This window comes from Musca autumnalis, unplaced genomic scaffold (genome assembly GCF_047663935.1).
Source record: "Musca autumnalis isolate F117 unplaced genomic scaffold, ASM4766393v1 scaffold_4, whole genome shotgun sequence".
Classification (NCBI taxonomy): Eukaryota; Metazoa; Arthropoda; class Insecta; order Diptera; family Muscidae; genus Musca; species Musca autumnalis.
In genome coordinates, this window is record NW_027411977.1 from 32,144,960 (window position 1) to 32,208,320 (window position 63,361).

General features: G+C 36.1%; 6 protein-coding genes across 10 annotated transcripts; 3 read left to right on the forward strand and 3 right to left on the reverse strand.

Moving 5' to 3' along the window:
* The first annotated feature begins 7,984 nt into the window (after window positions 1-7,984).
* On the forward strand, window positions 7,985-12,233 carry GstO1 (Glutathione S transferase O1). The gene is made up of 4 exons (XM_073984729.1): window positions 7,985-8,164; window positions 8,400-8,983; window positions 11,610-11,734; window positions 12,025-12,233. The coding sequence occupies exons 1-4, from the start codon at window positions 8,137-8,139 to the stop codon at window positions 12,053-12,055; spliced, it is 768 nt and encodes a 255-aa protein (XP_073840830.1). The 5' UTR covers window positions 7,985-8,136; the 3' UTR covers window positions 12,056-12,233.
* Window positions 12,234-13,118: 885 nt separating this feature from the next.
* Window positions 13,119-21,167, reverse strand: LOC141401780 (uncharacterized). Of its 5 annotated transcripts, XM_073982269.1 has the most exons (8): window positions 20,946-21,167; window positions 16,814-16,913; window positions 15,978-16,752; window positions 15,153-15,893; window positions 14,365-14,417; window positions 14,208-14,306; window positions 13,910-14,145; window positions 13,119-13,386 (listed from the first exon to the last, which is right to left on the reverse strand). In XM_073982269.1, exons 2-8 carry the CDS (start codon window positions 16,888-16,890, stop codon window positions 13,355-13,357), a joined length of 2,013 nt encoding a protein of 670 aa, XP_073838370.1. In that variant the 5' UTR covers window positions 16,891-16,913; window positions 20,946-21,167; the 3' UTR covers window positions 13,119-13,354. The 5 variants fall into 5 exon arrangements, with proteins under 5 accessions (XP_073838370.1, XP_073838366.1, XP_073838367.1 ...); XM_073982265.1 differs by having other exon boundaries at window positions 15,153-16,752; XM_073982266.1 differs by having other exon boundaries at window positions 15,153-16,752; window positions 20,474-20,997.
* LOC141401781 (uncharacterized) lies at window positions 18,557-19,702 on the forward strand. The gene is made up of 3 exons (XM_073982270.1): window positions 18,557-18,851; window positions 18,919-19,051; window positions 19,116-19,702. Exons 1-3 carry the CDS (start codon window positions 18,689-18,691, stop codon window positions 19,516-19,518), a joined length of 699 nt encoding a protein of 232 aa, XP_073838371.1. The 5' UTR covers window positions 18,557-18,688; the 3' UTR covers window positions 19,519-19,702.
* A 7,020-nt stretch (window positions 21,168-28,187) lies between the features above and the next one.
* Pus7 (pseudouridine synthase 7) lies at window positions 28,188-32,407 on the reverse strand. The gene is made up of 5 exons (XM_073982512.1): window positions 32,107-32,407; window positions 31,856-32,043; window positions 31,394-31,793; window positions 29,332-29,887; window positions 28,188-29,273 (listed from the first exon to the last, which is right to left on the reverse strand). Exons 1-5 carry the CDS (start codon window positions 32,289-32,291, stop codon window positions 28,338-28,340), a joined length of 2,265 nt encoding a protein of 754 aa, XP_073838613.1. The 5' UTR covers window positions 32,292-32,407; the 3' UTR covers window positions 28,188-28,337.
* A 1,895-nt stretch (window positions 32,408-34,302) lies between these two features.
* LOC141401299 (uncharacterized) lies at window positions 34,303-37,618 on the forward strand. Its single transcript, XM_073981435.1, has 5 exons — window positions 34,303-34,557; window positions 34,624-34,768; window positions 35,577-36,282; window positions 36,339-37,146; window positions 37,208-37,618. Exons 1-5 carry the CDS (start codon window positions 34,401-34,403, stop codon window positions 37,597-37,599), a joined length of 2,208 nt encoding a protein of 735 aa, XP_073837536.1. The 5' UTR covers window positions 34,303-34,400; the 3' UTR covers window positions 37,600-37,618.
* Window positions 37,619-38,417: 799 nt separating this feature from the next.
* On the reverse strand, window positions 38,418-40,378 carry BHD (folliculin). The gene is made up of 5 exons (XM_073981436.1): window positions 39,861-40,378; window positions 39,265-39,789; window positions 38,947-39,208; window positions 38,786-38,888; window positions 38,418-38,709 (listed from the first exon to the last, which is right to left on the reverse strand). The coding sequence occupies exons 1-5, from the start codon at window positions 40,248-40,250 to the stop codon at window positions 38,589-38,591; spliced, it is 1,401 nt and encodes a 466-aa protein (XP_073837537.1). The 5' UTR covers window positions 40,251-40,378; the 3' UTR covers window positions 38,418-38,588.
* Window positions 40,379-63,361: the final 22,983 nt, after the last annotated feature.

Below are 63,361 nucleotides of genomic sequence, written 5' to 3' on the forward strand. Positions count from 1 at the left end.
CCCAGACTTTCACCTCCATTTTGTTGCACAGTGTTATAAACCTCCAAGAGGAAGAAGAAATAGAAGAAGAGTTTTTCGTAGAAGGATATGATTAGGTCTAATATATATATTCTAAGCTTAAAAATTATCACAAAAGATAGTGGAGTAGACCTATAGGGGAAACCACGTTAAAAAACGCGCCGAGTGCACTACCTCACAGGTGGTGTGGAAATGTGTGCATATCATGATTTGATTGACTCGTATCTCAAAAATAATAGATTCTGTAAAGATCATAATTGAAGAGAATTTTCTTTTCTACAACTTTTTCTTGAGTCACTTTTTATTCGAACCAAGCGTTTTCGAAACAAATGAAAAACAACTGCGTCATGTCAATTTCCTCTTAGGTGCCGTGGTAATGTGTGCATATTGTGTATTGATTGGCTTGTATTTTAGGAACGGTGACTCATATGCGGACATCGTAAGGAGCGAACTTATAGGAAATATTGTAATATAAAACTTTTTCTTTAAACACTTTTTGATATGTGCTACGGTTTTCGAAATAAGTTTAAAATAATCGCGACAGGTCAACTAACGCACAGGTGCCGTAAAATTACTTAAAGTTTCTATATTGCGTGACTGCTGAATATAGTGCTTATTTAAATTTGCGTTTTAATCAATTAACCTATTTTGAGCAGAGGGATCCGATCGTTATCAGGTAACCACCTTCGTCTGCTTTTTTCTGACTTCTCTGTGTAACGTGATCTCCCGAATTATACATGCATTGCAAGTTCGGAATTATATGCAATGGCTCTGGTAACACGGACAATTGCGGTAATTGAATTTTGACTGAGACTGTACTATTCAGTACTTGGTACATTAATACTTGTTAACAGAGCTATTCTATTAGTTGTCGTTCTTTGTGTGTTTCGGATGCTTGAAGTCTTGTCACACTAACACGTAACTGTTGTCGATTACTTGGTTACCCTATATTTAATTTCGACGTAAATAACATAGTCAAATTGATATCACAAACTTATTAACGTTTAATAAGTATTTACCTACTTATGTCGCCCGATAAAGAATATTTGTCAGATAATTCGACCAAAAAAATCTCCCGTACCTCCGATTTCTTGTTTTTTTTTTTTTTTTTCTTTACAATTTTGAATATCATCCTTTTTCGATGTACATACATGCAGTGTATCAACAGTACCAGTGTACATATTTATGTATTTGGTCATTTGTAATTGCCTTCCAGCTCTGCGGGAACTAAACTGATTGAATTCATACACCTTTTTAATGCGGATATCATTTTTTGGTATCATGACAGGATCTGAACAGTATCAATATATATCTGGTACATCGTAAATTTTATACCGCATAAATCGGAAGTTGATCTTTCGAAGATGTTGTTACTGTTTAAAAGTATACATATATGCCACAACCTCACTTCCAATGAAATTATCTCGGAGCTCTTGATTTTTCAAAAAACCCACCAATTTTGTGGATTTGTACTTTTTTTTCTCAAAACTGTGGAAACCAATTTCGGCGTTATTATCTTCATCTTTTCAATCAGAATCTGACCAAAACCACCACCAATCTTTACAAACTCTAAACTAAGCCCAATCCTTTTTCGCTGTTAATTTCCTAAAAAATTCTATACAACTTTCAAAAATTGACAAAACAGAGGCGTACAATGGAACCTCACAGTTGGTGCATATACAATTTTCGCCAACAACTGTCCAAATGAGTGTCAAGGTATACTCCAAACGCGAAGCTCGATAGAAATTTGTGGAAAAATTTACTTTCTTGAAAAAATATTTTTGCAAATTTTTCGCAAATTTTCGCGATTTTTTAGGTTTTATCCTTTTCTGCCATGAGACCATTCCGAATTGGTGCGAATTGTCAAAATCTGTTCAGCCCTTCTTGAGTTATAAGCGTAGTAACTAACATCATCCATTTTTTATACATATATAAGCTTCGTTCCAGAACTTTTTTGATGGCAAAAATAGTAAAAGATAAAACTGACAAATTTTCTCTCAGAACGCATATTTGTTCAAAAAGTACAGGAACGAAAATATAGTAAAGTTAATTAATATGTCAAGAAAAAATGTCAGACGTCACAGAAAAATAAAAAAATATTGTATGTACATACATACAGTCAACCAAAAAAGTCTACATACACCCTATAAATCTCGGGTTTTAAGGGTAAGGAAGCATTTTTATGAAAATCCAAGTACATAGTTCTATCTCATATCCCTAATAAACAATATTACATACAACAGAAATATATTCCATAATACGAATAACGGTAAATTCTATAAAAATTAAAAAAATAATAGGGAAAAAGTGTACATACACCCAATGAAATATTAAGATTACCGTAAAATGTATGGAATAAGCAATACAAATTTTACATTTTATTGCTTTATCGCATGTTTCTGGTTGTCTATGAGATATTTTAGACAAAATAGGAACATATTTGTGGATTAATTGCCGTTATTCATTGTCAAACTTCGCGTATAGCTCGTTAAGGCGGGCCTTTGCAGATTTCTTTGAGTTTTTCAGGCTAGTAGTTTATGAAACCCCAGTAAATACAGTGGGACTAACAATTTTGGTATCCAAGAGCGCTATGAAGTTTTTCTTGTGGGTAATATATGCTCCTGAGCTTCGAAAATATACTAATTCCTGAGGTTTCTCATAAATTTTATAGTTTTCACAACATTCCAAGGGGCAAATTACATGCAGAAGCCTTCGAATTACCTTGTAATAAGGTCTGGTACAATCCTCGAGCATCCATTGAATAAGCAATGTAAAAGTATCCGACATTTATAGCGCTTCAAGTGACCTAACGATCATAATACGAGAGCATACTAGTTAACAGTGTAAATTTCATACAAATTGCATGCATTCTTTGGTGGTGCTTTTATTTTGATACTTTGGGAACTTTAGGAGCGGGTTTGTATAATAATTTTGTACATTTCTGATTGAGTTAATGTCCAAAAATGTATTACAAAGTAATTCCAAGGTTCTTGCTTGTAATTTAACCCTTGGAATGCTGTGAAAACTATAAAATTTATGAAAAACTCAGGAATTCGCATATTTAGCGAAGCTCAGGAGCATATATTATCCATAAGAACAACTTCAAAGCGTTCTAGGATCCCAAAATAATTAGTCCCACTGTATTTCCTGGGGTTTCATAAACTACCAGACTGAAAAACTCAAAGATATCTGCAAGGGTCCGCCTTAACGAGCTATACGCGAAGTCTGACCTTAAATAACGTCAATTAAAGCACAAATATGTACCTATTTTTTCTAAAATATATCATAGACAATCAGAGACATTCGTTAAAGCAATAAAATGTAAAATTTCTATTGCTTATTCCATAAATTTTACGGTAATCTTAATATTTCATTGGGTGTATGTACACTTTTTCCCTATTAATTTTTTAATTTTTATAGAATTTACCGTTATTCGTATGATGGAATATATTTTTGTTGTATGTAATATTGTTTATTAGGGATATGAAATAGAACTATGTACCTGGATTTTCATAAAAATGCTTCCTTACCCTTAAAACTCGAGATTTATAGGGTGTATGTAGACTTTTTTGGTTGACTGTATGTTTGTTAATTGTGATTTTGAATTTATTTCCTTTTTATACCCTCAGCCTTTAGGCTATGAAGGGTATATACACTTTCATACGGGCAAAATGTGCCTCATCGAAATAATGGTTTTAGACCCCAAGTATGTTTGGACGAAATGTGTTTCAGACAATTTGGAGTCGATTGAGCAATGTCCGTCCGTCTGTCTGTCTGTCTGTCTGGCTGGCTGGAGCGCACGATAACTCTCGAAGGGATGAACCGATTCGGTTCAAATTTTGGCTTTCGTAATATTTTGTCCAAACTTAGTTTAAGTTCGAAGATGAGCTATATCGGTCCACTCCTTCCGGTACCTCCCCCACAAAAGTTCGAAAATGTTCGGAAAATTTGTACGCACGATAACTCTTGAAGGGTGTAACCGATTTGGTCCATACTTTGCCCACCGTGGAGCGTGTACTAGACTTAGATCAGGTTTTAATATGGACTCAATCGGTCCACTCCGTCGGGTACCTCCCACACAAAATTTTGGAAAAGTTCAGTTTAGGAACATCTCTCGAATCGCTTTAATTTTTGCTTTAGCAACTTGTATTCACTGCCCTCCATACGACGGTAAAAGTCTCATCAGGGGCAAGTCCATACTTCCTGAGAAAATAGCCTGAAAGTTGCAAAAAACCCCTATGACACCGTGTGAGGAGGTTGGAGGGCAAAATAACTCTCGAACAGGTCTGCCGATTCGGTCCAAAGTTTGGCGTTAGTAATATTTTGTCCAAACATAGTTTAAGTTCGAAGATAAACCATATCGGTCCACTCCTTCAGGTACCTCTCCCACAAAAGTTCAAAAATGTTCGGAAAAATTGTGCGTACGATAACTTTTGAAGAGAGTGGCCGACTTGGTCCATACTTTACACATCCTAATATATCTACCAGATATAGACCAGGTTCAAATATGGACTATATTTGTCCACTCCATCCGGTACCTCCCACTCAAAATTTCGGATACATGTTCACTTTAAGACCTGCTTTCGAATCACTTTGATTTTTGTTGAAGCAACTTGCATTGCTTCCTCAATTGCGATGGTAAAAGTTGTTTCAGGGGCAAGTTCATACTTCTTGAGCAAACATCCCTGAAGTTCTAAAAAACCCCTATGGTACCATATGTAGTGGCTGGAGATCCATTCTTTTTAGTATCTCCTCCGCAAAACTTTTGATATTAAATCCTAATCAACATTTTTGTCAGTTCAAACGCCCAAAATTTTTAGAACTCCCTAAATACATGCGTTTTTTGGAAAAAAAAAATTGTTTCAATATACACAGGCTGAGGGTATATCTCTGTCGGCAAAGCCGACTGATACTTTTTTACTTGTTATATCGAATGTTATGTTCCTTAAAGATCTTCTGATGCAAGTCTTTTCTGTTCAATTAGAAGTTAACGAAAGAGTGGAAGTCTAAAATGTTCGCAAAAGGCAGGTGATGTCCCAAGGCTTAGTTATATCAAATCCAACCATCAATTCTACAAATACATATTACGAACGTCCTTGGAACAACAACAGGCATAAGAAATCATATTCTAATAAAAGCATCAATTCTCTCCACCCAATTTGGCGTAGACCCCTATAAATTATATTGACTTTTGCCATAAAAACAACAACAAAAATTATGTTAATAATTCCTCCAAAGATTTATTGAAATAGCATGAACTTTAGGAAAAAGATTGAAGTTTAGACACTCATTCGATCATTTCTCCTTTGGCATTTTTTACTAGTCGTATAAAGAACCATCTTCTGCCATCGTTGCATTCAATTCAGCATTCAAACCAACAGGATCCACTACATTATCTAGCTACATGTCCGCCCTTGGCATAAACATCGATGAAACATCTGATATGTCCTTGGATTGGATGGAATTTAACATCTGTGTGTAATACACCTACATATGTATGTGGGTATTTCGCCTGTAAAAACCTCATTCATGTTGCTTCGAACTCTGTTCAGTACTCTTGAGAAATATCAACTGACCGTTAAAATAGAATTCTAATCCTATCCTTTCCAAACTGTGATGTTAGCGGAAAAGGTAACAATTAGCCTTTGGAAGGCATTAGGCTTCTGTATACGAAGCAATTGTTCCACCGAAGATATTGAAGGACTTGAACAGTACAAATCAAGTTCTTGTGCCGGACGAGCGCAGAAGATAATCGCCGTACTTGAGGGTATATTTGATTATGGTTTCTTACAGGAAAATGTGAAAAGCCTTCTTCACAATTGCCGTAGTTGAACTGTAAGAATGAAATTATTTAATTAATATGAGCTTCGCGAAATTTTAGCTCTGTTCCAGAACTAAAAAGTTTTTACAATTTTTACCACTTTTACACATTTTGCGTTCCCGTACACAAAATTTATATGAAAATCGTTTACGACTTTTACAACTTTTACGACTTTTACCACTTTATAAAGTACGGGAACAGGCCATTTGTTTTTTATTACCACGTATTTTTATCAAACGACTCAACTACTATTGCCGAAATATCTTAATTTTATGTTGGTTGACTGTTTTCAATTCAATTTGTCATGGTAGAATAAGAAAAGGTAGCAGCAATACACAGCTGACTGAACTGGGTTGTAACGTTAGTGTCAAATTTCATATGACATTTTATACATTTATTTCTATTTCGATGTACATTAGGGACATATATTTTTTGAGAAAAAAATATATCATTCGGAAAAAAAACATTTCCCAGAAAGACTTCTTCATATCAATAATATGTAACCTCCTCCAAGTTCGAACGATAAGCCGCGCAGTAAATCCCCGCTTGTAGAGGCGATACAACGTTTGTTAATATGCGAGGTATTTTGTTAAAATTTAAAAAAATAAAGCCCTAATAAGCATGTGCTTCTTTGATTTCTAAAACAAAACATTGAAACAGCTTCTCCTTTTTCTATGAATTTCCAGCGACCCCAAACTTTTCTGCAAGAATTCTACTTTCTGCGAGAATTTATGCATTTAGTGGAATGATGTGGAAACATAAAAATTGAAAATGTAACGAATTTTCATTCATGTTTTCCAAAATATTGAACCAAATGTGAAAAATTTGGTCTGTTCCTTTACTTTAAAAAATGGTAACAGTGGCAAAAAATGGTAAAAGTGGTGAACTGGTCTCATATAAATTATATGCTTGTTAAAGTAAAGGAACGCTTTGCAGGTTAAAAATGGTAAGAAATGGTAACCTCAGGCAGGTAAAGGAACAGAGCTATTATTAGTTTTTTAAATTCCAATAATTTATAGACATTTCCTTGTTTTGTTTACAAATACAACTGGCAGTAACGTTACAAACAAAAACAAATTCCTTTGTGGTTGTTGTTCGAGTTGTATTTGTTGTAGTATTAACTTTACCTTGTATTTGTTCTACCATGTCAATTTGTTTTAAATTTATTTTTATTGATGTTTTTCAGACTTTTTATTTTTCGTTCTTTCAAAAAATGTCAAATATTGTCTTTGACCAATTTACTATTTTTTACACAGCCAAATTTGTGTAGTAGAAAATAGTAGAAGAGAAAGCCATTCGGAGCCATATTTGTTCAAAGAGAATAGAACATTTTGCCAGTTTTTGTAGTTCGGGAACGCATTTTATCAAAAAATTGTAAAAATAGTACTAAATAGTACTATTTTGCAGGTTCTGGAACACAGCTATAGATTGACTTTGTTTTTGCTTCGAAACAAATACAAAATTTGAAAATCATACATGAGTTAAGTAGTTTTTCTTTTATTTTAATTTTCGTTCGACATAGTGAAACAGGCTGTAAATATGTATGTTGAAAACTCCAGGTTTTAGTTCTCTATGAATCCTCCAAAAACCTTTTAAAAATACAATTTGTGATACCTTCTGAACCCTTTTATAGTTCTCTTTGATTGCACCAAAATATCGTTAAAAAAATAAACGCCAATTTGTATTCCATCTATCGTTTGATACGTCGTTTACTAATTACTAATGGGGTTTCTACACGGTATGTTTTTTACATATTCATGCATAGCCACTGTCACTTTTTTTCGCCCATATGTAATTCCTTCTGCACTGCAAAATTTTATTTTTCATTCGTTTTCTGTTGTTTTCTTTATTTATATCGCGTACAAACAAAACAGCTGTTTACCTTTGGTTGTACAGACGAGAATAGAGCGCGTTCTATTCGAAAAATATACATATGTATGCACATAACACTTTGATGCATTGAAATTTCTGTATGGTTCACACCATGTGTACAAAATTCAGATTTGTAAAAAGTGACAGTTGGTATGCTCAACTATGTAAAAAACATACCGTGTAGAACACCTTTAACACAACACTGAGTAATTATGTCTGGCAACCCTTTTGGCAAACAGGTGATTACGTCTTGTAAAAATGTATCGATGTGGCAACTTGATGCATTTTTTTCAAATACGTTTATCACTTCTTTACTCGGACCGGCTTCACTTAACTTATCCCATTGAGAGGAATTTCATTCATTTTTTTAGAGTTCAAGCGAAAAGGTTACAGAAATAAAAGTATATTACCCAATAGACTACAATATGAGCGGAGGAAAGCATTTGGCCAAAGGTAGGTTTAATAATGATGGAGTTGAGTGCCCTTGAAATATTCCAGCAGCACAAAGTGCTCAAATACAGTATCAAAAGCTTCTTCAAGATGTATGTGTGCTTGTTATTGTGACATAAATATAACAAAACATAAAAATAACTAGATTTTAGTTTAATGCTTGTTTTGTTTTAGTAATTATGCAAATGATTCTCCCATGTTTAGTCAATGTGTTTTTAATTTTCTCTCCCTTTCCAAGGTTCTGAAAAACCTGTATTACCCGATGATGACAAACTACGTTTGTATTCGATGCGTTTCTGCCCCTACGCCCATCGAGTGCATTTGGTTTTGGATGCGAAGAAAATACCATATCACACTGTTTTCATTAATCTTAATGAAAAACCAGAATGGTTAACTGAATACAGTCCTTTGGGTAAAGTTCCTGCTTTAGTATTGCCCAAAGAAGAAGGCTGCCCAGCACTAATTGAGTCTTTAGTTATTGCTGAATATTTAGACGAAAAATATCCTGAACCAAAATTGTATCCCACGGATCCTTTGAAGAAGGCTCAAGATAAAATTTTGATTGAACGTTTCAATGCCGTCGTTGGACCAATGTATAAAATATTTGTTAATACTGAAGTTTCGCCAGGCACAATTAAGGATGTCAGTACCGGTTTGGATATCTTTGAGAAGGAATTGCGTTCACGTGGTACTGCATTCTTTGGCGGTGATAAACCTGGCATGTTGGACTATATGATTTGGCCATGGTGTGAACGTTCGGCCATGTTGAAATTTCTTTTGAGTGATAAATACGAAATGGATAAGGAACGTTTTGAGAAGTTGGTAAGTAAAAAAAATATACTTAATATATTTACTCTCTTTTTTTCTAATTGTTATCATTGGTTAGGCTGCGACCACAAATATGCTGGAGTTAGTTGATTGGGTTTGGTAGGACAGTCTTATACATATTGCTAGTTAGATGTTTTCCACTTTGTCATCGATCATTGTTGCCCAATTAGAAATGGGGCGACTGTGCCATCCAGAAAAAAAGTTGTCTAGGACATTGGTGATCACTTCCTTACGGTAGCGTAAAAACAAACCACACGTATTCTCTCTTTATTTCTCATTTGCCATTGCTTAGTAATGGGGAGAGTGTCTTACCACTACTAATACACGAACTATTCTGAGCACCCCCGGTATAGGAAACTGCTCCCAGCAAACCAATGTCTGATGTCCGACACGTCTGAACAATTTCGGAAGCAAAGTCGTTCAGATTTCGTTCCGATTTCTAAACGATTTTTCGGATAGGAAATAGTTAAGATTTTGTACCGATTTCGTTCCGATTTCGGAACGAATGTCGGAAAGAAATTTCCTATCCGAATTTCCCAAGGATTTTCTTCAGATTTCGTTACGAAATCGATCCGATGTCGCTAAGACATTTCGTTCCGAAATTATGTCAACCACTTCATACAACTTTCGTTAAGATATCGTTACGATTTCGGATCAGTAGTGGGATTCTCTAACTCATATTTTGAGTTACCGACAAAAATCGGTAACTTTAAAACGCAAAATTATGAATGAAACGTTAAAATAAAAGTTGACAACACTGTTGCTATCGGTAGAACTTTACGACTATTTTTTATTGGTCGTTAACATACCGAATAATATCGTTAATTACCGAAAGTAAAAGGATTTTAATTTTACCGATTTTTGTCGGTAACTCCAAAAATGTGTTAGAGAATCGCACTACAGATATCGGACGTATCGTCCGAATTTCGTTCCGAGTTCGTTACGATTTCGGTACGATTGGCTTGCTGGGCTGTTATTCTTCGACCTAACTAAATGCATCAGTGTGAGTGGTATCCAAGCCTGCCAGATAGGCTTGTCGATCTTGACTCTAGATACAGGTCAAGAGACACCATGTCTGTTCGGTCGCACGGCCTGTTCTGGTTCCGTCCGCATAATGTGCAACGCCGTTGTAAACATTTTCCGGAATTCATGCTGATGTTGGAAAACTGCTTCTCCCCATGGTGCCCCCAGTACAATTCACCTCTTCTGACATATTTGCCTGGCTTCAATAGCGGGATCATCTCGTCAACATTCCAGGCTTCTGGTACAATATGGATGGCTAATAGTTTAACTTGTCACATACTCAACTCCGGGTCCACTCCGTTGCTAAAGCATTACCTTTGAGATTCCGCGTGGGCCCAACGCTTGGGATGAGGCTATTAATAAGACGCGCACTTCTTCCTATCTGCCACTGCCACCTTCTTTACTGGTTGGAGATTGATTTAACTGTTGTCCACAATTTACTTAATTGGTCTATCGACTTTTTCCGCATACAAGCCTGTTGACTTCAAGAGTAAATTCTCCAACCTTTGGGGCTTCAGGGTTCGTACGACGATGTTCATCACTCTTATTTGCTAGTCCCGTCGCCTCTGCTGGGGAATTTGATCTGATTTCAAGTATTCGACTAGCAGGTGTATAGCGTGAGGCTCCAGCTGTGATTATGTTCTGCAAATTTCTCTCAGCTCCCGAGGGTCTGAAGGCTATGTCAGCTCTCTGAAGCAGTGGCAATCCGCTTTTAAGAAGATGGTCTGAGCTAGGGAAAACACAATGCTCATGGCCGGCGAGATGTCGCAATCTACTCTTATTCTCGTAGGAGCATCTTCATTCACCGTGCAATATGTGGGACTATCTGCGTTGTACAACGGAGTGAAAAGGTACTGAAGAGCATTGACGTCTCCTAGCACCAGACGGTTATTGTCCTACAAAAGCAAACTAATACCAACAACTATTCATCGCCGATATGTGCACATTAAGCAACTATATGGGCATCAATAATCAAGCTCAAGCGAGATAGGTCTGCACTGGACAGACTAGTGTTCCTCCTTCACCGTTTATTGACGTTCTTTTCGCAAAACGTTGCAACCATAGCAACGTTGGAATTGGAAGCTTTAGGTGATGATGAGCTTTATTTCCTGGATCGCGGTGACCATGATGTTCCTCCGACTCATGTCTACAATTTCGCTGACTCTGTCGCGGAGACTGTTGTAATAAAATTGCAGGAACGAGGTATTTCCGGGGCGCACAACAACAACATGTGATGTTAAATAATGTAAATTTTTGACGACACCGATGAATCCGATTACGAAGTTAGAGAAACTCTGGGAAACGTTCGGACGCAGCAAGCAACAACAGAGGATCCTCGGACGTGCACCCAAAATAATAACCTCTCAAAAGAAATTAATATAAATAACTTAAAATCCTTCTTGTATGTAAAGTTCAGTATATTGTTAGCCTTCTTCTTTTCTATAAAGAATACAGTTTTGCGAGGTTGTCACTGTGATGTAATGATTAACATGTAGGCCTTTACACTAAATGTCTGGGTTCGACTCTTAGACTTAGTCGTTTCTTGCTGATATATTGATATTCAGTGTTCCCTAATTCTTCTTTATTTCCTTTTCAGCTTAAATGGCGTGATCTTATGGGTGAGGATGAAGCCGTTAAATGTTTCTATTTGGATGGTGAGACACATGCCAAATTTATGAAGACTCGTCGTGATGGTGAACCCGATTATGATATGCTTGTTGTGTAAGATCACTTCCATTTTTTTTTTAATACAATATACTTCAACATACATTCATATATACTCCTTAAGAGAAAAAAACTCACGCAAAATGTACTTCAAATAAGGCTCTTGCATAATAGGAGCCAAAAAAAAATTAAAATCCATATTGATATAATCAAATAATATAAAATAAAACTTAATTCAATTTGATATCTAACTAATCTAATTTGATATCTAATAATCGAATTCTGAATCATTTCCTCACAAAGCTTTTTTTCTCATCATTGTTTTACCAATTTTTCTTCTGTTGCAGAAATCCCTGTAAACGTCAACGCACTTGCTAAGCAGCAGCTTCCCTCTGACTCCACTAGTCCCATGTTTACTTTTGTACGTTTTATTTTTTACAACGTACATAGGTACTATTCTTTGTCCACACCTAATTGGCAAGCTTAAATTCCATTTCCTTATATACATATGTACACTATTTTATATTTTTGTAGATAAGACGTTTTTTACATATCACTCGTTTTGTTTTCGACAAAAAGTAAATTGGAATAAAAAGAAAAAAATCACTCATCCTCTTTATTGAATTTCGTTATCCTGAATTTGGCTTATTTTCGAAACGTCAGTTGCTTTGTTGTCATGAAACAAATCTCATGAAATTAGGTTTTCTTAGATTGATACTAGATTAATTTTCTGAAATTGCAGTAGTGGGGAACTTGATCTAAGAACGCCTTACTATTTCATGAGATTTGTTTCACGACAACAAAGCACCTGTCCTTTGGGAAGTCAGGCATCCACCATCACATATTTTTTGGTTTTATTTTGAAGAATTTGTATATGAAATTATGGCTGAGTTCATAAATTCAGTATGATGCGTCAAATGACATCGTCGCGACTTCATAAATGCTGCATGTTCATAAATGCAGCAAAATGACATGTCTCTTTTTTGACAACGTCAGTGTTGCCATACATATTTACTTCGTCTTTTTATAATGTTGTCATTTTTTGCAATGTAAATACTGCATTTATGAAGTCAATCTCTATTTTTGCAGGCAGAGTTTCTCTTGGCGGGTTTAGCCACATTATCAAATAGAATACATTCGTGCAAAAATAATAACTTAGGAACCGGCCCAGGTTTAGCCACCAATTTCAACCGATTTGTCTGTTGTTTTGTGTGCTATTCCTGTTCCATTATTAGCTCTGTTCCTTTACGTGCAAGAATCTTCAAGTTTTACCACTTTTTACTCGAAAAGCGTTCCTTTACTTCAGACACCATACAATTCAAATGTGAGCAGTTTACCACTTTTACTACTTTTGCCGGCTTTACCCTTTTCCAAGGTAAAGGAACAGACCAATTATTACTTACATATCTACACCCCGCCAAAATTGAAACATTTCATTAAGTTTTTATATTTAAATATTAGAGAAAAAAGATGAAATTTATTTTGTTTAAAATCGTGTATATATCTCTGCAATATTTTTTGTCGACAATTACCAGCAATAGAGTATAGATGTATCTTTTGTTAAAAGTTTTCGTTTCGTTAAAATTCGTTAAACGATTTTTTGGTTTGATTAAAATTTGTGTGTGTTTTATATATAATTATAATAATAATTTAAAAAGGTAGCTTCCATTCACAATTCTAAGCCGGAGATAAAGTAGATCTTAAATAACCTGAAATTAAATTTTCATATTAAGTATGGTTACAAACAACGGCTGACTTCCGAAATGTCAATTACTTTGCATATGTCTACAAATGTCTTTAACATCCTATTGCATATCGCAGCAGAATACACCCAAAATAGGCATCATATAAGAAAACTGATGATGCACCGTGTAGATTTTGCGACGGTGTGCATTTTAAAATCCAGTGGAAATCGTTTATAACGTCGGTCAAGGGACAGACCAAATTCGGACGCTATAAGCAGTATTTATTTATTTTTATTATTATTATTTATTTCAATTTTCATATGCCCAGTCTTTCGACCTTAAGGCCTTATTTGTGTGGAATATACATAAAGGGCAGAAATTCGGGACTTTTGGATTTCGTCGTTATAAGCGATATGACGTTATAAACGCCGACGTTATAAGCGATTTCGACTGTACTTTTACAAAACACGAGCTATAACTGAAACAATGCATTTTTGTGATGTTTCGGAAGTCAACCAATCGCTACCCTACGACTTTTGAAACCAACCTGTTGCATTTGGATCATTGATGCCACCACCTCCAACACTACCACCACCACTCGATGTAGGCAATGAAGAAGTACATACTACGGAAGTACTATTCGTTATATTGGAATTTGTGCTGCCACTACTTATTAAGCCTTGGACTCTTTGTTGTGGATTATTATGTTGTTGTTGCTGCTGCTGTTGTTGTACATTACCAGATTGTTTTTTGTTGTGATTTGAAGTAGTTGGTTGTTGATTACTGCAAAAGATAAAAATTTTGTTGGATTTTTTTGCTTAATTTACTTTTGCATAATTTCTTACTTCTTTTCCGCTTCCTTTTTATTGTTAAATATAGCCAATTCTACTTCGGTATGTTGGGTACTCATATGACGTACCCATTCTTGGGGTGTCTCAAAACGTCTGGAAAAATATTGGGAGTTATTAGATGCATTTTTTAACATAGAATGGGAGTACTCACGTATTACATATATCACACTGCAGACAAACATGTTCCGAGGCATTTTCTTGTTGCTAAAAAATGAAAAAAAGAATAATACAGGGATTTGATTTGATTTGACAATACCTATGCAGTTCTAAAGGACTCTTCTTATAGATGCGTTGCTACGATAACAACCAGTGTAGATCCGAGGCCCGACAAATCAAATTTGGTTTGGCTGAACTGCGATCTGCCCAGCGAAAAATAACCAACGAATACTCGAACAACATTGCGACTTATGCAGAATGTGCAGAGTAAAATCAAAACGTTACTCAACCCCCTTTTTGTGTAAAGATAGGAGTCCTGGGTTGGGAATTTGCGTCTAAGGTTATTGAAAGGCGTCGGAAGTAAATGTTTTCGTTACGTCCTTATTTTAAGTGGTTAACACATGCACGACATAGACTTTATCAATTCTATGAAACGAAACTTTGCCCGAAACCACTTCGTTCACTTCGAACCACTTGTTTTTGCTCAGTATGGTCGGTATGGCTGACTTCCGGGTCGTCAGATGCTTTGTAGTTTTTATACTTCGTCAAAATATTTCAGTAACACACTCAAGCATTGTTCCTCCAAAATGCAACTAAATGCATTAGAAATAAAAATAATACATGTTTGCATTTTTACCTGCGTGACTTTTTGAAATACATAGTTTCGCATTTGTTAAGTATTACGGCGTTATGTAGCACAATACTTCAGACATTTGCAAAGCATCTGATGATACGGAAGTCAGCCTTTTACCAATCGCTTACCAACCTCATCCTTAAACTTACCGATATTCTACGTCTCTTCTTTGGCACATAGGATGATTTTGATGGAGCCGCAGTAGCAGTTTCACAAATAGCTGGCGGCGGTGGCGGTGCATTAAAACTGCTTGAAGTTCCTGGCGTTGCAGGTGCATGCGTTTCCAAATGACGCAATAGGGAAGTTTTATCTTCGCAAACTTTTTTACAAATGTCACAGTTGAAATATGAGGGCTCAAAATCATTAGACGATGTCAATTGATTGCTGCTGCTACTTGGAGTGGAAATTAATTGGCAAGTATCGCTATCCTTTTTCAGGGAAGAAAATGTCGTTGGCGGCGGCTGATGTGGCTGTGGTGGAGGTTCAGTTTTAATTTTTTGCATTTTATAATCATTACTTTGTGCTGCAGTCTTTTTGTTTAGCAACGAGGATGACGAATGCAAAGACGAATTGCCTATAGAATGTATAGAAGAGCTTGTGGTGGTTGATGCCGTCCACTCGGAAGGCTCCTCCTTAATGGATACATATGTTGGTGGAGCAGCTGTCGTTGCTTCGTGAACCACAACCTTTGTAGAGGTAGATGTTGGTAGTGGTGGCGCAGCTACTGTTGCTACAATCGCTGAAGTTGTAGATATTAAATGCTGTTGGGAATATTTAAAATTCTCATTCATGCCGCCACCGCCATTGTTGTAATCAGCGTTATGATCGCCAGACAAATGTACTTCTTGCTCATATACCATTTCTTCTTCACACTCATTTATTCCGGTTTGCTGTTGCATATATTCCGGACAATTTGTATTGCAGGGGTTGGCATTATTATCACTATTACTATGTCCATCCCTGGGTATAATTACCTGTGCTTGATTTTCAGTCATGCGTGTGCAATCATTACATCCGATTTCGTTGCAAATGGAAGATGGTTCGTCTCTGAGTGCGGATGAGGTTTCGGGTGGATAACAACATTTTTCTCCCGGATCAATGGCTACATGTTTGTTAATACTTATAGGATTGGATGTTTGTGTGGCCAATTTGCCAATGTTAACGTTGACAGTAGTTGGAACTGTAATGGTATTTAATGGTTTCGTTGATTTAACAATTACTGGACTGGTCTTGGGCAAAGCTGAGACATTGAGACCACGAGAAACCGTTGTTGCTTGTTGCTCCACTAAATAACGTACCGAAGTTGGACCCGTTGTCAATGGCACACGTATCAAATTATATGTGGCACCATTGTTGGTTGTGGGAGTAGGCTGCGTCAGTGGTTCTGTACTACGATTCACTGCCATATTTGTTGTAGCTGGACTTGAGGTACGACATAGACCACGTATCTTTAATATCTCCCCACCCTTTAGTACTTCACTCAATATATCATTGGATACAGTGGCCTCACCCATATACATATACTGCACCAATATTTGTATAGCTCGATGACTTAAATCTGGTGGTAACACAATGTGGAAGTTTCCATTGTTTGCAATGGGCGAGGTTTCAAAGATGTTCGAGAAGAATTGACTGCATGAGCTCAATATAAATTTATGGGCTGATATACCAACGGCGGTGGGCATCAAATTGTTCGTTGATACGGTACTATTGCAGCTGTATAAAACAACATCTGCGAATTTTTCATTTCTGTAAAAAGCGGAGAAAGGTATTAGGAATGGGAATAGAGAACCTGTGACGCTTGACTTACTTGTATAAAGTTGCGACGGAAGAATTCAAATAACTATGGTGCGAGTCCCATTTAAGGTGGTAATTTTCTGCAGTCATTTTTTAAGAAATTATCATTGGACCTGGAAAAAGAAAGGAGAACGAACATTAATATGGGAAGGAGTAAGGCCCCATGGGTCTTTTCTACTGGCGACAAATGTGAAATCAGTGTGCATGGAAATTTGGCTTTCGTCGAACCAACCCTAATTTCCTAGACTCTGGGAAATAAAAACGAATGCGTAGCTCGACTAACATGTACAGTTACTCCCAGCTTACTGGATGCATCTAATTAAGAAAAGTTGCAATATTTCGGCTTGTTTTCAACTGAGAGTGAAATAAAATGATTTTTTATGATAGGAAACCTCGGTTCAATATATGTATAAATACGTAAATGTCCCATAGATTCATATTTTTAATAATCACCTGATAATCATTTGTTCAACCATTTTTCATTAATTTACGGCAATTTAAATTTTTTTAATATTTAAAGTTTTTTAAATAATTGAAGAAAATCGCTTAATTGGCATTACCCACTCGGATTTCAAATGTCTCGTGATTTAGGGGTCGATTATAGATAGCCACCCAACTCCAGTTGCGTTGCCGACACCAAATTTAATAATAGAAATTTCCATTTCCGCATCGAAATTCAAAACACAATATTGAAATGTATTTGACAAAAATTGCTTTTTGACAATCAATACATGAACTCAACTGTCAAATTATGGACAGCTGGGAGATGTTGCTTTGTGTTGTTTTGAACTTCGTCAAAATATTTCTGTTGCACACTCATAAAGACCTGGGTACATAAGGCCATGTTTATATTATAGGCTTTTGCAGGGTTATCCTTCTTAATGAGGATATATTTGACGTATACACAAAGGAATTGACATTTGAAACCCAGTGGGTTTGTTAAATCCGGTTACATATAAACGTACTATAAGCTGCCTTGCCTGCTTGCTCACCCCTTAAGAAGCATGGCATTCTTGCTGAAGTCATATCTGATAAAAGACTCAAGACCAAGTTCGAATGGATTTCAGATGATATTTTATTTGACGTATACGCAAACGGATTGACTGTTGAAATCTAGTGGATTTCGTAATTGTAAACTTAGTATTATACGTCAAATAAAATCCAATGGATTTCAGATGAGTTTTGATTTGACGTATACGCAAAGGAATTGACAATTAAAATCGACTTGATTTAGTAAATGTGAACGTACTATTATATTTGTCGGCTGCCTCCTAGCTGTCCATCATTTGGAACAAATTTCCTTTACCAACCCTTCGCAGAAAACAATTCAAAAATTTCCTTTAAATCGCAAGTTTTCTTAAGTAGCCGTCCTTCGGCCGGGGATTTAAGACTTTCTCCTGTGGACAGGAGCGAATTTCGGCTACGCGAACAAACATTCTTTTAAATCGTAAATTTTTCCCCAAGTAAACGAGGGAATTTTCGGAACTTCGGAGGCCTATATCTCGGTAAGTATATATTTCCCCAACAAAAGAAATAAATCGTTGGAATCGGCATGAAAAGCACTATCTGTGGTAATTTCTTTATAATTTTCTGCGGTGGGTCGGTAAAGGAAAGATATGCCCAATCAATACATGAACTCAACTATCCGGTCATGTGTAAACGTATCGTTAAAAAACATCGAATTGGCATCACCCCTCTGAGCGGTTATACGATATGGTAACTTCTTCATTTGGTTGTCATTTTTTTCCGACGAGTATGGCAACACCATTCTCTTGTTTATTAATTGTTGTGTATTGGATTTGTTTGTATCCTAAAGAAAAGAAAATACACAAAACTTCGTTTAAAATATACACAAACCTCCAAAAACTATCAGAAACGAGTTACAGAAATGTCTTCATATCAAGCTGCTTTAGAATTTGACCGAAAATTAATTGAGCTAATTAAAGCCAATCCAATGTTATACGAGAAGGATCTGCGTTCTTCACCATACACGGACATGAAAAAAAAGTTCGAACTATGGAGTCATATTGCCACTTCACTGGACTGTGACAGTGAGTATCAAGCGAAAGGATATTTACTTACATAAATGATATAATAAATTTATATGTATAATTACAGCCAAATATTGCCTATTGAAATGGAAAAGTTTGCGTGGAAAATATCGAAGGGAAGTAGCGAAGTTGGGCAAAGAACCTACCTGGGAATTGTTTGATCAAATGAAGTTCATTGATAAACACATTAAATATCAAGGGTAAGCACTGCATTCCTAATTCACTAAAGGATATAACTTATACACTTATGTTTGTCGCTCTTAGAACTCAACGTAATCTAAAAAGTCCTGAACATCAAAGTGTACCATTTAATTGCAATATGGAGGCTGAACAATTAATTGAAGAAATCCATGATGAAGATTATGACGACGACCCACTCCAGGAAGCAATGGATGAACAAATCAGTACATTTGTACCTTATAACAATAGTCGGGAACGAATGTTTCCCTGTCAACAACAACAGATGCAAACTGTTATACCAAATAGTACCACGACAACTATTATTTCACCAATGCAAAATAGTGGCGCCATGAAACGTATTGAAGCTCTCTTAGAGGGTTTGGGTGAACATAATCGCAATAAAGCTGAAAAACGCATTGTCGCCTATTTGTGTAAATGCCAGTTGAAAACGTTAAGCAATCAAGATGTTGATGATGTTGATATTTAAGATGGAGTTACATATGTTTTTTTTTAACAATGTTTGGTTTACTAATATTTAGTATATAAGTTAATAAGAAAAAAATAGAAATTAAAAAATATGACAATTAAATGATTAATTCTACGTTTTGTGCCTCACTTGAATGTGGTACATGGATTTTATTTTAAATAAACTCTGTAATGTTCCGAAATCATATTGAAGACTTTTAATGTAGACCAACCTTGCAATAGATATCTACATTAGGCAATTTTCTTTACGGCAATTGCCAGTTTGTCGGTGAGAGAGGGTGTTGAGACGAGGTGAGGTGATTCCTATATTAAAAATTTTATGCTTATTGTAAAACACATTCACATTTTTTGATCGTCATCTCATGAATTTCCTGAAATTACCCTTTCAGAATTTCTTCATAATTACATTTCCTGTCATTAAAAATTCCTGTCAATTGCTTAGAATATTATTTTCGTCATTTCAACTCATTCCGAAAAATGGTGAAATCATCACTTCACGTCCATTACAAACTATTCAGTAATACAAGTGTAGGATACAAAATCGATCAGAATTCTAACTAGGTATAAATTAATAATACTCATTGGTTTTAAATTGAGTGATTGACAAAAACAAATGACTTTAATTGATGCTAAATGATTTTCAATTATTTCAATAAAATGGCCCACAAAGCACATTTATTTACTTCATACTCCACCAAGAATTCAGCCTTTTTGATCACCCACACTATGTACTGGTATGTCTCATACCCCCACACACTCATACATATCTACAAACATCCACATCCTTGCTGTTAACGTAAAAGAGAAGCCAACAAAAATCGAGTTATTTGCCTTTGTCACAGCCAAAAAACAAAACGGAACTCTAAACCCCGCCACAATTTCCCCAATAACAACAAAATCAACCGAAATGGGCGGCAGGTCACCCTTTTTACGAAAACAACAACATGCTTACTCACTCAGTAGTTGCAGCTCAAGTGCGAGGCATTAACACAAAATTATTGATTGATTTTCACAAAACATACACACAGCCACAGACGGATGTATAAGGCGGCCATAGCCAACCAGACATGGCAAAATAAAAAATCAATAATTTGCTTCACTTCAAATTTCAAGACAGTGAGTTTTATGATTTTTTTCTAAAAACACAACATAAATCACAACAACTTTAATGTATGCATTAAAAAGTTTTTAGAATTATTAAACATTTATCGGGGACTTTTTAAATTTTAAGCGGCTTTTCAGTGGAAACGGCAGATGGAACTACTCTACTGGAGTTTTTTATATTGACAGATGTCACAGTTACACTTTAATTAAATTTCCTTTTTTATTAGGTGGAGTCTGTTTATTTTCCTCTTTACAATATAATAAACCATTTTTTTTTAAACTTTTTCATCATGTTTTAAAACAATACTTGTTGTGGGTACCTACTTTTTCGTGCGTTCGTGCGTGGTGTTGTATGCTCAAAAGTCAAAGTAAAAATGTTGTTTGAGAGTCCTTATAATAGTCCTTGTTGAGTGTGTGTGCTGTTTTGTTGGCGCTTTATTTATGCTGCTTCTTGTTTTCTTTGTGTAATGATGAACCTCGTAGTCATCAGCAGACTTGGGGCTCATCACAAATGAAATTTTGCGCGCCTTCTATTTTTACTTTATTTTTATGCTCTCGCACTCTCCACTGCCATCAACAAATGTCAGAATTTCTCTCAGTATCTCAGTTAACATACCACCCACAAGGGGCATCGCATCGTCCCCCCACTCAAGTTACTCTCACCTTAATACTTACCGTTATTAAACAAAACTGCCCAGCAAACACAATGTCGGACGTCCGACGCGTCTGCTCAAAGTCGGAAGTTTTTTTCAGACGCGTCTGACCGACTTCGGTCCGAACTCTGTCCGGTTAGTCTGACGAACTTTTTTCCTCTCTCTCTCTGAAGTAATTTTTTTCTATTTTCTCTTGTCCTGCTTTGGCAATATTCATTATAGGTAAATAAGCAGAGAGAAAAGAATTGTACACTAGACTGGTTTTAACTAAAAGGGAAAAAAATCTATGTCGGATTTGTTTACGTGGCACACTCCTAAAATGTTTAGTTTTGTTAAAAATTAAGATTGCCAAAGTATGAGCTCAATCGGAATATGTTAACACGTGCCACAGGGGCCTCAAAGTTTGCGTGGGCCCTTTATATAGCTAATATTAAAATCTGACCCGATTTTCAAAATTTTTTGTAGGATTACTTGTTTAGCCACTACAAAGAACTGGTAAACTGTTTTCATCGATTGGACAATAAATGTGGTCTGTAGAGTGATTTTATGAAAATTCGCCTTTGGTCCCATACAAACTCGGCTTAAGCTCCATACAAATTGTAAAACAGTGTACCAGTTCTTTGTAGTGGCTGAACAAGCAATTCTACAAAAAATTTCGAAGATCGGGTCAGATTTTAATATTAGCTATATAAAGGGCCCATGAAAACTTTTAGGCCCCAGTGGAACGTATTAACATATTCCAATTGAGCTCAACCTTTGGCAATCTTAAATTTTAACAAATCTAAACATTTTAGGAGGCTGTCGCATATGCTGGTAAATAAATCAGAAATTCATACGATAGTTCATCAGAATTCGGAATTAATTCGGTCCGAAAGTCTACAAAAACTTCCGACTTTCATCCGATTTTCGGTCAGAGAACACGTCAACCACGCCATATAACTTTCGGTCAGAGTTTAGACCGAATTCGCATCCGAACTCGGATGTTTCTTCCGACTTTCGGATGTTTTATCCGATTTTGGTTTGCTGGGTGTTGTCTCCCAAATGTTGTGTTTATGTGGGAGAGTTGTTTGGTGGGCAGTTTGTACTACTGTTGCTTGTGTCTTGATTTTGTTGCTATTGATTTTTTGTTTGTTGTTGTATTCAACAGAAACGGACACCGTGCAATGGCGTCCAAAAATAAGTGAGAGAAGAGAATTTGTTTGAGTGTCATTCGCCTTTTTTAAACAATGACATGTAAGCCGTGTATGTCGTCATAGAATTGATTTTATCGATTGGCGCCAAATAAAAATAATAAAAAGAAACAAACTAGTATTGATTAGGGACGCCTCTCGGACCTGTAGTAGTGGGATTCTCTAACTCATTTGAGTTACCGACAAAAATCGGTAAAATTAAAATGCTTATAATTTTGGTAATTAACGATAATATTCGGTAAAGGGTTGTTTACACCATCTATCAATGTCGTATGAGATGTCAAATTTTCTACCTGCGAATGTTGTACACATAGTGTGACCACTATGAAAATTTTCATCTATCAAAATGATTTGGCAACTCATATGTAAATTTTTCATTTAGGGGGCGCTCTATTTGATGCGGCATTCTTGTATGTAAACATAAATTTATCAGCTGTTTTCTGGCATTCTCAAAAAAAAAGAAAAACAAAATCTTTTAAAAAAGAAAATAGAAAGTTATGTATATTTAAATATTTAGAAAAGTAAACAAAGGGTGTTTATAATGTAATTTTCAGATCGATTGGTCGAAAGAAACAGTCTTGGAAATGATTGCTTTGTGGCAAAAACATGAATGCCTCTATAACCCCAAAAACCTATTCTACCACAACAAACATGGTAGATATTCATTTTCCTTCAACCAAAATTAAAATTTGCGCAAATTTGCAACTCAACAATAAATGTGAACAATGACAAAAACAGCTGTTTTTATATTTATAGGTTATGTCATACGAAAATAACACTTGTAGGTATGAACGCACAAATTGAAAGTTGTATGGATGACGTCAATTTTGACAAACATAGAGAATGTCGAATGGGTGAAAGAAATGACAGCTCATATGACATTGATAGATGGTGTAAACAGCCCTTAAGTTGGCGACCAATAAAAAGTAGTCGTAAAGTTTTACCGACAGTAACAGTGTTGTCAATATTTATTTAAACTTTTCAGTCATAATTTTGCGTTTTAATGTTACCGATTTTTGTCGGTAACACAAAAAATGGATTAGAGAATCGCACTACTGGTTGAAATATTTACCATAAGTAACTTGGTATCCTAATCACAGCGGTATATCGTTTTCCGAGGGGAAGTCCATACTTTCCGTGATATGGTTCCTGTCTTTTTACTATTCTAACCTCTAATATGGGTGTGATTTTAACCTACATAAAGACACTGGTTGTTTAAAAACCAGCAAAAAAATGTGGACAAAAAAGCTGTTACATGGTATAAGTAAAGAGGTAGATTTAAATGAAAAAAAATCTATATAACCCTTGTTTTTCCTGAATTCATAAAACTTCAAAATCAGTAAACAAAAAGGCAACAAGTGGGTTTGTTTACAAAATACCAATTTTGAGCATTTTATAAAAAACGCGAAAAATGAATGAAGGGTCAAGGTTTCTCCACATAATCGAGTTGTGGATATGACAAAATGTTTGTTTCAATGATAAGCTGAAGGATTTCTTCCATACAAATATTCTAAAAACAATTTTGAAAATCATTGAATTCGATTGTTTTTAAAATTGTTGGCATATTACTCAAACATCACACACATACAAAGATTGTGTATATTGTTTTGACGTTTTAGGAACAGTCGAAAGAAAAAAAATTAAATTTACAGGAAGCTTTAGCTAACCTTTATTATTAAACCATGAGCTGTTAGACAAGTGTTTTATTGCGTTTTTTTTTTTTGTATTTTCTAATTGTTTACTCATATATCTGTCCTTTCTCGTTAATAAAGTGACATTTGACCTGTGTAGGTTAACGAGATCGGTAATGTGATTCTGTAACTCTCTACCGACAGAATTAACGACAAATGTCGATAGTTAGCGATATTTGTCGGTAAGTGTTATTCTGTATACAAATTTTACCGATTTTTTGTCGGTATTTTATGTCGGTAGTTATCGAAAATCATCGGTCAGTTACCGACGAAAAAAGGAGTCGTTAATGCCATGTTCATATCACCATTTGAATAACGTCGTTCGTTCTCATAATTACGTACACTAAATAACCCGTTCATACGACATGGTACACAATTTATAGCAACATGATTCATATTTTCATATTTTTTGTTTACGGATTTTATAGAAAGTTTTAGCCAAAAGACGTGTAAAAGTACGTTTATATATAACCGGATTTAAAAAAACCACTGGGTTTTAAGTGTCAATTCCATTACATATACGTCAAACAAATCCTCATAAAGAAGGTTAACCCCGCAAAAAGTTCTAATATAAACAGCATATAAAATTAATTGATGTGAACTGGAAAAATATTTGTCCTTCTTTCAGATATCTATTTAAAATTAATGGTCTGTTCCAGTACTGCAAGAATCTACTAATTTTTACTATTTTTTCCGATAACATAAAGGAAAAAATGTTATCGTAGTAAAAAATAGTAACTTCTTGCAGGTTCTGGAACAGAGCATATATTATATTAAGTGTGTCTGCGTACTCGATAATTTGTAATAATTATTACAATTATTACTGAATGTTGTTTTTTTACACAAATGTTCAGTAAAAGAGAATGAATTGAGAAACTTGTTTGGAAATTTTTATTACTGAGAACTTAAAATTTTTACTGAAGGAATTTTGTTCAGTAACATTTTGTAGCTTTAGGCAGTTGTCAAAAGTTTAAAATATTCAAATATCATAAACGTAAATGTTAATCAAATTGAAAACTTTTTCTGAATGTTGTCTTTTTACTTTTTTAATTTTTTCCTTTGAAAGAGTATAAAATGCTTTACTCTCTAAAAAGAATTTTGTATGGGAAATGAAGTAATTATATCGTAATTTGGATTCGAACAACGAATAGAGAGCGAATTAGCCTTAGTATGAACAAGACATAAGTCTACAGACATAAAAGAATTTTCATAATTTAAACAAAAAAATTAATGAAAGTCACATACACATAAAAAAGAAAATTCTCCGAGGATTCGAACTAAGTGATAGGAAGCTTATGACACTTTACAAATTGGAGATGGATACATTTTATGAAATAATGGATACAATTGGGGGTCATTTGGACACCTCGAGAACTGCGGGAAAAATCTCTGCGAAAATTATAACTATTTTCAGTACGAACGAAATATTTTTAATGCTAAGTTTACATTTACGAAATCCACTCGATTTCATCTGTCAATTCCATAGCTCAAACGTCAGATGAAATATCATCTGAAATCAATTGGATTTCATTTGACGTTTAACCTATGGATTTGACAGATGAAATCGAGTGGATTTCGTAAATGTAAACATAGCATAAGAATATATTTCGTAACAGTTGGTCCCAATTTACATTAGGCGAGTTTACTTGCGGCAATTGTCAATTTGATGGAGAGAGAGGTGAGGCATATGGTAACCCTTTGCCTCTCAGCCCCCTCTCTCACCTACAAACTGACAATTGCCGCAAGTAACCTCGCCTAATGTAAATTGGGACTTGCTACACATCATGGTACAATAATACAGGTAGCATTATCATGCCAGCTGATGGTAACATAATGTGTCAATTGCATTGAATTGATGTCAAATTTTGACATCTTATATTGCCAACAATTGCCGATGCGGCTACCTGTGTATTTGTACCATGCTACACATATAAACAATAAAAGGGAAAATAACCATTGTCGTCATATGCTTGGTTTACATTACGAAATCCACTCGACTTCAAGTGTCAATTCCTTTGCGTATACGTCAAATGAAAACTCATCTGAAATCCTTTGGATTTCGTTCGACGTTTATTCAATGGAATTGACAGTTGAAATCGAGTGAATTTCGTAAATGTAAACCAAGCAAGACTCCCGGTTAATACGTAATTCTGAAATAACCGATCAATCAGGCATGTCACAGAAACCAATTCCGATCGAAAGTGGAATTGATTCCGTATTTAGCTTCTTCAGAAACCGAAAAACTAAAAAAAAATTTTCGGTATGAAACCACTTTTGGTTTCTCAAGTGGAATTGTATTTTTTGGAAACATTTCTCTTTAAAACACTGCAAAAACACTTAAAAATAATGAAGATATTGTTTTATTAACAAAATCACATTTGATTTCATATTTTTAATCATTTTATTTAAAAAATTCGCACATTTCCATTATTTCTCAATCAACGAAAACAATTGTTAACAATCTATTGCCACATAATTTTTTCGTTGTAAATTTGTAAAAACTAGACAATCTGGCATTACGAATGATAAAATAAAACAAAAGAAAAAACGCAAGCAAAATATTTTTCAATGTTAAATTGATTTTTTGCGCCTCAATTCCAGAAACAATAGAAAAATTGAAAATTCAATAAAGAAATTAACTTTCTTTTCGCACAAAAAAAGCTTTCTTTAAACACAACATTTTCACAATTCCCACTTACACTATGTTTACATTTACGAAATCCACTCGATTTCAACTGTCAATTTCATTGCTCAAACGTCAAATGAAATGCACTCGATTTCAGATGAGTTTTCATTTGACGTATACGCAAAGGAGTTGACAGTTGAAATCGAGTGGATTTCGTAAATGTAAACATAGTCTTATACGCTGTTTTCTAATCACAATTTGTCTGTTCCTTTACTTTTAAAAATGGTAACAGTGGCAGAAAATGGTAAAAGTGGTAATTGTATGCTATTAAAAGTAAGGGAACACTTTACCGGTTAAAAATGGTAACATCAGGCCCGTAAAGGACCAGGGCGCTTGTAATCGACTAAGGTCTTTTGCATTGTACTGTAGAGTAAACGAACAACATCCAGTAACAATTCGTACAAATTTTGAGTAAACGAACACACATATTTGGTTTGTCTTTTTACGTACTGAACTTTACTGAACATTTTTTCTTCAGTAATGATTTGACAATTGTATAATTGAAATGTTGCTAAACATTACTGAAGAAACAATGTTCAGTAAAGTTCAGTACGTAAAAGGACAAACCTTTTGTTTCGTTTCTTTTGATTCCTCTAATGTTGCCATATTTATACAAATAATAAGAATAGCTTTGGTATGTTCCAGAACCTGCAAGAATCTACTAATTTTTACTATTTTTCCGATAACATAAAGGAAAAAATGGTATCGTAGTAAAAATTAGTAGCTTCTTGCTGGTTCGCAACATCAGTTGAAAGTTCCCATACACAAAGTAATTTTAGCAACGATTAATCGACCGCTTTGTTTTAAAATATTCCCGTTTTGATACCTGTGACATTGTTTACATTGGGGGTTATCACGAATGAAGGGGTCGATTATGGATAGCAACTCAACCGTAGTTGCGTTGCCAGATGAGAAAATCATACAATTAAAATAACTGAAATTACAGAAAATTTTGTGAAACCCATTCAATATCAGCGTTTTGAACCGTCAGCAATTAATTTAATTTTAAAAAAGCATGAATATTAATGCGGAAATGGAAATTTCTATTATTATATTTGTTGTCGGTAACGCAACTGGAGTTGGGTTACTCTCCATAATCGACCCCGAAATTTCCCCGTGAGTTTTGTCTTTCCGCCGTTGCAACTTAAGGGAGGAAGTGACAAAATTCACGGGGAATTGCCGTTCATGATAACCCCTATTGATTGACACATTTCCCGATCCCAACACTGACCAACAAAGTCCGGAGCAGGCATTCCATGTGACAATACGAAAACCTAAACCTCTTGCAAGCTTAGATTACTTTCTGCTAATCAAGTAACCATTACACTGTAATCAGAATGTTATTCACGTTCAATATTTTTATTGACTAAATTAATAGTTTTTTATTGCATATTAGTAAAAAATGTTATTTTTAACATTTATCAATACTTTCTATTTTTAGTATCTAATAAGTTCTAAAAGTTCAAAAAATGTAATTCTCTAAAAAGAAACATAACCTAACTTTCTTGTTCATCATTAGTCTTAGGAATTTTGGCAGCAGAAACATCATCCTCATCATTCCCATTGTCTGCCTGTTCATCTTTTTCTTCATTATTGCTTTCTTCGATACTTCTCTTCTCAGCTTTTGTTGCTTCTTCGTTTGTGGCATTACTTTCTTTCATTGCTGCAGTTTCCATGGCCGTTTGGTGGGCTGCTGAGGTATCACATTTCAATAACTCACGCAACATCATTGTAGCATAAGCAGCTGTGGGTAAACAGAAATCCAATATCAATGCTTGATATTTATTTTCATTGCCTTCAGTTTGGCCTCCTCGCTTTCCTTTGAGGTCATCCAATGTTTTGCCTTTGAATTTTTCAAAATCGGACAGAATTAAAGTATCTTCTGGTGTGGTATACGAACAGAATTCCCAAGACATTTCGCTGGGTTTAATTAAAAGCTTACGATAGGCACCAGCCATTGAGAATGTTTTAACGTTGTGTTTAAGTTTTTCCGAACTTAAATTATATTTTGCTAAAGTTTCTTCATACCATGTGGCTATTTCATTATTTGGATAGGTGATATCGTGGCCTGGTAAGGGTAAAACTACATCATATATATTGTAATTTCCTGAATTAATATCCTCTTCCGTTAAGGGCTTGACTTTACGTTTGAAAATCGATTCAGTATTGTTACTATTATCAGTCTCAGTTTGATTGGTTTCTGTTGTTTCTTCCTTTTGGTCTTCGGAAGTTTTCTCTTCTTCTTCGGCCTCTTCTTCAGCTAGTAAAACTTCGGTTATTTCGATATCTTCATCCAAGTCATCCTTATTGCGGTATACCAAATCACCTGGTATTAGCTTGAGGCCGAACTCTTTGATACGCCTAGAAGCCAACTGATTGAAAACCAAGCTTTGGAAGGCATGAGGATACAAGAGCAACATATTGCGGGGAATCTGTAAATAGTCCTCATCTTTAGTTTGTGCAACTAAAAAAGTAACTCCTACAACTTACCTTTCTTAAGGCTGTGGCATAATCAGTTTCTCCATACTGCGCCAAACCATCCAACAATTTCTTTTCTATAAAACGATCAGTACGGAACATGTCAGCTGCAGCCTGTGAATTACGTTCTTTCCACCAAGTTTCACGTATATTCTTAAGGAATGGTATATCATGTTCCCGAGGTTTTAGAATCAGCTCGCATGCCAATTTATAATCAGCTTGCAACAGGGCCACACCAACATCATACGTCGGTACTTCAACAGAATTGCCAAAACGTTGTAAACCAAAATAATTTATAAAACCATTTTCTTTAACATTCTGCAGAGATTTTTCAATAGCTTCCTTTTCGCCCGTCAAATGTCTCAAGGCAATACGAAAACGATTGCCTTTCAATTGTCCCAATTTCAGCACTTCTTTACAAAATTCAAAATTGCCAATTTTTACACCATTCAAGAACTTGATGGAACCAACAATTTGACGTGGTGTACGTTTTTTGATACAGAATTTTTGAGTTGTTTTGGCACGTTTATCTTTCGTTCCACAATAGTTCACCTGAGAGGGTCGTAAACTGAAAGTGTTCGAGAAAATTATGAAGTATATAAGAGACTTAAGATTAAAAAAAAAAAAAAAAAAAAAAAAAACAAAAAAAAAAAAAAAAACCATTGTTCCACAACATCCCATACGGGACAAGGGAGACTTCTCTCATATCAATGAGTGCACCCCGATTCATATTAGCTCAATGATATGGGACCTACTGTTTATCGCCGAGTCCGAACGGCGTGTCTAAAGACACCACTTGTAGAGAAGTTTTACAAGGCTGAAATACTCAGGAAATGTCGCCAGCATTACTGAGGGGTATTTTGCCACCGTTGAAAAATGTTTGATGTTGCCTGGCCGGGGAATCGAACCATTGCACCACGGTGGCACCCTGATATAAGATTATAAAAAAGAAAAGATCATTAATTTATCTAAAGGAGACGTTTGAAAGGTATTAAGCGGGGTACACACGATCAGTTTTGACTGTCGATTTTTCGGAATTATCGATAACTGTCCAGCAACCACAAAATATTTTGTGGTTGCCTGATGACTGACAAAAGTGGACGGCCACACTGGCAAGCAACCGATTATTTGAGCAAAACTGACAGTCAAACTGGTCGTGTGTAGCCCATTTTAATTTAAAGCGAGGTAAACACGATCAGTTTTGACTGTCGATTTTTCGGAAATATCGAGACCACAACATATCTTGTGGTTGCCTGATAACTGACAAAAATTAGCGGCCACACTGGCAAGCAACCGAGTATTTGAGCAAAACTGACACTCAAAACTGATCGTCTGTACCAAACTTAAGGCACTTAGAAGCTCTTCTATTTGTTTCTATAAAGCTTCTCATTGAAGGACTTTAGAAGGTCTTCTATATAGAGGGTTGTGAGAGGGTATTTTTCTTATTGTGGAAGGAAACCGTTACAATATCTTCTTCGAATAGATAACGATCTCTTTACATGGCTTCTAGATCTCTCTGAAGATGTACTAACTCTTCTATCTATTGATAGAATGTTGGTATAAGGATATGTAGAACGATTGACCCTAGAATTGTCGGCATAAGTTGAGTTTAGGGCCCCCACATATAGTCCTTGTGGTCCTGAGTATAATGATATACATTTTGTCATGCAAAAGTCCATACTTCCCGAGATATGGGCATCTGAAATTCCGAAAATTCTATTGCTTCAAGGCCGACTACTTAGAAAAATTTACAATTTAAAAGAAAATGTTGTTCCCATTCCCCAGATTTGCACCTGTCCATAGGAGAAAGTCTTAAATCCACTGCCAAAGGTGGGCTATTTGGAAAAATATAATTCAAAAGAAAATTTTGTTCCCGTTCTCGAGAATGTCATTGGTATTTGCGGCCCATATTTCCGGAAGTATGGACTTGTGCAAGACAAAATGTATACTATTATACTCAGGACCACAAGGGCTATATGTAGTATATATATCATCAAGATCCGGGACCGAACCATAAACTCGTTTTGTTCCGAATTATCTTATCTGTTCTCCAAGGAATGTACTTTGTACTTACTTCAAATTATTAGCCATAGCTACAGCCACTTCACTGGTGTCCAAATTTTCCTTATGCACCAAAAAGTGAACATATTCTTCTGGGAAATTCCAACGATTGCGATCACGTCCCTTTGGCTTCATAACACGTATAAATTTCTGATCATCTCCTTTGTCCAATTGGTCGCCACCAACTGTTGAGCTAACCAGTTTACCTTCATAGAATTTCTTTATGATTTTATGGACATCGGTACGTTTATCTTTGTCTAATTCGGTGACATCAACGTAGACATGTGATTCTTCTGCTGTGGCATTAGGATCATACTTAGATTCAGCCAATTCTTTAATTTGATTCCACACCTCATCGGTGAGAACTTCCTTTAAAGATTCCTTGGCAGCTTCTGCTTCCTCGGGACTCAATGCTAAAACAGAACATCATATAAATAATACAGTTTGTCTTTATTAATTATTCTGCTGTACTTACGTTCTTCCTTGGCTTCTGGTATTTCTAAATTATTCAACTCCAATACTTTGCCGTTCAAATCAATTTCGTTGACATGGAAGTCCGAGAAACGCGATTTTAAAACACCTGAAAATCCTTCACCTTCGCTGACATACTCTGTAATGCCCACTTGATCTTCCTTCAGGCTTTCCCTAGTAACAAAGGGTTGTCTAAAAAGGCAATGGAAGACATTAGAATAATTCTCATCATATCCGTTGGATGACAAAACTTACTTTTCCCGTTTGACAAAACCAACTCCATCTCGTCTGTCACTGTAGCCACCACGACCTCCCCTTCTGCCACCATGACCACCATCTCTTCGACCACCATGGCGGTTGTTGTGATATGGTTTCCTGTCGTTATTATGGAATGGTCTTCTTTGTGGTTTGTTAAATCTTTTATTCATTTCTTTACCCATTTTCTATGTAATTAATGAAATTTCTTCAGAAAAATAAAAAAACGTGTCTAGCTTGAACCGGTAATAATAAATTATGCCGACTAGGGATACCCAAATCGACTTTCGATTAATCGACTTTTTAGGGCCAAATACATACGGTCCGTTGAGAGTCGCGTTAAAACAACCACATGAAAACTTCAAGAAAGCCCCCGGCACATACGGTCCCTTGTGCGTCGCGTAACTCGTTGAAAACAAAAACAATGAAAAAGTGTAAGTGATGCCAAGTTTGTTCTTAAAGTTTTCATGTGGTTGTATTAAGCCCTCGGCACATACGGCGCGTAGAGCGTCGCGTTACAACAACCACATGAAAACTTCAAGAACAAACTTGGCATCACTTACACTTTTTTCATGTGGTTGTTGTTATTAACGCTTGACGCGACGCACAACGGACCGTATGTGCCGGGGCCTTTAGGCCCTGAACAAACTTGCCATCACTTAAAGCCCCCGGCACATACGGTACGTTGTGCGACGCGTTGCGCGTTGAAAACAACAACCACATGAAAAATGTGTAAGTGATGCCAAGTTTGTTATTGAAGTTTTCATGTGGTTGTTGTAACACAACGCTCAACGCGCATGTGGTTGTTGTTTTCAACGCGCAACGTGTCACAAACGGAACGCTTAAAGCCCTCGGCACATACGATACGTTGAGCGTCGCGGGGTCTTAAAGGCCTCGGCACATACGGCGCGTTGAGCGTCGCGCTACAACAACCACATGAAAAATTAGATAACAAACTTGGCATCACTTATGGCCCCGGCACATACGGTACGTTGTGCGTTGCGTCACGCGTTAAACTGCACCTTGAGCGTCTTGTTACAACAACCACATGAAAACTTCATGAACAAACTTGGCATCACTTACACATTTTTCATATTGTTGTTGTTTTCAACGCACAACGCGTCACACAACGGACCGTGTACGGTCCAAACTTGGCATAACTTACACTTTTTTCATGTGGTTGTTGTTATTAACGCGTTACGCGACTCACAACGGACTCTATGTGCCGCCGCGGCACATACGGCGCGTGAAAACCACGTGAAAACTTCAAGAACAAACTTGGCATCATTCACACATTTTTCATTTCACACAACGGACCGTATGTATTTGGCCCTTAAGAGATAGCATGTGTTCACTTTATAGATCAGAGTGAGGCAGAGAACATTTTTGGGTCTCTCTTGTGCTCTCAATGAGCGTAAATTTGTTGTTGTTCACAACGTGTTAGCATCTACCATGGCACAATTAGGAAGGTAGATGCATCAGCCCAGCTGATCGAATCTAAAACGTCAAAAAACTAGGAATTCGCCATGAAAAATCAAAACAAATAACCATATGATTGGGTAAGTAAGAGATAGCATGTCATCACTTTAAAGACAAACACAAGCGATAAAAAGAGACAACAAGAGACCATTCGGCGAAAATTTTGACAGTTTACATTACAAAAAAAGTTGCTTTGTTGTAGCAATTCGCCGATGCATCTACCTTCCTAATTGTATCATGGCATCTACACAGGCTGTGAGCGATAACAAATTTACGCTCACTTAGAGCACATGGGCTCTCTTGTGAGTCACAATGCCTCTTCCTGTTATAGATAAACACAAACGATTAAAAGAGACAACAAGAGACCATTGGGCGAAAATTTTGACAGTTTACATTGCAAAAAAGTTGCTTTGTTGTAACTATTCGCCGATGCATCTACCCATGGTACAATTACATAGGTGAACATAGGCGAATTGCTACAGCAAAGCATCTTTTTTGGTAATTTAAAATGTCAAATTTTTCGCCAAATGGTCTCTTGTTGTCTCTTTTTATCGCATGTGTTTTTCTATAAAGCGAGCGCATTCTATCTCTTACTTACAAAATCATATGGTTTTTGTTTTGATTTTTCATGGCGAATTCCTAGTTTTTTTGATGTTTTAGATTCGATCAGCTGGGCTGAGGCATCTACCTAAGTAATTGTACCATACATCTACCTATGTAATTGTACCATGACACTGTACAAGAATAGTACTCGAACTAGTTCTTTCAGTTTATTTTGGAAAATAATTCCTTCGAACTAAGCCACAAATGAGAAGATGCCTGGAAAACATCCTGAAAATGACTTGGACGAGTCAGTAATTGGTGAAGTGAAAAAATATGAATTACTCTATGATAAGGGACATCCCCAACATGGTAAACGAGTACCAACACAGCAGGCATGGAGTAAGATTGCTTCCGTTGTGGGAGTCGATGGTATGTAAAGTAGGAGGATTGAAAGAGTAGAAGGGTAGCCAAATTATCAATTTGTCCGTTTTGCAGTTCAGGAATGTAAATCCACATGGCAGACTTTGAAAAAGCGCTACACAAGCGAGCATTCCAAGCTTAGAGAAGCTGAAGAATACAAATCCAATTGGCGACTTTTTGGACCTATGTCATTTCTAGATTCGTACAACAATTCAGATCAGTAAGTCCACAAGAAACAAAAAGAGAACAATCTCTCGGGTCGGTCTGAAATTACAACGATATAAAGCATTCGTGACGAATTTTATCACTTTTATCTTAAACCTATGCAATATGGGATTCGTTTTAAAACTCACTGGTAGTACTTTCCAATACCGCCAATAATTAATTTTCGGAACTTTTTAAGTTTAGCTACCGTTACCGGAAAACTTATTTTTTAATTGTAATTTTTTTTAAGTAGACGGCCTTCGGCCATGGATTTAAGCCTTTCTCCTAAGGACAGGAGCAAATCTAGGGCACGAAAACAACATATTTCTTAATTTTTCTCTAAGCAGGACGTTCAGATGACCATATATCGGGAACTATACATTTCCCAGAAAAAAATTTTATCGTGGAAATCAGTAGCCGGCTTTCGGCCGGGGATTTGAAACTTTCTACTATGGACAGAGGCAAAAGAGTAATCTCCATAAGCTTTAAAACGATTCCCTAATTGTCAACGTTTGAATTGTAAAATATCTCGGGAAGTATAGACTTTACCGATGAATATTATATGTAAAAATTTCAAACAGATTCGAGAGGAGTTCACAAACAACCTAATCATGGTAAAGTACGAAATTTCCGAAATGTCAAAAAGCATATTTTGGGGAAGTATGGACTCCCCACGGAAAATTATATATCGTTATATTCATGGTGCCAAGGGCTATCTACTGTAAAAATGGCAGTCCGATCCGAGAGGTGCCCCTACAGGACATTTAAGCCAAACAAAGTGATAATGTTCCAAAATTTAAGAATTATTTATCTTTAATTTTTAGCAATTTTCTGGAGCGACTTACAAAGATATCGAAAAGAGACAAGTTCTGTAGAGCTTGTATGTGCCAAATTCGAAATGAATCTGATGAAGCAACATGCATGAGCTATAATATCTTCAATTCCAATCTAGAGTTAGACAAGAAAATTATGGAATGTACCAATATGAAATGTGAAGCTTGGGATGATTATCCTCATGTAGTCTGCAGGCAGTGCTATGATAAAATTTTAGATTTTTATAATTTTCAATGCATGTTTCGTTGTTCAATAAAAAAATTCAAGTCCATGCTCGATAAGCTAGCAGAATTGAAAGATGAAGAAGGAGCTACAGAATATGAAGATAAGTCCCCATTTTCGCGAGAAGAATTTGATGATAACTTATTTTCTATAAATGAAGAGAAAATGGATGAAATAAACGATCCCTTAGAAGAAAAGAATATAAGTACTAAGGAGCAAGCAACTGCGGAATCGGTTGAAATGATAAAAAATGAAGAAACATCGGAGACGGGGTTACTGCAATATGATCTTGGAGAAATTGATATAAAACCCCATGAAATGCAAAGTTGTGATCTACAACCAATGAGAAGAAGCTGTCGAAAAAGTAAAGCCAGTATTAAAAATGAAGTGTTGCTAACAGATAATGAATCGATCTCTAATAATGATGCAGATGAAGCTGAGGATGAATTACATAATCAATCAGATGATGAACTGGTAAGTCTATCGCATTTTCTGTACGTTATTCTCTTTACACTGTCCTTATCTTTCAGACCATTTCCAATTATTCCTCCGCCTCAGAAGACTTAAAAGAAAATAGTAAAACTTGTCCCCTTAAATGCGACATTTGTAAGAAACAATTTCGTTTTAGTCATCGTCTGGAAGCACATAAACGTAAACATCAAGGTTTGCCCGGATATCCTTGTACATTTGAAAATTGTCAACGTGCCTTTAATCGGTTGGACAACTTAAGAAGTCATCTTAATGACCACAATGGTACACCGAATGTGTTTAAGTGTAACATAGATGATTGTATTATGGAATACAAATGTCTCTCCGGCTTGAACAAACACAAACGAAGTGTCCACAAGTGTGGCAAAGAATTGAAAAAATATCCTTGTGATATATGCGGCAAAGTGTTGACAAATCCACGTTCCTTAAACGGCCACAAGTTTATTCACATGGATAAATCTGAATGGCCATTTGTGTGTGAAGTAAAAAATTGTTTGCGTCGATTCCGCCTAATGTCTCAGCTGGCAATACACAAGAAACGCCATGCTGGAATTAAAAACTACATATGCCCGTATTGTGGAGTACGCAAGACAACCTGTACCGAACTAAAGATTCACATTAATTTCCACACATTCGAACAAAAATATCCCTGCGAATATTGTTCGAAAGTTTTCAAAAGTGTGGGTGTAATGCGAACACATGTGCATCGTGTTCACGAAGGTAAAAAACCAGCCAATTACAAATTGTTTTCATGTGATTTTTGTGATGGAAAATTTGCTTCCCTGCAAACGAAGAAATTTCATGAAATGACACATCGCGGTGAGAAGCCTTACAGTTGTGAAGAATGTGGTAAATCCTTTACTTATTATATATAAGTAATTTACTTATTATTATATATATTTCTGAGCAGGTAAAACCTTTACTTATCCCTCGGGGCTGGCTTCGCATAAAAATGTTCATGCAAAAGGTGAAAAACAGCATGACTGTAATATATGTGGTAGGAAGTTCAAATGGCAATCGGGACTAAAAACGCATTTGAAATTGCACACCGAAGCGTCAAAGCCATATTCATGTAAGGAATGTGATAAAAGTTTTCGATGGCCGGGGTCTTATTATAAACATAAGAAAACACATATGCGACAGGAGGAAGTTGAACACATTGAGGAAGAAGATTCTGCACTTACAAAGAATGGCAATATGGCGGAAACATCTCCAGAAACCGTACCTTCACCTGTTGTTGAAACACCAAAGTATGAAATTATTTTAACAGCTATTGATATGGATACAAATAAAGTTGTGTAGTAATTGTCATTTAAGAGAAGATTGTATCGAAGTCATTTTTCTTATTCTTTCTTATTCTTTAACAATGAATACCGTCGGGGGAAATTAGTTTTTTATTTTATTTATTATGCGTTTGTATTCGTATTCAATGCATTAAAATATCACACGGACACTTAATCAATAATCATTTGCATAATTTCTCTTGTTTAACTTAAACGCCGTTTACATATTACCGGATTTTACCAACCCACTGGGTTTCAAATGTCAATTAAATTGCTATTTATTTTCAATTATTAAACTACTCCAAATAGAACTCGCTATTGCTCTGTTCCAGTACTGCAAGGATCTACTAATTTGTACATAATGGACAAATGTTATTGTAGTAAAAAGTAGTAGTATGAATAGTAGTAAGATAAATAAGTTATAAATTAACAACAACAAAAAATAATAATAATAATAAATAAGTATAAAAAATATAATAATAAAAAAAAACTATGAGCCAGTTTCTGTATGTCGAAAGAAGAATGTGTGCTAATGAAACACGCCCGAACTTTAGTTTTCGAAATAATTTTACCGTTGCTTTTACTTCAAAACAAAAACAAATTTGAAAAACACACAAGAGTTTTGACTTGTTTCTTTCGCACACATTCTTCTTTCGAAGAATGACTACTCCAAAACAATATTCAAAATAAGAAAAATATTTAAATAAATTTGAACTGCTACTTCAAATAAATCCTCATAAAGAAAATCTACTTGGCAAGAAGATATAATATAAACAGGCCAGTGCTTCAACTACACATTGTTCCAAGTGTATAACTGCAATAGCACAGTCAAACATGTTTTAACTTTGAACAACATAATTTATAATTTATTGCGTTATATAAATATTTAAAAAATACATCCGTACAAACTATATGAAATAAAAGCAAAATTAATTAAAATACTTAAACGCATGTTAGCATCAATTCCTTAATTTTAAATATACAGCCACCCGAACCCCTTAAATGTATTTAGTGCAAATGAGCACTCCAATAATTAATCAAGGCTTGATCTTGCGGCTGAACACCCAATACCCTTTTGAGTTTATTTTGGCCATTTGTGGATTTGGCATGATTTAGACATATTACTTTGCTGAAAACAGATTGGGGAAAAAGTTAATATTAGTATCTATAATTGGAAATTGAATATTCAAAACTTGTTTACACACTTTTTCCATTCCTCCACTAAGACTTTGGTATGACGGTTTAATACCAATTCGGTAAATCGGGTTTCATTTACTGCCTTCAATAGTTTCACTAATAAATCGGGTACTAGAAAAACAAACTAAAATTAGAAATCAATGTTGATTTATTAACAAACCACACTTACATTTATTTGGTACTGTTCCCGGCCACTTAACCAAGATATCATTGCCATCATCGGTTTCGGGTAGAAAATCAACACGAAACACCGAAGCACTAGCTATGGGTACAGCAATTTCATTCGATATTGATATAATTTTATAATCCGCACTAATGGAATGCTGATGCTGGGCATCTACACGGATTAAGGTGTGCATTTGATCCGGTAATAGCTTCTTGAGGCACATCATAAAATAAAACGTGCGTCTGGCATCGCCACGTACAATAATCTGCAATGCAAAAATTAAAAATAAATTATAAATCAATTTTTCTCCAAACACCTTACCTTAACCCCCGTCAAAGCACAATAACACAACGAAATAAATTCCGTTTTCTTTAGCAACTGCTTTATGTGTATCAGTGAATAAAATTCCTCAGGATCATCAAGGGTTTCATATTTTTGAATCATTGGCAGGGTGGTTATGTTATAGGTAAGCCTTTGCTGCGGTGGATGACTGGTGCTTTGTGGTGGTAGCCATGGTAAATTTCCGAATGTAACATGTTCGGTGAGAAATCTTGAACCTGCCAGGAGCAGCCAAGAGAAATGTGTGTGCAATATGGCAAATATATTCTCCTCACCAGTAAGTTCAACCAAAGATCTGGGTGTTTGCACCAAGGGCTGGGAACCAGACAATCTCCGCTGTCTGGGTGATCCCTTTAGCTCTTCTTCCTCCTTAATACGTTTTGCACTATTTTGTGTCTCCAAAGATATTCTCCTTAAGTGCTCAGCTAAGAAGGGTTTGGTATTCAGTAGAAAATATTTATCTTTCATTAGTATAATTATTGAGAATAATTGATAAAAACCACGAGCCTTTAATAAAGAAAGGAAAAATTAATTATTTTTATCAACAATCAAATCAAACTTGTTTTTCCTTCAATTACCTGCACATCACTAACTTGAAATGTATGACTTAGCACGTGACCTCTAGATGTGTCTCCAAAAAAGACAAATCCACCATCTTTACTCTGGGTTATCTCACAACTAAGGCTGCGAACCGCTGCCTGTTTTACCAATGTAGCAACATCCGGCAATGGAGATATTTGTGTACTTAAGAATGTTGCTCCACTTTCATTATCCTTACTGTACAGGCCATTTGTTAATCCCACCGAATTACATGCTGGACATTGTTTGTGTACATGTTCTGTTGAAGCATTTTGCGGACCATTAAGATACAAATCTTCCAGTTTAGTGTCTCTCAATGTTTGGGTGCAAAAAATCGCCGATGGTCCATGAGCTTCACAGAAATGGCATAAAGCAATTACGGCATTCATTTGTTGTTAAATAAAGAACTTAAAATATACTACCCCTAAAATTTAGAGGTCTAAATGTAAACACGAATGAAAAAAGAAGTAAAATAAACAAGGAAAAGTGTTTAGAAGGAGAAACAAGACAAAAGTGAACAATCAGCTGTCCAAGGCGGCATTTATTCAGGTGGATGGATGGGTGCATGGCACAATAATTCAGGTACAAGGGCAAAAACAGCTGATTTCATACTAGTGTACAAAATTCATTAGTTGTGTCTTTTTACTTTTTCAGTAATAATTATTCAGTATCTTCTTTTCAGAGAGTAATGCTAAGTTTACATTTACGAAATCCACTCGATTTCAACTGTCAATTCCTTTGCGTATACGTCAAATGAAAACTCATCTCAAATCGACTGGATTTCATTTGACGTTTGATCAATGGAATTGACAGTTGAAATCGAGTGGATTTCGTAAATGTAAACATAATCTGTGTTCCAGAACTAAAAACTTTTTACAATTTTTACGACTTTTATACTATGTTTACATTTACGAAATCCACTCGATTTCATCTGTCAAATCCATAGGTTAAACGTCAAATGAAATCCAATGGAATTCAGATGAGATTTCACTTGACGTTTGAGCTATGGAATTGGCAGATGAAATCGAGTGGATTTCGTAAATGTAAACTTAGCATTACACATTTTACTTGAAAAAGCGTTCACGTACACAAAAAAGTTGTAAAATGTTCACTTCTCTTCAAACAAAAATGGCGCTGAATGACGCTCACTTTAAAAACTTTTTACACGACAAATTTGGGCGAGTAAAAAAATAGTAACATGGTTGCCGGCGTCTGATTGGCTGATACGCCGACTTTGACATTTGTTCCAGTTTTTTGACGTATTTTCCATTTTTCCGTTCCCGAACTTTTTGAAAAAACTTTTTTGTGACAACAATTATTCTCTCTTTTACGAGTTTTACTATTAAAAAGTAAGGGAACGAAGCTATAGTGTATGGTTTAATAGTAAAATTGAACTGCATTATGCACTTTGTCCAATCTTTACAGTTCTATGTCTTTGTCTCTGGTTACCTTTTAAGTGTAAACTTGGCATCACCCTGTTTATTGCAACATAACTGTAAATCTGTACGCTTTTTTCTAAGGTATTACTATACTATTGTGATTTACGAGTGCATCAATCACGATAGCTGTTCAAAGTTTTTGATTTTTAATTGTTTGAGGAATTGAACTGTTGGAGTTGAAATAAAGGTAAAAACGGTAAAAACTTCAAAAAGGAACGGACCAGGATGAATGTTTGAACTGGATTCGGATCGATCTGAAATTTGTATCACAGTGCTGATCACGCCAATATATATGGTAATCTCCATACTTCCCGAGATATAGGCTCCGAAAGTTCAAAAATTCTCTTGGTTTTGACGATAAGTTTAGTTTAAATCGAAGTTTTTCATATACATCCGGCCTTCAGCAGGGGATTTAAGACTTTCTCAAATGGACAGGACCAAATCTCGGCTAACAAAATTTTCCATTAAATCGAAATTTTTTATCATCGATCCGAATCCAGTCCTTACCCAGCAAAATTAAATGGAAGTGATTCCATGTGAAATCATGATTTCACTGGTTCTTTTGCATGAGTGCGAAAAGAGTCGTGAAAGATCCCATCTTTTTCATCGAATTTTCATGAGTGCAATTGAAGTCGTGAAAGATCCGATCTTTTTTATCGAATTTTCATGAGTGAAATTCAAGTGGTGAAAGATCCGATCTTTGTCATAATATTGTCATGAGTTTAAATAAATTGATAAGTACCCGCACAATAAATTATCAAATACTTATGTACCCGAATAATTGTGTACTTGCAGAAGTAATTGTTAAAATGAAAATAAAAGTCAGATGAAAGTGATCGATAGTGGCAAAATTGTTATGTTAACCGTTTACATTACATCCGAATGGATTTCGTAAATGTAAACGTACCATAGGCGGCAACGGCGTAAGGAACGCCGTTAAATAAATTTGCCCAGCCAAATTTTGGCAATTCATTTTGGTAAAGGTGGCATCACTGTCACTGCAAACGTCAAACTCTTCGGCTATAAGACGAACTGCATTCTTTCATTTTTGCAACTCGAAGTGGCCGGTCATTAGAAAAAAAGTAATTTGCAAATTGGTTGCACAGAACAACCAATTAGAAAAGTTTAAGTTTTCAACGCAATAGCCTAAACGTGTTAGGCAATATTGCAATATTCTTTCCTGTTGGGATTAAACAAATACCGAAGTATTTGTGAAATGAAATAAGGGTGAGTTTTGTATAGAAATTTCTACAAGAAACCGGTATACTAAAATTCCGTGTGCGCGTCTTTTTTTTATTTCTTCTGCGCAGCAGGTTGAGCAAAACCACATGGTGTATGGCGAGCACAAGTTTTGTACAATTTTGTACGCAAAATCCCGCCATAACATAATCGATCACCAGCTTTAATTAAATTTCAACCTTAATTTAGAAGGCGAAATAAAAACCCAAACGCCACCCGTTACCGCAAAAGGAAATTTTATTGCAGCTATTCTGCAAGGCATAACACCAGCCGCAATTGTGTTCCCTTATGGGAAATTATAATGGAAAGTGTTGACCGTGGCCACAACTCGCAATTTGTAAGGCCGCTCCAATAATTTTTGTGACCAATCTGCTTGTGCTCCACTAAAGCATCACCACCAGCTGACTGTGGTAATACACGTCGCAAGTTTAATTTGAAGCCACCGTTCCCGCCTACCAACATCATTTCGCCAAGCACCAGAAAGGTCATGACGTCATAGTATCCACCCTTAGCCACCAGACCACTGTACCCAGCAAAACATAACAGCATCGTTCGCATCTTAATACCACCTGCAACAGCTGACGAGTGTGAGTCTGAACCAATATCCAGTTGGAAACATATTGGAGTATTCTTGACAAGATTCTGGTTACCTATAAGAGCAGATAAGTACCAATATGTAGCAAAGAGTGCCGAATTAATATTTTTAAAGGCAATAGTGCGTTTTGTATTTTAGTGAATTATTGATTCAGATTAGCACCTCATATTCCTCCACCACAGGCGGGGTAATATGAGGTCTAACTTTTTTATAAATATTATCGACGGAAAGCCGATTTTCATCACGTATGGTGCATTATGTATAAAAATGCTTATTATATAAAATCAATTAGCACAAGCGTATTTAAGCATATGGTATCATCATATATAAAAGTATTCACTGAGTTTTAACGGTTCGTCTCCCCTTACCTAACGGTACCCCCGTACCGCGTAACAACACCTTAGGTACAGTCACGTTTTTGCGCCTTTCAAAATTTGTTTTTGCTTTTTTTTGTCTTTCGCCTAATGGTTATAATCTCTTTTACGATATACGATTCTGAGCAAAAGAAATAGACAAAAAATATAATAGTAATTCGATTCTGCAATTATAGATCGTGCAACGATACAAAATAATAATCATATTCCCAGTCGTGAAAATTCATTTCCCGATCTTTCCTATCGGTACAAATGAAATTAACTATAAATTATTTTAGACATTAAATAGAATTCGGAATATAATTTTCCGAATCTGCATCAAACGTATAATTAATTGCATTTAGAAGCCAAATTAATAGGTGATTATATTTCCAATTAGAAATCGATTTTAAATAAGTTCAGATCAAACATTTCGATTTCGCTTCGATATTGAATATTAAAAACAGATAAATTCTGATTAGAATTAATTCTTTTGGTGCAGTTTTGGAAAATATTTTCGATCATTTTTCGGATTTAGGGAATAGAATTATTCACCGCATGGGATATTTTCTTTTGATTACGAATTTTGAACCCCTTCTACATTCATGTAGTCATTCCGGCATTCGTGTATGGATGGGACTTCTGGTCCGATCCAGGGACGGAAATCCTACTTTCATGTTAAAAGTTGAGTATAATGAACCATACATTATATAGAAATTGGGTTCAGTTCATAAGACCGATCGACATTGTGAACTCGAATTCATCGTTTCATTTTAAATCATAAAGGGTTTAGAACGATTTCGCAAATTTACGTCAAAGTTATAAACAAATTTTCGAACATTAGTACCTGTTTTCAAAATTCACTTGATCTCAATTTTTTATTAGGCATTTTGGAGACGTCTGTTAAAACAGATATTTAAGTTTATGTAGATACAAAATCGAACATTTACAATTTTTTTTTTGAGATTAATTGTTTTCTAACAAATTCAATACTTGATAAAGGTATATAAACCACCTCTGTTACCCCCAATCCTTTTATTATTAGCTATTACTAGTTTATCATTCCATATGACATTATCAAGTTTGTTAATGTCTATCCCAGACCATTAATTATACTTTTTCTGAATTTTTAACTGAATTGAACAAATATTCTGAAATCTACGTTGAGCTCAATTAGGCATCAGGATTCAAAATTATAAACTTATTATTACCTTTCGATTTTCTAATGAATAGTGCACAATGGCACAACAAAATGGGATGGACATCCGTTCATTTTGAATCATTTTTAGTTATCCGGTGTATGCATATCTACACCTAATAAACAAATTGTCAATTATTTACGTCGTACTTAAGTAATCAATATTCCCAAAATTTATTGTTGATCTAGTTTCTTATATGTAAGAAAATTTCTCTTATGCTTTGTTATTATCCTCTGAATAAATGGATAAGTGAAATGTTATACGAAAATAATTCTTGAGCATTATGATGTGCTAAAAAAGCTTTCGGTAAAGGTAAGGTAGAAGGAAAGCGTCAGCCTACGGAAATTTTTGGGAGTCCTCATCATCGATGAGACTCATTGGGGATTTTGTAGAAAATCCATTGGGAGGGCATGGTATCCCAACAAACACCTTGGGTACCCATATCAACAACAACATCATATCATTTTTTTGAAATAAAGCATCCTGTTTGTGATTGTGAATTAATAATGAATCAATTTTGTTTATGGCTAGTCAGGAGTGGCCACTGAGCTAGACCGAATTTCTTCAATGGCAAGTGTATACCAGCGACATCTTGGTATGCCTCATTCCCCTTTACACTCCACCCTAGTTACATAACAATGGCGCCCAACGTATAAGCCGATGTCTTAGGTTCAACTCCCATCAATGGGAATTGTTCCTAAACATTAAGTGTATGAATTTTTGTTTGATTGGTTTTCAGTATGTCTTGAGTTGTTATATTACAACATACCAATTGCGACTTAAGGTCAATGAAATTTTAACATCATTTCTTGAATTTCATCTTAAAGAAAAAGAGTTTTAGTCGTCTTGCAAGCCTGAGTTTATGTCAAGCTGCAATTTTGTGACAAAACTTCTGCGTTATTGAATTCATACTTCGACTTTCTTTAAAGCTTTATAATATATTGTCATCTGCAGTTGATTATTTATGATCATTTGCATGATTTGCGATATTATAGATGCTTTAATATATTGATTTATTAGAATTGAAATTTTCTGGGAAAATTTTGACTGCGTTTTGAGAGATGATGAAAGTTGTTTGTGTTGTTGATTTTTTTTATTTATCTTGGCTGATACCTTAACCTTCTACTAATTACCTTTAATTTTATGAAAATTCTGATCATCAATTATTGGAAATAATTTTCTGGAAATTTTTGAAAATAAAATTATTGATATTTATTCGATTGTTGGCACATTTAAGACATATTAGTTTTCATTTTTATCTGGCACCTGCACTAGTAACATCTTTTGACAATTTTTTTTCCTGTTTCTGGTTTGAGAATTGAAGTGAAGCATCGTCGTGGAACCTGGTGGAACCTTTCGAGATTTCAATTGGGATCTGTGGTGCATTAGTTTTGGTCAGATTTTTCAGAAGTGATAGTGATTTACTATTCACTTTGCTGGAATTCTCTACCGTGGTACTAATTATCATTCTTTTTCCGATTGCGTGAGGCATAGGGTCGTCGCCCTCAAGACATTTGTTTTTCTCTTTTTGATTATAAGACTGCAGGAGGGGTTTGATAGGCTCAGACTACTGATTGCTAGTTCTTACTTTTAAAATATATACGCTTTGAGTAGCAATATATTTTTGTTTGTTTTCACGTACACACAGGGTGTACACAGAACTGGACTAACTGTTTCCGAAGACTGGTCTTCAGTTCGACTCGAGGTCAGCTGAAGTACCTTAAGGTTGTAGGGGCGGTTAGTCTGGAGAGCCTTCGGACGGCAGCGCTCAACCTTGAGTTGGAGCATTTTCCGTAGGACTGGTTGTTGTCTGGTTGTCGATTTCCCAGTGTATCTTTAGAAAGCCGTTCTATGCTTAACTAAAGATACACTGAAGAGACCTCGAGAAACTCTTTGAGGAAATTCTAACCGGCAACAATCACTCCTACGTTTTGAACAGTTTACCTCATAGAACAATAGGGGTAGGCGAAGAGGACTGAAGAGCATATCGAAGTCCTATATATTTTTTTCCTTCCCTTCACCAGCTAAGACCTTTCTTTTTCTGATTCGAATATTATTCGAATTAATTTTACCCGGACTTACAAACTTTTACCCTGATCTACCACAGCTTAGATAATCTATTGTCTCAATTTATTCTGTTTTACAGGATTTTTGAGTTTTTTTCTGCTTATGAGAAACTTTGCAAGATTTATTGTTTTTTTGGTTCGATCCTTTTTCGAAATACCTGACCTGTTGGAACCATTTAAATTTTCATATTGAGTTTTGTTGCGTATGAGATTTTCTATATTGGACTTTTCGGAACCTTAAGGCAGTAACCGTGATTGACTGTTTCATCTATATATCTTTGGTATTTTTGTTGAATTTATGGTATCATACCTACCTTTTTGAAAACCTGTCGGTCATTAGAGAAGACATTTTTGGATTTTGAGCTTTTTATTGAAATTTCTTGTTGGACTGAGTAGTACAAGGACATTTTTTTTTTTGTAACTTTTGTTGATTTGTGGGACATCATGCAGCCTGCTACAGGTGCTAAGCCAAAAACTTACAGCATTATTACCAGGTCGACAAGCCAAGCAGTAGGAGAAGCTGCTGGAACAGAACCAGGTACCGGATCAGGTATCCCAGCTAGCGCTGATGGCAATGATCCGCCTACACCAAACGAATTTGCAAGTCCACCTACTCTTTCGCAAGTAAATGAGCAACCAAGTACAATTACTAGGCCTTCGTTTAGTCCCTTGACCATTCGAGGCAATGATGATGAGCAAATTGAAAGACTTAGTAGCACAGGAGTTCTTGAGGTAGTTCAGTCCGCCTTAGAGGCCACCCAAGCATCAATGGTTGAAACCATGAAAAAGGAAATGCAGAAAGCGGTTGCTGCTGCAGTTCAAGCTGCTTTTTCTCAATCTTCCGTTCCTCCAGCTAATCCTATTAACAGACAAGAACTACATTCTCAAAGCATTGATTGGCCTCATGATTTGCCACCACTACAAACCGATACCAGACATGCATGTTCGGGTAGTAGAAACCAGGAAGTTCCAAATCGAAATAGGGAAGATTTTAGTAGGCCCAGGTATCCATATCTCAGTAAGTGGGGCATTAAGTTTGATGCTACCCCAAAGACACCAAATGTCGAAGATTTCATCTTTCGAGTAGAAAGGCTTCGAAATAGTTATGGCTGCCCAGAACAAGAATTGGTTGATGAATTTCATCATTTACTGGAAGGCCGTCCTTGTCAGTGGTACTGGGGTCTGATCCGTCAATATCCAAATTTGAACTGGGAGATGTTAAAGCTGTGTATAGTTAGGGAATTCCAGCGTTTTCAATCAAATCTTGATGTAATGAGGCAGATTATGGACAGGAAGCAGGGGAGAGATGAGTCTGCTACACAATATATAGACGCTATAAATAATCTGCGTACTCAATTAAGGGAACCTTTGAAAGATTTTGAAGTTATAGACATCCTCAAAGCTGGATTGAAACCCAAACTTGCCCATTTAACATTTAGTGGCACTTTTTATTCTGTTGAACAATTCCGAAATGAAGTTAGAAAAGCTGAAGAGTTTCTTGAAAGGGAATCGTCGATGAGATTCAGAACAGGCCAACCCCCTCGAATGATAAATGAAATTAACGATTCTGATTTTGATGATTTAGTCCATGATGTTGAGGAGCTGAGGCTTCGGCCGAAGGCACCTGGTGTTTCCAAAAATGAGACTTCAAGATGTTGGAATTGCGGTAGCAATGGCCACATTTTTAAGAATTGCACTAGTTCTCATCGTTCAGTCTTTTGTTTCCGTTGTGGATCTCCAGGGGTTACCACTCCACAATGCAATAATTGCAAACAAATTAGTCGTCCTTCTAATGCCTCTAAGTCCGAATCCACAGCTACTCAGACTGTGGACTGACTAAGCTCATCCGATGTTTCCACTTCTATAGACCCAATCTTTTCTGATCCGTGTAGAATATTACCCAGACTTTCCAATAACTTAGCCAAAACGAAACCTGATTTGACCCTACCATTCCATGTACGCATGGCGAACTACAGGAAGGCCCGCGAGCGCATTTTTAACTCGGAAATTTCGACAAAACCTGAAATTTTCGTTTCCAAAAGAATCTTGAAAGCTCGTGAGAGATATAAACTTAGATGTCAGAAGAGATTATCGTTATCCTCCACCACTTTTTGCAATATGAAGTCCGACGATCCGCGACCTTTTCGAGAGGTCCTTGTTAATGGTATATCTGTGTTAGCTCTTTTCGACAGTGGAGCCACTGTCACCTGTTTAGGTAAAGATTGTTTGTTATTGGTTGAAAAATTGAATCTGAATATTATTCCCGTATATAAGTGTAGCGTTGGTACGGCTAATGGACATCGAGTTTCATGTGCTGGCAAAGTCAACGCTGAGCTTTCGTACGATGGGCAGACGAAGACCATGGAGATCTATCTGATCCCAGGTCTAGAGAATTCCATGTACTGTGGTGTAGATTTCTGGAAACAATTCAAGGTAGCTCCGAAGCTAATAAGCAGTTTAGAGATCAGTTCCCAAGTTCAAGATTCCGACATGCACGTTTTATCGCCAGATCAGTTGACATTGCTTGAAGAAGCAAAACAAAGTTTCAAAGACTTTGAAAAATATGGTCTTGGCAAGACAGATTTGGAGGAGCACGTTATCGACACCGGCGATGCGACTCCGATCAAACAACGTCACTACCCAGTGTCACCAGCTGTCGAGTCTTTGATCTACCAGGAACTTGATCGCATGCTAAGCTTAGGAGTTATTGAACCCAGTACCTCCCCATGGAATTCGCCGGTCACGCTCGTACGAAGAGGGGAGAAAAATAGACTTTGCTTAGACGCACGTAAACTAAATGATGTTACCATTAAGGATGCGTATCCGTTACCTTTCATTGATGCTCTTTTAGGACGATTACAAGATACGTACTTTATTTCAAGTATTGACTTAAAGGACGCTTTCTGGCAGGTTCCTCTGGCAGTTGACAGTCGACCGAAGACCGCATTCACAGTGCCGGGGAGACCGCATTATCAGTTTACCGTCATGCCGTTTGGGTTGTGCAACGCAGCCCAACGGTTATGTCGGTTAATGGATAAGGTGATCTCACCGGACCTGAAGAATAAAGTCTTCGTGTATCTCGACGACCTCCTTGTGGTGTCTCCAGACTTTGAGACACACGTCAGTCTGCTTCGCAAGGTGGGAGAGATGCTGTCCAGAGCGAACCTGACCATAAATCTGAAAAAGTCAAAGTTCTGTCGTCGTGAGCTAAGGTATCTTGGATACATCATCGGTGAAGGGAAGTTAAAACCAGATCCTTCCAAAATAAACTCAATAACAGATATACCAATACCAAGGAATACTCGAGAAGTTCGAAGATTCTTAGGCATGGCATCATGGTTCAGACGATTCATTCGTGATTATTCTGAGATCTCTGTTCCTATTACTAATACCTTGAAGAAAGGCAAATCATTTTCTTTTGGAGAAGAAGCTATTGAGGCTTTCAAGAAATTGAAACTGGCACTCACTACAACTCCTGTTCTTAATCATCCAGTGTTTGATAAGAGGTTTTATGTGCAATGCGACGCCTCCAACGTAGGCATTGGTGCTGTATTATACCAACTAGACGCTGAGGGGTTGGAGCGTCCCATCGCCTTTCATTCCGCTCAGTTGTCGAAGGCTGAACGGAATTACAGCGTCACTGAGCGTGAGTGCTTGGCCGTTATCAGTGCTGTGAAGAAGTTCAGACCGTTCATTGAACTTATGCCCTTCACAGTGGTAACGGACCATAGCGCACTGAAATGGCTGATGGGGCAAAAAGACCTCAGTGGTCGGTTGGCAAGGTGGAGTTTGAAGCTCCAAGCCTTCAACTTCGACATACAGCACCGCAAAGGCTCGCAAAATGTTGTTGCCGACACCCTTTCGCGCTTACATCTGGATGAGGTTAACATGTTTGTAGATGAAAACCCTCTTATTGATTTGGAGTCGCCAGAATTTAAGAGCGAAGAATATTTGCAGTTGATCAAAATGGTGTCAGAGAACCATGATAGCCTGCCTGACTTAAAGATATCTGATTCTTTCGTTTATAAAAAGACTTTACCATCCGATGGCACGCCTGTGCATGAGAATTTCATTTGGAAACTGTGGATTCCCCCTGGTTTAACCCAGTCTCTTATTGAAAATGCTCATGTTTCTTCGGTAAAAAGCCATTGCGGCATTGGGAAAACGATAGCGGCTTTGAGACAATATTTTTATTGGCCTAAGATGGCTCAACAAGTTCGAAACTTCATTAACCACTGCATTGTTTGTAAACAATCCAAAGCTCCGAATCACATTTTAAGACCCAAGATGGGAACCGAAACCGTTACCGATAGGCCTTTTCAAAAGATTTTTATCGATTTCATTGGACCTTTTCCGAGGTCAAGGTTGGGAAACACGTATATCTTCATTGTGTTAGACCACTTGACAAAATTTGTTTTATTGAAACCACTAGCCAAAGCGAACTCGAAAAACATTATCAAATTTTTGGAAACCGAGGTGTTTCATAAATTTGGCGTGCCACAGATTGTACATTCCGATAACGGAAAGCAATTTACTTCTTTAGAATTTTCTTCGTTTTTAAATAAACATGGATGCCGACCGATTAGAAATGCCGTGTATTCGCCACAGGCGAATGCATCGGAACGCGTAAATAGAACCATAATTGCGGCGATCCGAACTTATGTTTCGGAAGACCAACGCGATTGGGACCGAAATATATCATCCATAGAATGTTCTTTGAGGTCCACTTTTCACACGACACTTGGTTGTTCACCGTATTTCGCATTATTCGGCACCCACATGGTTACACACGCGAGCACTTATGATTTAGCACACAAACTAGGAGTTTTAGAAGACGGTATGGTTGAAATAGTCCCGAAACACGATATTTTGAATTTAGTCCGCGAAAAGATTAAAACGAATATCCACGATTCTTTTGAAAAATCTGCGGCTCGGTATAACACTAGGACTCGCGACGTCAGTTTCAAACCGGGACAGGAAATACTTAGAAGAAACTTCATTTTGAGTGACGCTTCGCGCCATCTTAACTCTAAGTTATGTCAAAAGTTTGTAAAGTGCAGAGTTGCCAGATGTGTAGGAAACTCCTTGTATGAAATTGAAGACCTTCAAGGAAGGAAAATAGGCGTTTATCACGCGAAAGATTTACAGCACATGGTGCCAACAAAATAATTTGCCCGGCTTTTGTTTTTTTTTATGATTTTTCCTGTTCAGTCTTGAATCAGGGTCGCGGTTCTTCCCCACCTTTAACATACCTCGGTTAACTTCCCGAATCAGTATGGCTTCGGCAGGCCTATGCCAACGTGTTCGGGTTTGTTATGTTAACCGTTTACATTACATCCGAATGGATTTCGTAAATGTAAACGTACCATAGGCGGCAACGGCGTAAGGAACGCCGTTAAATAAATTTGCCCAGCCAAATTTTGGCAATTCATTTTGGTAAAGGTGGCATCACTGTCACTGCAAACGTCAAACTCTTCGGCTATAAGACGAACTGCATTCTTTCATTTTTGCAACTCGAAGTGGCCGGTCATTAGAAAAAAAGTAATTTGCAAATTGGTTGCACAGAACAACCAATTAGAAAAGTTTAAGTTTTCAACGCAATAGCCTAAACGTGTTAGGCAATATTGCAATATTCTTTCCTGTTGGGATTAAACAAATACCGAAGTATTTGTGAAATGAAATAAGGGTGAGTTTTGTATAGAAATTTCTACAAGAAACCGGTATACTAAAATTCCGTGTGCGCGTCTTTTTTTTATTTCTTCTGCGCAGCAGGTTGAGCAAAACCACATGGTGTATGGCGAGCACAAGTTTTGTACAATTTTGTACGCAAAATCCCGCCATAACATAATCGATCACCAGCTTTAATTAAATTTCAACCTTAATTTAGAAGGCGAAATAAAAACCCAAACGCCACCCGTTACCGCAAAAGGAAATTTTATTGCAGCTATTCTGCAAGGCATAACACCAGCCGCAATTGTGTTCCCTTATGGGAAATTATAATGGAAAGTGTTGACCGTGGCCACAACTCGCAATTTGTAAGGCCGCTCCAATAATTTTTGTGACCAATCTGCTTGTGCTCCACTAAAGCATCACCACCAGCTGACTGTGGTAATACACGTCGCAAGTTTAATTTGAAGCCACCGTTCCCGCCTACCAACATCATTTCGCCAAGCACCAGAAAGGTCATGACGTCATAGTATCCACCCTTAGCCACCAGACCACTGTACCCAGCAAAACATAACAGCATCGTTCGCATCTTAATACCACCTGCAACAGCTGACGAGTGTGAGTCTGAACCAATATCCAGTTGGAAACATATTGGAGTATTCTTGACAAGATTCTGGTTACCTATAAGAGCAGATAAGTACCAATATGTAGCAAAGAGTGCCGAATTAATATTTTTAAAGGCAATAGTGCGTTTTGTATTTTAGTGAATTATTGATTCAGATTAGCACCTCATATTCCTCCACCACAGGCGGGGTAATATGAGGTCTAACTTTTTTATAAATATTATCGACGGAAAGCCGATTTTCATCACGTATGGTGCATTATGTATAAAAATGCTTATTATATAAAATCAATTAGCACAAGCGTATTTAAGCATATGGTATCATCATATATAAAAGTATTCACTGAGTTTTAACGGTTCGTCTCCCCTTACCTAACGGTACCCCCGTACCGCGTAACAACACCTTAGGTACAGTCACGTTTTTGCGCCTTTCAAAATTTGTTTTTGCTTTTTTTTGTCTTTCGCCTAATGGTTATAATCTCTTTTACGATATACGATTCTGAGCAAAAGAAATAGACAAAAAATATAATAGTAATTCGATTCTGCAATTATAGATCGTGCAACGATACAAAATAATAATCATATTCCCAGTCGTGAAAATTCATTTCCCGATCTTTCCTATCGGTACAAATGAAATTAACTATAAATTATTTTAGACATTAAATAGAATTCGGAATATAATTTTCCGAATCTGCATCAAACGTATAATTAATTGCATTTAGAAGCCAAATTAATAGGTGATTATATTTCCAATTAGAAATCGATTTTAAATAAGTTCAGATCAAACATTTCGATTTCGCTTCGATATTGAATATTAAAAACAGATAAATTCTGATTAGAATTAATTCTTTTGGTGCAGTTTTGGAAAATATTTTCGATCATTTTTCGGATTTAGGGAATAGAATTATTCACCGCATGGGATATTTTCTTTTGATTACGAATTTTGAACCCCTTCTACATTCATGTAGTCATTCCGGCATTCGTGTATGGATGGGACTTCTGGTCCGATCCAGGGACGGAAATCCTACTTTCATGTTAAAAGTTGAGTATAATGAACCATACATTATATAGAAATTGGGTTCAGTTCATAAGACCGATCGACATTGTGAACTCGAATTCATCGTTTCATTTTAAATCATAAAGGGTTTAGAACGATTTCGCAAATTTACGTCAAAGTTATAAACAAATTTTCGAACATTAGTACCTGTTTTCAAAATTCACTTGATCTCAATTTTTTATTAGGCATTTTGGAGACGTCTGTTAAAACAGATATTTAAGTTTATGTAGATACAAAATCGAACATTTACAATTTTTTTTTTGAGATTAATTGTTTTCTAACAAATTCAATACTTGATAAAGGTATATAAACCACCTCTGTTACCCCCAATCCTTTTATTATTAGCTATTACTAGTTTATCATTCCATATGACATTATCAAGTTTGTTAATGTCTATCCCAGACCATTAATTATACTTTTTCTGAATTTTTAACTGAATTGAACAAATATTCTGAAATCTACGTTGAGCTCAATTAGGCATCAGGATTCAAAATTATAAACTTATTATTACCTTTCGATTTTCTAATGAATAGTGCACAATGGCACAACAAAATGGGATGGACATCCGTTCATTTTGAATCATTTTTAGTTATCCGGTGTATGCATATCTACACCTAATAAACAAATTGTCAATTATTTACGTCGTACTTAAGTAATCAATATTCCCAAAATTTATTGTTGATCTAGTTTCTTATATGTAAGAAAATTTCTCTTATGCTTTGTTATTATCCTCTGAATAAATGGATAAGTGAAATGTTATACGAAAATAATTCTTGAGCATTATGATGTGCTAAAAAAGCTTTCGGTAAAGGTAAGGTAGAAGGAAAGCGTCAGCCTACGGAAATTTTTGGGAGTCCTCATCATCGATGAGACTCATTGGGGATTTTGTAGAAAATCCATTGGGAGGGCATGGTATCCCAACAAACACCTTGGGTACCCATATCAACAACAACATCATATCATTTTTTTGAAATAAAGCATCCTGTTTGTGATTGTGAATTAATAATGAATCAATTTTGTTTATGGCTAGTCAGGAGTGGCCACTGAGCTAGACCGAATTTCTTCAATGGCAAGTGTATACCAGCGACATCTTGGTATGCCTCATTCCCCTTTACACTCCACCCTAGTTACATAACAAAATTTATATACTTTAATTAAAAATACAATGTAAATTGATATAAAACAAAAGAAAAATATATTTTTTGTTCGGAAACCTGTTTCGCTTTGTGGATATTAAAAAGAAGTATGAAAAAGACCCGGTCTATAAACCACGAGCTCCACCAGCCGACCAACACCGATATAGTAAAACATATCGAGCTGCAATTATTGGGTTGGCTGGGCCATGTCAACAGGATGGATAAAGATGCCACCGGTATATTAACATGAGTCATTTGACGTTACGCCACCCGAGGGAAGAACAAAACTCCAATGGAAAGATCAAGTTCAATATGATATCACAAAACATGGCATCCAAAGTTAGAGAAGCAAAGTAGAAGATCGGTAAAATAGGTATAAAAGAGACCATAACATGGTAACTATTACAGGTTAAGTTTTTCTTTTGAAATAACATAACGGAATTCAAATTTATACTAGATTTCCCAAATGATGAGCTTGGTTCAGAGATTGACACATAATTTATCGAATATTGGAAAAATGGAACCCCAAGTTGAAAGAGATATCTTGCAGCCATCGGAAGAGATAAATATGATATTGCAGATTAATATAATATATAATTTTGAAAATTACATACAAAATAAAGAACAACAACACCTGGCGATACAAATCATCTGTGCATTGTATTGTTATTAATTTAACAAATTACATAATTGTATTGCAAATTTTATTTCTGATTTGCGAAAATGCGGATCCAAAGCATTGGTGCAAGAAGCTATGACAATGAACCGGTGCAAGAAGCCATGACAATGAACTGGTGCATGAAGCCATGACAATGAACTGGTGCAAGAAGCCATGACAATGAACTGGTGCAAGATGCTATGACAATGAACTGGTGCAAAATGTAATGACAATGAACTGGTGCAAGATGCTATGACAATGGACTGGTGCAAAATGCTATGACAATGAATTGGTGAAAGTGTGTGTCACTCCCTTGTAAATGTCATTGGTGATTCACCTAAATTTTCACCTATGACATGTCACTTGCACCCATGATTCAACTCATGATTTGTCATCGAACATTTTGCTGGGTATATTCAACTTATGCCAAAGGAACTAAACTAGTTTAGTTCCAATAGTCGGATCAGTATGGAAATCTAACCATTTGGCCCGAAAATTTTCTAATGGACAGGTGCAAAATTTAAAATCAGGATAAAAAGGTCTATCCATTTTAAAAATATCGGAACAAATTTCCGAACAAATCGTGAGTTTATGCTAATATCCGGCCTTCGTCCGGGATTTTAAGACTTTCTTCTATTGACAGGTGTTTATATGATAGGTAGTCGGCCATTAAAGGAAGTATACATTTACATTTATACGTCGTTGGAATCGGGACGAAAAGCACAAACTGTAGTAAACTGTTCATAATTTTATGAATAGTATCGGTAAAGGAAAGAGTAACAAATACATTTTATTTTATTCTAGAAATGCCTCGGAAACAGGCTTGTTGTGTTCCAGTATGCGTAAATGTTAAGTTCAATTCAAAAAAGTCTATGAATCAAGTTACTAAGCACCTAGTAAGGAATGTCTGGATGTACGAATTGGAAACAAAATATGGGATACGAACTGCACCGCTGAAAACGTTTATCTGTAGTTTGCATTTTTCCTCAGATATGTTTACATCATGGGGGCCACCAAAAAGGCTATTTAAAAGTGCCAAGCCCTGTTTAAACATGTATACGACATGTTCAAAATTTTTCGAATCCTCCGAAACCGAAGAAATACGCTATAATGAAAAATTAATTGCGGAGGTGAAGAAACATGAATGTTTGTATTATAATAAGAATTTCATGTTCGCACCACTATTTACTTGGTTAGATGTTGCTAAAGCCGTCGACTCAAAAAGTAGGTAAGATAGCTAATTAAAGATGCAATGTTGTTTTAACCAAAATATATTTTCTCAAAAGTCCACTTTTGTCAAATAAGATGGGAGATAATAGGTTTGTCCTTGTACTTTCTTAGTAAATATTACTCAGTAACTTCTTTTTAGAGAGTAAAGCATTTTATACTCTTCCAAAGGAAAAAATTAAAAAAGTAAAAAGACAACATTTAATAAAAATTTTCAATTTGATTGATATTTACGATTATGATATTTGAATATTTTAAACTTTTGACAACTGCCTAAAGCTACAAAATGTTACTGAACAAAATTCCTTCAGTAAAAATTATAAGTTCTCAGTAATAAAAATTTCAAAACAAGTCTCTCAATTCATTCTCTTTACTGAACATTTGTGTAAAAAAACAACATTCAGTAATAATTTGTAATAATTATTACAAATTATCGAGTACGCAGACACACTTATTATTGAAAACATTCTTGGAAGTCAATTCGAATATTATTAATGGAAAACAGCCTTCAAATTGGATACATTACAATGATATGCGATTTCTGGAAAATTTTGTGGGCCGACCCACGTAAGTATATATAGGCTGAATTCCGTATCGTCAGTTGCTTGGCAAATGATTGCAAATGTGTGAAGTATTATGTTTCTTAACGTCGTAGTACTTAACAACTGCAAAGCTACGTGTTTCGAAACGTCACATATACGATTTTTATCGCAGGGTAATATCAAACATGTATCATTTTTACTTCTGTTACATATTCGAGGAGCAATGCATGACTATGCAACTGAAATATTTTGACGAAGTTTAAAAAACACAAAGCAACTGACGATACAGAAGTCAGCCACACATATTTATCTTAGGACATATTTGAAGAGACAAAGGGAAACTTATTACATACATATAAATGAGTGCAGTTCGACTATAGTTGTACTTACATGATATACCTAGACCTAATTTTTAATAGCTGAGGACCAAGGACAAAGATGCAGTTTTCCGTGGTTGGTGGTTGCAGTTTTTTTTAAACTTTGGGCCAATCCTATTGCAACTTTTGGATAATTCTTTGCAATTCTTCCAATTTATTTTCTTGTTTTCTAGATCGATTAATAAGGTGGAATTAACAATGAACAATAACAACAGCGATATCAAAGAAGCAGATTCTGTAAACAATATTGAATATACAACTGATCACAACTATTCCATGTTACATGCTATGGTGGAAGCATTGAAGGATCAGGAAGAACTAATACATATTGGAAATATTGACATTAAATCACAACCTTTTGATATATGTACCAATCAAATGCCAAATAATTCCAATTTTCAAATAATCAACGAAGAAGATATTTTGTTTGAAATAGAGCCACGATACAGTGTGACTGATGACAACGAACAAATTGCTCATTTCAATTATATATCAGAATCCATGAATGATGAGGAATATATTGTAGATAATATGTATTTAAATGACATAGGAATATATATTGCTAATAATATTGATTTAAAAGATATTGTCGTCGACAATAATTTGGAAAGCCCTGGAGATAATCAATTACAAAATCATTTGTCTGTAGACATTGATATGCAAATAGAACAAGAAGAAACAATAACAACAACAACGTATGTAATTGATGATAAATTCTACTCGGTTATTGTAGAAGAATTGGAAACCACAGAAACCAATAAATGTGCACATGAGGAGGCAAGTGTGAAGATTTTATGTTTAATAATGTGTGATATCCTTGCAACTTTATTTCTAATTTTATTCATTTTATAGCAAATCTACAGCTTGAAAGGTAGTTTTTTGGTGAGTTGCGATATTTGTAGAAAAACTTTCCTATACCAACATTGGTGTTAGTCAAATTTCTGAAATCATCAAATGAGGTATAATATGTCTTGAAATGGTGAGTACTTTAACATTTGAATATTTTGAATAAAACATTTTCACAAACCCTAATAAGCCAAATCATCCTTTGGCTCAATAAAACTTCAAAGAATTTAAAGCCACTCTAAATCCAATAGACGTGCATTATGCAAAAGATACCGTAACATATAAAAGATTTGTGGGGTTTTAATGATAACTCAACCCCATAAAACGTGCCGATTAAAAAAAAAAAAAACATTTTACAGCCCCATATATTCACAAAACAAGGAAACAAGTATCAGTCGGTTTTGCCGACAGCGATATACCCTCAGTCTGTGTGAATTGATACTTTCATCTACGTACAATATATAATCGAATACCGGCTACACAACCAAAATCGTTTTCCCCAATAATTATGTATTTAGGAGGTTTTCAGATTATGTGTTTCTTTTTGGACATATGAACTTGCCGACAAAAATATATTTGGATTGAAATTCAAAAGTTCTACGGAGGAGGTACCTGTAGGCCTATTCTGTAACTTTTATCGATTGAAAATTTGTTAAAATTTCTTTTGTTTTTGTAACAACTACAAAACAAACAAATGAAATTGTTGTAAAATAAACAATGAGTACAGTTGTTAAAAAGATACAGAATAGGTACCCTGAAGGTATGGATCGACAAATGTCGACATAGTCAATTTTAGGAAGTGAATTTTATTTTGGGAGTTATTTCTTTTCGATATATAGCGTGGCCTCCAGTCGACATAGTCCATTGTGTCGACATAGTCCATTTTGGAATTGAGTCATTTCTTTTCAATTATTTCTTGATTTTATCGACCTTTCGATAGATAGCCCGCCCTCCAGTCATTTCAGTTGGTCACCGTGTAACATAAAGATTTTGGACTTTCCCAAAGAATATTCGAACAAACCTTAAACAAACATGTGTAACTTTTGTGGGGGAGGTACCCTAAGGATAAGACCGATATGGACCATTTTCGAAGATGACCAAAATCGGCATGACCGTTCTATTTTAGTGACATCTTTTTTAAGCGATTGTGGAGGAGTTGCCCGAAGTAGTGATCCGATATGGCTCACCTTCGAACTTAAACTCGACAAAATATTACGAAGGGCAAATTGTGAACCGAATCGGCTGATCCGTTCGAAAGTTATCGTGCGCTCCCTGTACTACACATGGTGCCGTAGAGGTTTTTATTGACTTGCCCATGAAAAAACTTGTACAGCGAATACATGTTGTTGCAAAAAAAAAAAAAAGTCAAAACGATTCGCGAGGAGGTCTTAAACTACGCTTTTCCGAAATTTTGTGCGGAAGGAGTGGACAATATAGTCCATATTCGAACCTGATCTATGTATGGTAGAAATATCACTACGATGTGCAAAGTATGCGCTAAATCTGTTACTATCTTCGAGAGAGAGAGAGAGAGAAAAATTTTGAACTTCTGTGGGTTAGGTACCTGAAAGAATATTACGAAATATTACGAAGTGTACAATTTGGTTCGAATCAGTCTATCCGTTCCAGAGTTATCGTGCGCACCAGCCAGCCAGACGGACGTGGCTAAATCAACTCCAAATTGTCTGAACGAATTTCGTCCAAACATACTTGGGGTCTAAAACAATTATTTCGATGAGGCACATTTTTGGTCGTATCAAAGGGTATATACCCCGGAAAGCATATATGGTGAGGGTATAAATATCATCTAAAGAATATTTTGAATCTAATTTATAACAGATCTTTTCCCATGGAAGCTGCAATATATCCTGGAATGCCTACTCTGAGATCATTGTTAACATCGCTGGAATGTAACGGATGTAGGGAATGGGAACACTTCTGAGGCTGCTTTTGTCTTCGACGTCTCCATAACTACTGATATAGGATTTATGTTGCTGTTTGCTGAGCCAGAACATTTCTCAGCCCGTCTTCAACTTCGCCGTTGGAATAAAAGACACTTACGTAACTTCTCCAATAGCAACAAAAGCACCTTACACCTGGAAATGTGTCATTCCTGCAATTTAAATGGAACCATATCTGTAAAGTCATCGTCATATTTAGCTAGCAAAGCTTGGTTACAATGTTTTACGAATGAATTGTATAAGATGCGCAGGAGGTTGGTGTGTCGTATTTGTCCAATACCTACGTAATTCCTACGACCCAGAAATGGAATGTATGCGGGGTAGCAGTACAGTGTGGAAATGCCGAGGTGATGTGCATACTACGCAGACGATTAGTTATGCCTTGCGTTATTATCTGACAAAAGTTTGCTTCTAGGGCAAAAATAACTGTCTGTTGCTAGAGACTTCCACCCTCTTCATGATCTTTGGCATTCCGTTCTGGGTAATGTCCCTATTTACATTAGGCGAGTTTACTTGCGGCAAGTCTCTGTTTGTAGGAGAGACACGTAAGGGGAACGAAATGGAAAAAAATTGCTCGTACCGGCAATTTTCAGGCAATTCCCTTTGTTCATTTCTCTTCCGACTTCAAAACAATGAAAATAATGTCAAATACGAAAAATATAAAGTCCATATTTACATTAGGCAATTTTCCTTGTGGCAATAGTCAGTTTGTAGGTGAGAGAGGGTGTTGCATGGTACAATCATACAGGTAGCATTATCATGCCAGCTGATGGTAACATAATGTGTCAAGTGCATTGAATTGATGTCAAATTTTGACACCTTATGTTACCAACAATTGCCGATGCGGCTACCTGTGTATGTCTTCTGCCAGACTATGAAAATGTTCATGAAAATGTTTTCAGCTTATGGGTAAGAAGGGAGAAAGGGAGCTCCTTCACCTCCGCTCTCTCCTAAAAGCTAAAATATTTTCATGTGTTATTTTCAGTGTCTGACACAAGAGTATTTGTACCATGGGGTGTTGAGAGGCAAAGGGTTACCATATGCCTCATCTCTCTCACCATCAAACTGACAATTGCCGCAAGGAAAATTGCCTAATGTAAATAGTCCCAATTTACATTAGGCGAGTTTACTTGCGGCAATTGTCAGTTTGTGGGTGAGAGAGGGTGTTGAGAGGCAAAGGGTTACCATATACCTCACCTCTCTCTCCATCAAACTGACAATTGCCGCAAGTAAACTCGCCTAATGTAAATTGGGACATATGGACTTTATATTTTTCGTATTTGACATTATTTTCATTGTTTTGAAGTCAGAATAGAATTGCCTTTTATAAACGCAAGAGGCAAGTTTAAAAAGGAACGAGAAAAATTGCCGCAAGTAAACTCGCCTAATGGAAATCGGGACAACGATCAGTAGGGTACAGGGCTGACCGAGCAAAATAATAGCTTCACATATTGCACGATGGACGAAGACTCTTTTACGAGGATAAGAGCTCGCTTCTGGAACCCGGCCTGACTTCATAAATGCAGTATTTACATTGCAAAAAATGACAATATCATAAAAAGATGAAGTAAATATGTGTGGCAACAATTACATTGTCTAAAAAGACACGTGTCATTTTGCTGCATTCACGAATTTTGTAAAATTTTTTGAAAATAAATTTATTTTACTGAATAATTACCAAAAATCCGCCATTTCTAATAGTTTCTTATGTATTTTCCTGTTTTCTTTGCAAATGTCAGTTGGCATAACAGTACTAAAGAAACGTCAATTGGTGTGCGGTCCACTTGGAAACACTGCACAAATTCGGCAATTGCTGCGCAGTGTGATGTGTCGCGTGACATTTACGAAGTCGCGACGATGTCAATAAAATGACATGGTGCATTTATGAAGTCGCGACGATGTCATTTGACGCATCATACTGCATTTATGAAGTCAGCCCCGGTCTGATAAATGTCCTGTCTTCCTATCGAAGTCTCCGTTAAGAGACCACACCCGACTTCACAACTCCTGACCTCCGCAATTTTCTGAACCATGATAACGCTGATTGGCAAGCGTTCGGAGAATTTACCAATCACCGCTTCAAAGAGTTGATTAGTCCTTCAGATCCTCGGTTAACAAAATTTTCCGAAATATTATCACGGCGCTCAATACATCAATTCTGTTAATTTCAACGGCGTCGTAGTGACAGAATCGAAGATGTGCACGTGTTATTTTATACAGTTTATACAGCACTCTAGAGTGATAGGGTGGCACATAGGAATGTGCTACGAACATAATCTCAATGGCAATGCTAAAGCAACTGGATGATCCCTGAGTTAAGTATTTGACAAATGTCCTCAATTTACCGCTAGCCACCGATATTGTACCAGAAGCCTAGCACGGTGATCTGATCTCGCAATTGAAGCCAGGCAAGGATACCATCAGAGGCTAATCGTACAATGTAATTTCCCTCTTAAATGTTTTTTGAAAATTAAAAACCTATAAACCTATACTATTAGCCTAATTTTAACTTTAAA

What these genes read in the sequence shown, in the direction of transcription:
- GstO1 (XM_073984729.1), top strand. Translation starts at nt 8,137, where the DNA reads ATGAGCGGAGGAAAGCATTTGGCCAAAG. An exon ending in AGGAACGTTTTGAGAAGTTG is followed by an intron (nt 8,984 to 11,609) that starts GTAAGTAAAAAA and finishes TTTCCTTTTCAG; the next exon opens with CTTAAATGGCGTGATCTTAT. An exon ending in GATTATGATATGCTTGTTGT is followed by an intron (nt 11,735 to 12,024) that starts GTAAGATCACTT and finishes CTTCTGTTGCAG; the next exon opens with AAATCCCTGTAAACGTCAAC.
- LOC141401780 (XM_073982265.1), bottom strand. Translation starts at nt 16,890, where the DNA reads ATGACTGCAGAAAATTACCACCTTAAATGGGACTCGCACCATAGTTAT. An exon ending in TCCGTCGCAACTTTATACAA is followed by an intron (nt 16,753 to 16,813) that starts GTAAGTCAAGCG and finishes CGCTTTTTACAG; the next exon opens with AAATGAAAAATTCGCAGATG. An exon ending in AAAAAGGAAGCGGAAAAGAA is followed by an intron (nt 14,146 to 14,207) that starts GTAAGAAATTAT and finishes TATCTTTTGCAG; the next exon opens with TAATCAACAACCAACTACTT.
- LOC141401781 (XM_073982270.1), top strand. Translation starts at nt 18,689, where the DNA reads ATGTCTTCATATCAAGCTGCTTTAGAATTTGACCGAAAATTAATTGAG. An exon ending in CACTTCACTGGACTGTGACA is followed by an intron (nt 18,852 to 18,918) that starts GTGAGTATCAAG and finishes GTATAATTACAG; the next exon opens with CCAAATATTGCCTATTGAAA. An exon ending in AAACACATTAAATATCAAGG is followed by an intron (nt 19,052 to 19,115) that starts GTAAGCACTGCA and finishes TGTCGCTCTTAG; the next exon opens with AACTCAACGTAATCTAAAAA.
- Pus7 (XM_073982512.1), bottom strand. Translation starts at nt 32,291, where the DNA reads ATGGGTAAAGAAATGAATAAAAGATTTAACAAACCACAAAGAAGACCA. An exon ending in GGTTTTGTCAAACGGGAAAA is followed by an intron (nt 32,044 to 32,106) that starts GTAAGTTTTGTC and finishes TTGCCTTTTTAG; the next exon opens with ACAACCCTTTGTTACTAGGG. An exon ending in GCTATGGCTAATAATTTGAA is followed by an intron (nt 29,888 to 31,393) that starts GTAAGTACAAAG and finishes GAACACTTTCAG; the next exon opens with TTTACGACCCTCTCAGGTGA.
- LOC141401299 (XM_073981435.1), top strand. Translation starts at nt 34,401, where the DNA reads ATGCCTGGAAAACATCCTGAAAATGACTTGGACGAGTCAGTAATTGGT. An exon ending in TCGTACAACAATTCAGATCA is followed by an intron (nt 34,769 to 35,576) that starts GTAAGTCCACAA and finishes TTTAATTTTTAG; the next exon opens with CAATTTTCTGGAGCGACTTA. An exon ending in TTACAGTTGTGAAGAATGTG is followed by an intron (nt 37,147 to 37,207) that starts GTAAATCCTTTA and finishes ATTTCTGAGCAG; the next exon opens with GTAAAACCTTTACTTATCCC.
- BHD (XM_073981436.1), bottom strand. Translation starts at nt 40,250, where the DNA reads ATGAATGCCGTAATTGCTTTATGCCATTTCTGTGAAGCTCATGGACCA. An exon ending in TTCAAGTTAGTGATGTGCAG is followed by an intron (nt 39,790 to 39,860) that starts GTAATTGAAGGA and finishes TCTTTATTAAAG; the next exon opens with GCTCGTGGTTTTTATCAATT. An exon ending in GTGCTTTGACGGGGGTTAAG is followed by an intron (nt 39,209 to 39,264) that starts GTAAGGTGTTTG and finishes TTTGCATTGCAG; the next exon opens with ATTATTGTACGTGGCGATGC.